Source organism: Leptopilina boulardi, unplaced genomic scaffold, assembly GCF_019393585.1.
Source record: "Leptopilina boulardi isolate dan_hultmark-lab unplaced genomic scaffold, ZJU_Lbou_2.1 LbouV2_390, whole genome shotgun sequence".
NCBI classification, from domain to species: domain Eukaryota; kingdom Metazoa; phylum Arthropoda; class Insecta; order Hymenoptera; family Figitidae; genus Leptopilina; species Leptopilina boulardi.
In genome coordinates, this window is record NW_026137963.1 from 125,784 (window position 1) to 197,872 (window position 72,089).

Sequence of the window (72,089 nt, forward strand, 5' to 3'; positions counted from 1 at the left end):
TAATATAAAAGACACATATGAAGAGTGACACAAATAGGATTACCGATCATGGAAAAGTGGGTGTACCCGGTTTGATCCGCCTACCCTGTTTTCCCAACTCCCTCTTTCACATACATATTTTTACATGTACATTTTAAGGAAAATGTATTTGACCCAATTGGGGCACAATATAATTAATTTAAACGAATGCGAAAAAATAGATATTGGAACGATGACGGTTAAACCTTAACATTAACCTGCTAACAGTAACCTTTATTTCTTCCTTTTTTTAATTTTAGTAACTTAAAATATTTTATTGTAGATTTAAATAGACAAATGCATGACATCGATATCCGAAAACTGTCAGCCGTTCACGGATATACGCTGAAAGATGATCTGTTGGATGGTAAAAAATTAATTATTCTTTATACTTTCCAACGGTGCTCTTAAAGTAGTCTTTTTAAAAAGTTGATCCAATTTACCTAAAACTTAATACTTGGCGGTTTTCGGAGTCACTGATAAAAAATCTGAAGATAAATTTTGAAAATCTAACTTCAAATTTATAATTAGCGACCCCAAAAACCGCAGAATATCAAATTTAAGGTAAATTTTATTTAAAAGTTTTCATTTTGAATTAAAAATTTTAATAAATATGACGGTTATAGTTACATAGCAGTTAATTAATTCAAAAAATTTATTTTCAATTTAGAAGAAATGACACAACAGGAGATTCAAATCTTTGATCATGAAATGCCAGCGGCACCAACTGTAGTTGTATTGCCAGTTGCACCAACTGCAGTTGTACTGCCAGCTGCAACAACTGCAGTTGAAGTGCCAGCTGCAACAACTGCACCTGTAGTGCCAGAAGCAACAACTGCACTTGTAGTGCCAGCTGCAACAACTGCAGTTGCAATGCCAGCTGCACCAACTGCACAAATTTCAAAGAAAAGAGGTCGGGGTAGGCCGCCAGGCAGTAAAAATAAAGTCAAAGCACAATGCGTTGAAAAGAGGGAAGAAGAAAAGAGTACAAGAGGTAGAAGAGGCAGAGGCAGAGGCCGAGGACGAGGAAGAGGGACAGTAGATAAAAGAGCAGGTGTAGAAAGGCCAAGTAAGTACCCTACTGAGAAATCCTATATAGGTTCCTACAAGGTTCCCATGTCAACACAGAAAAAACATAATCTCATTTTTGTTGCAACTCAAAATGAGTCAATGCTAAACAACTTAGAAACTGGCGCCATCAACCTGGCATAAATTTATTTCTTTGATAAAAGAGAAGTGAATCAGCTATTTAATTCATGAATAAATATATTTATCAGTACCTAATTTACTGGTGTATAACCTGAGTCTTATTGAAAAGCAACGTACCGTGACTTTTGTGCCAAGAATTTTTTTTTATATTTAAAAAAATCGTATATTTTCTATCTGTTCTGCTAAATTTACTATACCTGTATGTGTTAAAATGTATTTCCGTCCAAAGTGTATTTTTATGTTGAAATAAACTGTCGGAAATGACAGAAATTCACAATTTTTGCAACGGACCGTCAAAGTGGGCCCTATTCATGCGGACGTCCACATTTATTATAATTGAAATTTAAAAATATATAAAACTATGATAAAAACTATATTATTTGTATTTCAAGGTAGAGATTCTTCTTCATCATCGTCTTCATCCTCAAGATCAGTGACATCAGGAACTTCATCTTCAAACTGAATCGACGTCTTTTAAGGAAAATATGATCACAATTTGTGTTTATAGTGAGACTAAAATTTTTTACTCACACTAAAATCTGTATCTCATTTATGTTGCCACTTACGCACTTATTTATATATATATATATATATATATATTACCATGACCAGTTATGCGGATTCAAAAATCTAAATTATATACAAATTATTTAAAAATAAAAAATTAAATACAAAAAACTTTTTTACATATTTTGCGGAAAATAAAATGAGATATCAAATTAATTATTTAAATATATATAATAATTTTTTTTGGTTTCTATTTCAAATAAAAATTGGAAATAATAAATTTATTAAACAATGCGCATATATATAGAAAAGGAATCTATCGACAACTTAAAAATAAATGTATAAAGATTTATGTCAATACAAATGTATCGCTCTCTAACGAAAGAGAATTAAAAAGTAAAACAGTTTAGTTTATGTCTGTGATTTTTGGAGTGAAAAAACTCAGAGGATCATCTTTCAATATAAACCATTGATGTATAAGTTCTCATATTACATCCAAAATATTTAATAAACACTAATTTTAATTTTACTTACTGAAACTTAAGGAACTTTTAAGAAAGAAAAAACTAACACAATCACTTTCTTCAGAGAACGCCACAAAGGAGGTAAATATTTTAAGATTATAAAGAAATTAATTTTTTCAACTCACTAAATAAAAATAACTTTCTTTATTTACTCATAAAAAACCAGCACTAAAATATATTTGCTACACACTAAAATGTGATTCGATATGGCTTTTCTATTTATTATTAATATTTTTATCCACTGTTTTTATAATAATGAACAACAATAACAACATTGTTGGTGAAATATCTATCAAACATAATTTTTTGAGGTTAGCTTGAAATCACGGTTTGTTGTCCCTCTGGAGATATAGCTAATCAGCCCGACTCAGAGATGGGTACTTATTATACAAGGTTTTATGCTGACTCTACATTGGCTGCGCAAACATATACGTGAACGTACTGACGTCACAATGTTATTTAAAGACCTTTCTTCAATAGGAACCTAAACTTTTGCGTTGCCTGACTGACGCGTTGATTTTAGCATTGGTTGCCAATAGCAACCGACGCAATGCATACGCAACGCAAGAGTTTAGGATCCTATTGGAGAAAGGACTTAAATGGGTGACATCACACGTTCACGTACACGTTCGCGCAGCCAATGTAGAGTCAGCATTAAGTCGGCTTTACAATCCATGGTACGCGACGCGAACGCGACGTGCTGACGTCACAATGTTAATCAAATGGGTGACGTCAGCACGTCGCGTTCACGTTCGCGTCGCGTACCATGGATTGTAGAGCCGACTTTATGCTGATCCCACATATACGAAACGCGCGCGTTTTACGCTGTCGCGAGTCGCTAGCGAGAGAGTGGTATACGTATTAAACTATATGTATATCATTCTATCGCTAGCGTTACGCGTCAACAAATGCGTATCCCACTCTGTGTCTAGCGACACGCGTCATCGTTAAACGCGCGCGTTTCGTATATGTGGAATCAGCATTAAATGGGGATTGGTCGACGCAACGCATCCCCATTTGATTAGCATTGCGATGCGTCGCGTCTGCGTTTTACTTCATTCAGACCTTTCTTCAATAGGAACCTAAACTTTTGCGTTGCGTGACTGACGCGTTGATTTTAGCATTGGTTGCCAATAGCAACCGACGCAATGCATACGCAACGCAAGAGTTTAGGATCCTATTGGAGAAAGGACTTTCTGGAAGTAGCCTAATGCTGGTTCCACAATGGACTCGACGCAAGGCAAACGCAGCGTGGACGCGACGCACCCCATTTGATTAGCATTGGGGTGCGTCGCTGCGTTTGCCTTGCGTCAAACCCATTGTGGAACAAACCTAATACAGAATAATACGCACGAATTATACGTGAATGTTTCTAAAATAAGAGGGAGTGATGGGTTTTCTACGTATAATAAGTATTTTACATGATGTATTTTACACATAGTATTATACGTAGAAAACCTATAGAAAAGCTATTTACCCATGTCTGGGTTGATTTAATTGATTTAGGGTGAAATCACATTGATAAGTAAAGCGTTGCTTCATAATGAGAAAGAAAAAAGTAAAAATATACTTTTATCCTCTTCTTTCTCACTTCACTCTTAGTTTCTTGTGTAACGTTCAGATAGTTTACGTTGGCTTCGTACTGTCCATTAAGGTGCGTACATATAGCATATAGCCATTTTTAAATTTGTAGATTACACTTTTTAAGAAATCAAAAAACATGAGAGCAAATTCTTAATGACGGGTTCGATAAAAATTGTACACTGCTGAATGGCAGACGATATTTGATAGTGATTTAAATCTCATTATGAAGCAACGCTTTACGCATCCATGTGATTTCACCCTTATTGGTCAGGTTACGTTTCCATTATGCTTAGACCTTTATGTGTTTTGTCTATACTGCCGCTCGCCACAAATGACAACTTCAATTTGTTTATGTGCCTGACAGAACTTTTCGTTAAAGGCTAATAATTTTATTAATCGTTTAAAACTTGAAAGATAAAATCACCATGAATAATTAACATAATTCAAAAAATGGACAACGTCAAACGTCGCAAATTTACGAAGCAGTTTAAAAAGATACAAGTATGTTTCGTAGAATTGTAAATAGTTTGTTAAGATATGCCACAATAAAATTTAAATTAATTATTAGATTTATTATTAATGAATCGTTAATTTTAATACATTAACATTTCATCATCACAATGAAATAAATATTTTTGGCATATTTGCTTATTTAAAATAAATAATTCAGGCTCGCAATTTAGCTTTATAATAATTTGTAATGATGAACTGGAATTTTTTTCAATGTGTCAATTTGAGCAATGCGTTTAATTTTTCTGAATCTCGACATTTTGAGGTCTCCTGATAACTTAAACAAATTTGAATGTATCGACTTGAAAATTGGTATACACTTCAATTCGAGTAAATTTGTCATTGAAATGGAAATTGCATGTATATTCGGCCAAGTGATAACTAGTTTAAAGTCATATATAGGCATTAAACAAAGAAATTTTGAAAAGAATTTACTAAAATTTATTAATTCCACCGACTGTTGCGTCTCTTTGGTTCATTCCAGCTTAATGGACAAGATCGTCCCCGAATTCAATAAGACAAAAACTATCATGGTCTATATTCTCGTAATGAATTTTTTACTTATTTTTGAAAAAAACTAGAATGTGTCCAAATTGTTTAGAGTTTAAATTGATACTATGTAATTTTCAATTCAATTCCCTAAAATTTATTCTAGTTATCGTCAACCAAACTTTTCGTCTACATATAGACAGACACTTTTATAAGATTTACTTTTTTATAATCAGGAACCACAAAATGTCGAGATTTACAGGAAAATTGAATACTTTCTCGTTATGATGAGAATGTAAAAATTTCAATCACAATTTTTACAATAAAAAATAAAATTGTAAATAAAAGATCCATAAGAAAAATAAAAAATAAATGGGACGCAGAGTAGGATCCCTATACAATAATGGAGAACAGTCTTATCCGTTATCCAGGAACAAACCAACAGTACGTTCAAAGTGTCCACGTTTCCGCAACGCTGGTAAAACCAATCGTTCCTATTAGGGTTGGCAATAATTTTTCCATAAAAAATGTTTTTTTATCGCTATAAAAATATGATTTATATGTAAAAGTCATCGCCCTATCTAATAAAAAACTTTTCTCAATATTTCTTCATTCTGAAAGATTAAATTAATAAAATTTTGATTATTTTTTATTACAGTAAAACTATAATTAAATTCTCGTAGTCACAAAAACCTATTGTCGAAAAATAGTTTTTTTCAGCGCAATAGGTCCACAATTGACACAATATTACCAGTAAAATGACTAAAGTTTAGCTTCTCATAAATTTTTATTATTATGATAAAAAATATGTTTAAATCAACTGTAATATATTATTATGTATTTTGTCAAAATTTGTTTACAATTGTATTTTTTCAGCTTCCATCGGAATTATTCCATTTTACATCCTGCCGGCTTCTGCGACATAAGTATCCAACAATGAACAACATTCACAGAAAATTAGTAATTAGTTTCATTAATAGACTTGGATTTTTGTATGCCTTGGACAAAGGCCAAGTTTTTGGCCAGTTGCAAGTTGCTACATAAATACTAAGCGAGTCTAGAAACTTTAATTATTAATAACACCAATTTGTAATTGAAAATATGTGATTGTCTTCCATTCTTAAATCCTTTCATATTGGAGAAAAATCGATAGCAATGGGCTTTAAAAATAAAAAATAAATGGCCATAAATTATTTTTCAACAGGTACATAATTTAAACTCATCGTGATAATAAAATAACTCAAGATTTACTTTAATCATTTGAAAATAGTACATTACCAAGTGTAATGTATGTTTTGTCAAAATTTTATTACATGTTTATTCTTCCAGTGCACAAATTCTTCCGGCTCACTTTCTCACAACGCTTATGACCGTTACGCCAGCACACAGAGGAAATTTTTTTCAATTTACTGTTCAAAAATGTTTACATCCTGCAATTTTTAACCGATTTGAGTGTTCTTTATTTTAAATTAAAAAAGAATAAATTCCGAAGAGACCCCTCGAGAATAATTTTTGAATTTTCAATTGTTAATATTTTTGATCGACAGGAACAAGAGTTAACTATTTGTTGACTAATATTGTTTATAACAATTGAAATAAATTCTTCTGTTGTATTACTTATCTGGAGGTAATATTAGATTAATTTAAACTGATTTTGATTAGGTGCAGTAATAGAATAAAAAAAATAATCAATCTTTTTTAAAAAAATGTACTAATTTGATAACTTTGAAACAATTGAAAATTCAAAAATCGGCCTCGAGAGATCTCTTAGAAATTTATTTCCCTTTAATTCAAAACAAAGATCACTCAAATCGGTTAAAAATTGTATTCTGTAGACATTTTTGAACAGTAAATTCTAAAAAATCTCACTGTACAACATTGCGGGAACGTCCCGAAGGGTGCGTGTCGATGGTTTGTTCCAGCTTAGTGGACAAGAAAGTTCCGAGGACAATTGAAAGCAACTCTAGGCTGATGTCTTATGAAAAGAAAAAGTCAATGACAGCTAATTAGTCTTTAACAGGTATGAGATTCAATTTCATTGGTATAGTAAAATAAATAAAATTTCTGGATGAGAGAGAAAAATCGAAATTTTTTAACTAAAAGGCTAAAATTTTGGTGCATTTAACTAATTTACATGTGGTGCACGGAATTCTCGTTTCTTATGTGCATGTAACTCACACTTGTCAAATTTTTTATATAAAAAAAAGAAACGTATTATATCTGTTTCTTAAAATCTATAAATACTTTAGGACAACAAATGGATGAGGAAGATGTAGAGTCAACGTGTTCACATTATGCAAAGAAGAAATTGGATCCATTCAAAACGCAGTTTTTCGAACCTTCACCAAAAACATAGAAACAAGACTTTTTTGAAGGATGAACGCAATCCTTGAATCACGGTTTTAAATATCAGAAAGGAAAAATTTCTCCAATGTAAATGTACGTATATTTTACAAATTTGACACTTTATTTTTATTAATTTCACTTTAAATTTGCGATGTTTCTCAACTTGAAGGTATTCTAAAAGTTTCCATATAATTAAATAATTTTACAGTCTACAAATTAATTAGCATCATTTCCTGCTTTGATGTGTGACACATAATAGTTGTACCTAAACAAGAATCTCAAATGAAACTAATAATTGGTTTCAAGAATAGATTTGCATTCATGTATGACTTGTACAATGGCTAATTTTTTGGCCAGTTACAAGTTGCTACATGAATATATTGCATATCAAGAAACTTTAATTATTAGTTTTACTAATCTGTGATTGAAGAAAAATTAATAGAGAAAGAGGTTCATCAAATTATGAAGAAAATAATTTCAAAAAGAGGAAACGTCTCAAAATAATCAACGGGCATAATCTACTGCAACCTTCAGTCCACAAATTAAGAACCAACAATTTACTTTGAATTTCTTTTTAGGTAAGATAGAATTTCAATGTCAAAATTTCGTCAATTTATAGAAATTGTACTTTTATATCTAAAAATTTTTACAATTCATTCGTACTAGATCCACTTTTCTATCCTATCATGTGCACTCCAATTCTGATCATGTGGAAAGAAATAATTCTTTAAGGTCTACATATTTCAATTCAACAGGTGCAGTATTTTATAACTAAAATTAATTAAATTCTCACATGAAACAAAATTATGTTATTATGATGGAGAAATATTTTCTTATCAACTTTAATCTAACAAATATATTTTTTTAGCATCAGAATTTTTCCTTTTTATATCCTGCCAGCTCATGTGATATCACCATTCAACAATGGACGACAACATTCACAGTAAACTAGTAATTAGTTTTAATAGTATATTTGCATTCTTGTATGCCTTGTACAAATACCAAATTTTTGGCAAGTTGCAAGTTGCTACATGAATACATTGCATATATAGAAACTTTAATTATTAGTGGTACTAATCTGTGATCGAAGAGAAATTAATAAAGAAAGATGTTCATCAAATTATGAAGAAAGGAATTTGAAAAAAAAGAAACGTCTAAAAATAATCAACTCATATAATATACTGCAGATTTCAATCCACAAATTAAGAACCAACAATTTACTTGGAATTTCTTTTTGGGTAAAATAGAATTTGAATGTGAATAATTTGTCAATTTATATAGAAATTTTAATTTTTGATCTAAACATTTTTACAATTCATTTGTACTAGATCCACTTTTCTACCCTATCTTGTGCACTTCAATCCTGATCCTGTGGAAAGAAATCATTCTTCAAGGTCTACATGTTACAATTCAACAGGTATAGTATTTTATATCTAAAATTTATTCATTTCTCACATAAAACAAAATTATGTTATTATGATGGAGAAATATTTTCTTATCAACTTTAATCTAACAAATATATTTTTTCAGCATCACAATTTTTCCTTCTTCTATCCTGCCAGCTCCTGTGACATCACCATTCAACAATGGACGTCAACATTCACAGTAGACTAGTAATTAGTTTTAAAAGTATATTTGCATTCTTGTATGCCTTGTATAAATATCAAAATTTTGGCAAGTTGCTACATGAATATGTAGCAAATCTAAAAACTTTAATTATTAGTCATACTAATATGTGATTGAAAAGAAATGATGAAGCAAAAATCATTAATCAGTTTGTGAGGAAAGGAATACCACTATAAGAAAGTTAGTGGTGAAAATCAAACAAAAAAAATTTGTTTCTGAAAGAAAATAAGGACACTCAAAACCATGAATGGAACTGGAAACCAACAACACATTTTGAATTTTCTTTAGGTAAAAATGAAATTTATTTTAAATCAATTGCAAGTGACTAGGTCTGCTCAACACAACTGTCTTCTATTCTCGGATCCTATCAAATTAGATGTAAATATTTACTATAATAATTAAAAAATATTCATGAAATCTTCCAGGAATATTACACTGAAAAATTCGTAGAAAGTCCTAAGAAATATGTCTCGAGAATTTTACAACAAACAAAAAAGAAGAATAGGCCAAGAATATTAAAAATTATTACTTCTGGAACATTTAATATGAATATTGCAAAGAATATTGCATTTAATCTACAGACAACAAGCTACAGGACAATCTGTAATTCTTTTCAGGTAAAATGAATATTCAATGAATTGGACAAATAATTTTAGACACAAATACTAGTACTCTACTTATTTTGTCGGTTATAGTTAATTGATCAACATTAAATTATTATCAAATTTATCTTACAAGTTCCTTTTCCACAGTCCACAAATCAATCCCCTTTATTTCCTACCTCCATCTGTGACACAGTACAATACGCAAACGGGACATAAAATATGGCAGCATTCAATCAACAGACAATAACTGAAGTGAGAGAATTTTTCGAGAATCTAAATGGGGATATTGTCAGTACAGTCTTAATTCTTTTCAGGTACAATTCATATTTAATTTAAATAAGTCTCCATTTCATTAAAATGCTCAAACACGATTTTATGAATTTAATGACTAAGAAAACTGAGGTTTGAAACTATCAACTTTAAAAATATTTTCGAAATTCATGTTACATGAATTTTGAAAACTAAATTTACAAAGTATACTCGGCCGGACCAACACAATTAATTTTAGATATAAATAATAGTATTTGAATTATTTTTAACTTTATCTAATTTATTTGTTTCAAATAGCATTGATATGAACACCTCTGAGAGTCTATGAAACTTGGACCTTTATTCGGAAGTGATTTCGTCATTCCACTTCATTTCCTGCCTTCAATTTTGACGAAGTAGCTGTACCGACATATAAAGATGAGAGAACATTTTTCAAGACAATATAAAAAAATCGTCAATTTAATGTAAAATTTTACAGGTAAAATTAAAATTTCAATATAAATAAAATATGAATTACGAAATGTATTCTAATAAAAATTTCAAAAATTTGTCAAAATAATATATATTTAAACATATTTTTAATTTTTCAAGAAATGAATTTTTTTTAAATCTAAAAACAAAATTTATACCATCTAAAAAACCTGGAAATATCAGACTTTTTCAGGTTAATTGTAGACAAGTTATGAATATTAAATGCAAATATTTCAGAACAACAAATGGATTAGCAGAGTGCTGAGTGAGCATCTTACATATTGCGTGGAGAAGGAAGCCACAGAAAGCGATGACAGTCATCAAACATCCATCCAGCATCATGACAGTTCAAGGATCGAGAATAACGCAGTGTGTCGTTTGCAAGAAAAAACCAAGATATTATGAAGCATTTACTGTTGTTGATTTTTCATTTAAAAAAGTGGAAAATTCTTTATGGTAAGTTATACATTATAATTTATATCTATTTTGCAAATGTAATACTTTTTTCGTAATTTTTACTTTATAAAAAAAAGTTATTAGACAAATTTTATAATTAAGGTGTGGAAACTCCGACTCAAATCTCAAAAACTGAAGGAGAAAAAATCAATCCAATGAAATCGTACCATTAAGCAGTTGGAACAATCAGAATGACAAGAAAAACAATTACAGCTGTCTAAACTGAAGATTCACTTACCTAGGTATTTAAGAAAAAAATTATTTATATATTTCCACTGTTTTATTCACAAATTAGTGTACAGCGACTCAACAAAACATTAAATTTCCCACACTTGCCATAAGTCAATCCAATAGCACCGACCGTTCCGTCATTGTTGCGAGAACGACTTGTTGGGCCATTCGGTTTGTCCCGTTGGTTGGTTCGTTCAATAGCAAAATAAAAAAATTAGAAAAATAATATTGTATAAACTGAAATAATTACATTTGTAATTATTGTTTTGCCCAAATGCCGTCAGGTGGCAGTTGCATACAGAGGGCCGAATGTTACCGCCAATATTACACGTTATTAAGTTATCAATCACAACAGGAGAGAAAGATAAATTTTCTTGTCAGTTTGTTTCTTTAATTTTTATGGATAATTTTTGATGGACGATCAGAATGATCATCAACAGCCTTTCTTTTTAAAGAGTTGCTCATTTTTTGTCCATTTAACACTTTTTCGCTATCCTGATTATAATTATGAATAACATTTTGTTTAATTACATCATAATTGGAATTTAATTTCATAAAGGCTTTACATACTTTTTTGAACATCTCCATCTTTGCATATCATTTTTAAGGGTCTATGGAAAACACTTATTGTCAACTTACTCCTAAATTGCTATTTCAATTCGATGATTAAATTTCATGAGCGCTGCTCATTATACCTGGGGTTTTGAACGCAACTAAATCACAGTACTCAGTTTTACATAAAATTAGATGATCTACGCAAAATTAAATCTTTAGAATAAGAAATAAGAAGTCTTAAGCTTAATACAATCGTCCCGCCGTATCCTAGCGTATCATTTTATCAACAGTCCTTTATCAACCCCCAAGAACCACTTGACCAAGAAATTTCATAGAACCACGATCACCCTTAAAACAGTTCAGTTTTATTATTTACTAGACTCTTTCCTACAATTACCTTTTAAAATGTCATGAAACTTTTCAAGCGTTTTACAATTATAATTTTTATCATATAAATATTTACTTACCTACGAAAAAATAATTACAAATATCGCCTGAAATTAAACGTCCTCTTGATAAACAAGTAATAAAAAACACTAACATCTCTAGATGCTATAGACACTGTGTTTCTCATAAAAAAATTTCGTTCTTATTTCTTTTGTGATTAAAATTACACAACGTATCTTATAAAGAAAAATTAATATAAATCTATTACATTTTCAGCTTGCTAATAGAAAAAAATCCAATCAAGTGGAGGTACTTACCATTAACTGAAGCGACTGAATGAACGGCCCAAAAATTAAGTGTCAAAACAATATCGGTTTATAGGATATTTGCTCCAATGTCCACAGGAAGAAGAGTTTGAAAATAAATTCTGCATACGTCAACTTTATGTTGTGATGGAAAAAAAAATCTACAATAACACAGAAGCTACAACAACAATATCATCGATCAACAAAGAGATAAGTACTTTTATTACAAACTATTTTGAATTATCTATTCCGAAAATTCTATAAAAGTTGACAAAATAAAACCTATAATGTTGAAATGCTAGACGTCAAAATGTCAATCTGCGTTTTAAAAATCAGAGTGCAAAGTCTTTTCACTTTTAGTTGACAACTTTCTGTAGCAGATGTCAGAATGACACCTAGTGCGAAGATGCTGGGGGTCAGGATGACAATCTAGCTTCAAAAAGTCACAACTTGTACTAATTTACCCGTTTGGTTAAAAACTTCCTGAAGCAGATGTCAAAATGACACCTAGTGCGAAGATGCTGGGGGTCAGAATGACAATCTAGCTTCAAAAAGTCACAACTTGTACTAATTTACGCGTTTGGTTAAAAACTTCCTGAAGCAGATGTCAAAATGACACCTAGTGCGAAGATGCTGGGGGTCAGGATGACAATCTAGCTTCAAAAAGTCACAACTTGTACTAATTTACACGTTTGGTTAAAAACTTCCTGAAGCAGATGTCAAAATGACACCTAGTGCGAAGATGCTGGGGGTCAGGATGACAATCTACCTTCAAAAAGTCACAACTTGTACTAATTTACCCGTTTGGTTAAAAACTTCCTGAAGCAGATGTCAAAATGACACCTAGTGCGAAGATGCTGGGGGTCAGGATGACAATCTACCTTCAAAAAGTCACAACTTGTACTAATTTACCCGTTTGGTTAAAAACTTCCTGAAGCAGATGTCAAAATGACACCTAGTGCGAAGATGCTGGGGTTCAGGATGACAATCTAGCTTCAAAAAGTCACAACTTGTACTAATTTACCCGTTTGGTTAAAAACTTCCTGAAGCAGATGTCAAAATGACACCTAGTGCGAAGATGCTGGGGGTCAGAATGACAATCTAGCTCCAAAAAGTCACAACTTGTACTAATTTACGCGTTTGGTTAAAAACTTCCTGAAGCAGATGTCAAAATGACACCTAGTGCGAAGATGCTGGGGGTCAGGATGACAATCTAGCTTCAAAAAGTCACAACTTGTACTAATTTACACGTTTGGTTAAAAACTTCCTGAAGCAGATGTCAAAATGACACCTAGTGCGAAGATGCTGGGGGTCAGGATGACAATCTACCTTCAAAAAGTCACAACTTGTACTAATTTACCCGTTTGGTTAAAAACTTCCTGAAGCAGATGTCAAAATGACACCTAGTGCGAAGATGCTGGGGGTCAGGATGACAATCTAGCTTCAAAAAGTCACAACTTGTACTAATTTACCCGTTTGGTTAAAAACTTCCTGAAGCAGATGTCAAAATGACACCTAGTGCGAAGATGCTGGGGGTCAGGATGACAATCTAGCTTCAAAAAGTCACAACTTGTACTAATTTACCCGTTTGGTTAAAAACTTCCTGAAGCAGATGTCAATATGACACCTAGTGCGAAGATGCTGGGGGTCAGGATGACAATCTACCTTCAAAAAGTCACAACTTGTACTAATTTACCCGTTTGGTTAAAAACTTCCTGAAGCAGATGTCAAAATGACACCTAGTGCGAAGATGCTGGGGGTCAGGATGACAATCTACCTTCAAAAAGTCACAACTTGTACTAATTTACCCGTTTGGTTAAAAACTTCCTGAAGCAGATGTCAAAATGACACCTAGTGCGAAGATGCTGGGGTTCAGGATGACAATCTACCTTCAAAAAGTCACAACTTGTACTAATTTACCCGTTTGGTTAAAAACTTCCTGAAGCAGATGTCAAAATGACACCTAGTGCGAAGATGCTGGGGGTCAGGATGACAATCTACCTTCAAAAAGTCACAACTTGTACTAATTTACCCGTTTGGTTAAAAACTTCCTGAAGCAGATGTCAAAATGACACCTAGTGTGAAGATGCTGGGGGTCAGGATGCCAATCTAGCTTCAAAAAGTCACAACTTGTACTAATTTACTCGTTTGGTTAAAAACTTCCTGAAGTAGATGTCAAAATGACACCTAGTGCGAAGATGCTGGGGGTCACGATGATTATCTGCTTATAAAAAGATTGTTTAAATGTGTTTCACCATGTCAGGATTACGATTTCATCTCTACTGTCGATTCGCACTAATGGTTGACGAGAAAATCGAGAAAAATTGAAAAAATTTCTAAGTCCAAAATAATAAATTTAAACTATTGTTTTTAAATAATATTAAAAAATAATAAAAATCAAGTCACTGCTTAAGAGAATTTAATTAAAATATATTATATTTAATAATATTGCCTTTGTGTTCAATATATTAATTATATTCGAAAGGTTCAAAAAAAAATTGGGAGAATGTCCTATCCTCGAATTTTTTTTAAAGAAAAATATTTTCAAAAAAATTATTTCCTCAACGAAACATTTTTTTTGGACTGGAAATAATTATTTCACAATTTTTTTCTTTAGAAAAATTTAATTAATTAAATTAATCAATAATTAGTCGATGAATTTTTTTTAAAGAAAAAAATTGTCAAAAAAATTATTTCCCCAACAATAATAGTATATTACGATACTAGGCCAGAAAGTTGGATTTCCTGGCGGGCGTGAAATATAAGGCCGAGGCGAAGCCGAGGCCTTATATCACGCTCAGCAGGGCATCAAACTTTTTGGCCGTGTGTCGTATACAATTTTTCTTTATCCCCACTCGAAAGTACGTTTAATAATTATTATTTTTTAATAAAATGGCATTAACCATGTGTCTACTGCTGTGGCTCGCGTCAGCGCGCCCTCCCGGCCACGTAGCGAAGCTTGTAGCAGAAGGCTTAGTTACAGATGACAGGTAGCCCGCCCGACTTTTGCAAAACCGAGGCGAAGCCGAGGTTTTGCTGGTCGGGGCGGGCGTCAAAATTATATGAAAAATATAAATAAAACGCACAAAAATCCAATGCACGAATAATAATTTGGCATATGGAATTTAGTTTATTAACCATAAGGCATCTAATCACCTGTGTTGTGTCTTTGTGTATATATAGTTAACCTTTGAAAATTTTTGTTTACTTTATAATAGTGGATGAAAGTGAAAGATTTTCAGTTTAGACATTTAAAAAGAAGGAGAAAGTACAATAACACTTACACAAGTACATCTTATTTATACATGATTTGTCACTTTTTTTTAACTTAGGTTGCTTATTTTTGTGGTTATTTACCGCACTTGACACAAAACAGGCCATGAAATAAGCGTTGCTATGTGGTTGCTATGCCATCAAGCCTTTAAAGTCTCGTAGCCAATCAGAGCGCACGTTGTTTCTGGCCGGCCACAAAAGCCGTTCTTCCCTGAACGATTACCGACAGGGAAGTCCGTACTTTCGGGTAGGGGATACAGAAAAATTTTTTCGGGCTAAAAATAATTTTTTTCACCATTTTTCTCTTTAAAAAAATTTAATTAACTAAATTATACAATAATTAGTCGATGAATTTTTTTTAAAGAAAAAAATTTTCAAAAAAATTATTTCCCCAACGAAACATTTTTTTTGGACTGGAAATAATTATTTCACAATTTTTTTCTTTAGAAAAATTTAATTAATTAAATTATACAGTAATTTGTCAATTAATTTTTTTTACAGAAAAAAATTTTCAAAAAAATTATTTCCCAAACGAAACATTTTTTTTGGACTGGAAATAATTATTTCACAATTTTTTTCTTTAGAAAAATTTAATTAACTAAATTAATCAATAATTAGTCCATAAATTTTTTTTAAAGAAAAAAATTGTAAAAAAAAATTATTTCCCCAACAAAAAAATTTTTCGGGCTAAAAATAATTTTTTTCACAATTTTTTTCTTTACAAAAATTTAAATAACTAAATTATACAGTAATTTGTCAATTAATTTTTTATACAGAAAAAAATTGTCAAAAAAATTATTTTCCCAACGAAACATTTTTATTGGACAGGTAATAATTTTTTCACAATTTTTTTCTTTACAAAAATTTAAATAACTAAATTATACAATAATTAGTTAATTAATTTATTTAAAATAAAAAATTTTCAAAAAAATTATTTCCCCAACGAAACATTTTTTTTGGACTGGTAATAATTTTTTTTACAATTTTTATCTGTAAAAAAATTAATGAATTAATTAATTCAATAATTAGTCATTTAATTTTTTGCCAGAAAAAAATTGTGAAAAAAATTTTTTTGTCCAACGAAAAAATTTTTTTTGGACAGGAAATGATTTTTTATACAATTTGTAATAATTTGAGGTCTTATCAAAATTTTTATTTTTTATAAACAAAAAGTTTGTACTTTTTAAATTAGCGCGCGCTATTATTAAATGTAAACTGGAAAGCTGTAATTTGCGGAGTCAGAGGTGCCAATTCTATAAATTTTAAACAAAAGACTGTTAAATGCATATATTTTCATTTACTTTTTATTTTCTGAATATAACCCTTGATTTCTTGACGTTTCAATTTTTTGAGTGTTTTGTAGTGCTTTTCTTTAGTTTGTGTAAAAAAATTTATTAATTACGGCCTGATTTTCCATATCTTTTATATTCAATATTTTCAAATTTTCTGTAAGTAGAAATTTTCAATTTTTCGAAATTTAACATACTATCAACTTAATTTTTTTTAACTTCGACAATTTTCTTTTTTTCGATTTCCAAATTAATGTGTAATTTAGTTAATTAAATTTTATATAGATAAAACTTGTGAAAATAACTATTTCCAGACCAAAAAAAAATATTGTGATGAGGAAATAATTTTTTTGAAAATTAAAAAAAAAATTAATTAATGAATTAATTGATTAAATAATTGTTTTACATAGAAACATTGTGAAAAAAATTATTTCCAGCCCAAAAAGATTTTTTTCGTTTGTGAAATAATTTTTTTAACAATTTTTTTCTGTAAAAAAAATTAATTTACTAATTATTAAATAAATAAGTTAATTAAATTTTTTTAAAGAAAATAAATGTCAAAACATTATTTTCAGACCCAAAAAAATTTTTTCGTTGAGGAAATAATTTTTTTGATAATTTTTTTCTTTAAAAAAATTTAAATAACTAAACTATACAATAATTAGTTAATTTTTTTTTTTACATAAGAAAATTGTCAAAAAAAAGTAATACCCCACACGGTGAGCTTCGTTTAGGTTCAACCTAAACTGCATGACCCTTCTCAGGTTTTTTTTATATCAGTTCGGTGATGCCTCACGATCATTTTAAGACGAAAATTAAAATAATCGTTGGAGGGAAACTCAAATTATATTGATTTTTTAATTTTTTTTTTTAACTGAAATTTTTCTAATTTTTTAAACTTTACTTCTTTATTTAACGTTATTTCAATAAAGTCATGTAGAAGTAAATTAAAGTACATAAAATTTCCTGTACATTAAAAAAAACTCTTCTATCTATTACCGTTACAAAAATATGGTCATTTGAATTTTAAATTTAATTGATAAATAGTTAAAATTTAACATTAGGTCTAGATTATTTGGTAAAATTGTTTTCGCAGAACTTCATCTCAATTCCATAATATAATACGTATAAGAAGGTTTAATCTTGAACAGTTTCAAATTGAAAAAACTGATTTATCTCACTTACATCGAAAGTTACATTGGTTTAAAGAATGTCTATTTCTATAAGAGAGATTTGAGTAGTTTTTAAAAATCCGTTTATTTTGAAAAATGCAACATAATCATATTTAAAATATTTACTTTTTTAAAAAGTAAATATTTTCAAAAAAAAGTAATTTTTCAAAATAAAGGAATTTTTAAAAACTACTCAAATCTCTCTTATAGAAATAGACATTCTTTAAACCAATGTAACTTTCGATGTAAGTGAGATAAATCAGTTTTTTCAATTTGAAACTGTTCAAGATTAAACCTTCTTATACGTATTATAATATGGAATTGAGATGAAGTTCTGCGAAAACAATTTTACCAAATAATCTAGACCTAATGTTAAATTTTAACTATTTATCCATTAAATTTAAAATTCAAATGACCATATTTTTGTAACGGTAATAGATAGAAGAGTTTTTTTTTAATTTACAGGAAATTTTATGTACTTTAATTCACTTCTACATGACTTTATTGAAATAACGTTAAATAAAGGAGTAAAGTTTAAAAAATTAGAAAAATTTCAGTTTTTTCGACTATTTTTAAACATTTTCTTAATTCTATGTATCAAAATGGTTTAATTATTATATATAATCTATTTTTATGTTAAATTGTAGCTTTTGAAGCAATAAGTATTTTACCAAACGGTATTTTAATGAAAATATCTTCAATAACCTAGGAAAAAAATTTAAAAATCAATATAATTTGAGTTTCCCTCCAACGATTATTTTAATTTTCGTCTTAAAATGATCGTGAGGCAACACCGAACTGATATAAAAAAAAACCTGAGAAGGGTCATGCAGTTTAGGTTGAACCTAAACGAAGCTCACCGTGCCCAACAAAAAAATTTTTTTTCGACTGAAAATAATTTTTTTGACAATTTTTCTCCCTAAAAAAAGTTAAGTAATCAATTAATTCAATAATTTATTAATTAATTTTTTTACAGAAAAAAAATTGTCAAAAAAATTATTTCCCCAACGAAAAAAATCTTTTTGGGCAGGAAATAACTTTTTTGACAATGTTTCTATGTAAAACAATTAATTAATTAATTCATTCATTAATTAATTTTTTTTACAGAAAAAAATTTTTTTCTCAACGAAAAAATTTATTTGGGTCTAAAAATAGTTATTTTAACAATTTTTCTTTTTTAAAAAAATTAATGAAATACATTATACATTAATTAATCAATTAATTTTTTTTACAGAAAAAAATTGTCAAAAAAATTATTTCTACAACGAAAAAATTTTTTTTGGCCTGGAAATAATTTTTTTGACAATTTTTCTCTGTAAAAAAATTAATGAATCAATTAATTCAATAATTAGTGAATTAATTTTTTTACAGAATAAAATTGTCAAAAAAATTATTTCTCGAACGAAAAAATTTTTTTTGGCCTGGAAATAATTTTTTTTACAATTTGTAATAATTTGATGTCGTATCAAAATTTTTACTTTTTATAAACAAAAAGTTTGTACGTTTCAAATTAGCGCGCGCTATTATTAAATGTTAAAAGAAAAGCTGTACATTTACGGAATCAGAAGTGCCAATTCTATAAATTTTAAACAAAAGACTGTTAAATGCATATATTTTCATTCACTTTTTTTTTGTGAATATAACCTTTGATTTCTTGACGTTTCCATTTTTTTAGTCTTTTGTAGTGCTTTTCTTTAGTTGATGTAAAAAAATTTATTAATTACGGCCTGATTTTCCATATCTTTTATGTTCAATATTTTCAAATTTTCTGTAAGTAGAAATTTTCAATTTTTCGAAATTTAACATACTATCAACTTAATTTTTTTTAACTTCGACAAATTTTCTTTTTTTCGATTTCCAAATTAATGTATGATTTAGTTAATTAAATTTTATTTAGATAAAACTTTTGAAAATAACTATTTCCAGACCAAAAAAAAATATTGTGATGAGGAAATAATTTTTTTGAAAATAAAAAAAAAAAAAAATTAATTAATGAATTAATTAATATTCAATAATTTCATTTCATTTCATTTATTTATTAACGGGACATGCCCTTTCGTACAAAAGTACTCCTAAATTCTAATAGTTACGTAAGTAACAATACAAAATATAAAATATTAACTAAATCTAGGTAGGCGCTATAATGGTTAAAGTTCAGTATAAGTTTATACAGTAAAGAATAACATAAATCAAATCACAGGAGAAGATTAATTTTGTAAATTGAATCTGCTTTACCATTATATCAATTAATTTCAAAAATAATTGTTTTTGTTCAATAATACTGATTTTCTCTAAATCGCAATGTCTACATTCCTTAAATCACTTTCATAGATAGAAATAAAATAAGTTTATCTCAAGGAAGGGACACAACCTTGGGCACCAAGTGGGGAAATCACTATAGATTCTCCTTACACGCATCTATTTGGACTGTAAGAGTCGAATTAATTTATTAATTAATTTTTTTTACAGAAAAAATTTTTCAAAAAAATTTGTTTCCCAAACGAGAAAAATCTTTTTGGGCAGGAAATAACTTTTTTGGCAATGTTTCTATGTAAAACAATTAATTAATCAATTAATTCATTAATTAATTTTTTTTACAGAAAAAAATTTTTTCCTCAACGAAAAAATTTATTTGGGTCTAGAAATAGTTATTTTAACAATTTTTCTTCTTTAAAAAAATTAATGAAATACATTATACAATAATTAATCAATTAATTTTTTTTACAGAAAAAAATTGTCAAAAAAATTATTTCTACAACGAAAAAAATTTTTTTGGCCTGGAAATAATTTTTTTTACAATTTTTTTCAATAAAAAAAATTAATTGACAAGTTATTGTATAATTTGGTTAATTAAATTTTTTTTAAATAAAAATTGTGAAAAAACTATTTCCAGACCTAAAATACCTATTGTGATGAGGAAATAATTTTTTTTTAAAATGAATTAATGAATTACTTGATTAATTAATTTTTTTACTTAGAAACATTGTCAAAAAAATTATTTCCAGACCAAAAAGATTTTTTTCGTTGGTGAAATAATTTTTTTTGACAATTTTTTTCTGTAAAAAAAATTAATTTACTAATTATTGTATAAATAAGTTAATTAATTTTTTTTTACAGAAAAAAATTTTCAAAAAAATATTTTCAGAAAACAAAAAATTTTTGCGTTGGGAAAATAATTTTTTTGACAATTTTTTTTTCTCCCTAAAAAAAGTTAAGTAATCAATTAATTCAATAATTTATTAATTAATTTTTTTACAGAAAAAAATTTTCAAAAAAATTTGTTTCCCAACCGAAAAAAATCTTTTTGGGCAGGAAATAACTTTTTTGATGTTTCTATGTAAAACAATTAATTAATCAATTAATTAATTAATTAATTTTTTTTACAAAAAAAAAATTTTTCCTCCACGAAAAAATTTATTTGGGTCTAGAAATAGTTATTTTAACAATTTTTCTTTTTAAAAAAAATTAATGAAATAAATTATACAATAATTAATCAATTAATTTTTTTTACAGAAAAAAATTGTCAAAAAAATTATTTCTACAACGAAAAATTTTTTTTGGCCTGGAAATAATTTTTTTTTACAATTTTTTTCAATAAAAAAAATTAATTGACAAATTATTGTATAATTTGGTTAATTAAATTTTTTTTAAATAAAAATTGTGATAAAACTATTTCCAGACCTAAAATACCTATTGTGATGAGGAAATAATTTTATTGAAATTTTTTTTTTAAAATGAATTAATGAATTAACTAGCAACTTTGTCGTCCGCAAGCGGCCGACTACGTTGCTAGTGTGCATTAACCATATTTTTTATTCATTTTTTTTTCAAAAAAATTTAATATTAGAAATGTAAAGAAAATTTATTTATATTGGATCTACCACCCAAGTAGCAAGGAATATTGCTCGAATGTCAAGCTGATATCAAGCGGCAATATTTTTGTGACATTCAGGCGATATCATAATGTCCTCTTCACGGGGACATTCCTCGGTGATGTATCTATATGATCTATGTGACGGTCTTTCACGCAAAAAATGTAACGCATTACAAAACTTACATTCTACATTTATTAAACCTAAATAATTCTGTGGAACTTTACTTTCATTGAAATCTTTAAAAGACATTATTGCAACTCCTGCAGTTTTTTTATTCAAATTATTGTTTTTACATGCCAAATTCTTTTCTTGACGCACTTTCTTTTCATCTTCCGTTTCCGTAGAAAATTTTTTCTTCTTACATGACAAATTATTTTCTTGACGCACTTTCTTTTCATCTTGAGTTTCCCTTGATATTTTGCTTTTCCTACATGCCAAATTTTTATCCTTGCGTATTTTCTTTTCATCTTCAGTTTTTATAGATAATTTCTTTTTTTTTGCATGTCAAATTTTTTTTTGCGCTCTTTCTTTTTTATTTCTGTTTTATTACGATTACGTTTTCTCAATCTCTCATTTTCCTGTCTTATTATTTTCTGCTCATATGTAACTTCGCGCCTTGCCTTCCTTTTTCTTCCCTTCTCTTTAATTGCTCGAATTATCTTTTTATCATTTTCTTTACTCAGAAAATTCTTCATTTTTAAATATTCATGTGGTGAAATTTTGTTCACATTATTATCAGTTGTACGAATTATTTTCTTTTCACTAGTGTCATTTAGAGAATGTTTAATTTTTTAATGTTGTGTTAATAGAACTCTGTTAATATTATTACTGTGCAAAGTATTAAAAACAGAACAAGAGTTTAAAATATAATTTTTATGTTCCTAAGTTCAATTTATGAAAAGACGGTTCTAATTATTCTCTATTATCGAATTCCTATTGTGAGACGTTCTTACTGCCAGAAGATGATTTAAGCGATTATTTTCAAACATTGACTTAAAATGGTTTCTCATTTTGTTATTATCAGTTTCATAATTTACACGGTTTGGCATTACGTTAAATAATACAGATGTTGCAAATGCTATTGCATATACTCCACACTAAACACTACCAAAAAGTTGTTGATTAACAGCTTCAAAAACTACTGTTGGTTTAAAAGGGAACAATCTAATTAAACATTTTATTTGATGCACATTTAAACACCCCTCATTAAGGCTATCAAAAATATAAAGCCTTACTCTATCGTAATAAACATAAATTCAGTGACCATAATTGTTATTACCGCTAAAAAGTATTTGAATATGTTTATCACCTTCTCTAATTGGGACAATAAAATCAAGCATTTGTACATACAAAGTACTTTGCACATTGAAAAATGAATTGGAATCTTTTCTTAATAATTCTTCAAATTTGTGCATATGCATGTAATTTAATAATAATTTATTTCTATTTTCAATAATTTTTAAATCTTTATCACTTAAAATAACATACTCTTTTATGTTGGCCATAGTATACTTCGTTTAATTTTATTTTTGATTGATGAAAATCTAAATATCTTTAACCCTTTTGCTCACTCTCTCTAATATAACCAATTTATCCTTTTATTAAATATAACCAATTTTGTCTTTAATTCAATACAACCGATTTTACCTTTTATTAAAAATAAGCAATTTTTCCTTTAATTCAATACAATTAATTTTACCTTTTACTAAATATAACCAATTTTTCCTTTAATCCAATATAACCAATTTTTACTTTAATCCAATAAAACTACCAAATATCCAAAAGAATGAGAGAACTATGTGTAACTATGAATCAGTAACTACTGATCAGCCAATAAGTGCAAAAAGGACACTCTTATATGAGTAGTCAGTAGTTCATTACAAATAACATATATATGTACGTATTTATACCTGTATTAAAACCCAGGAACAAATACCACAAAAAAACCAACCATTGGACAATAGAACCTTTGTTAATGGGGATTAACTCTGAGGACCCAGGTAATAATTTCTTTTTTCACATTTATTATATAGAAAAATAAAGATGTACCAACCCTTGGCCAATAGAACCTTTGTTAAGGAAGATTAACTCTGAGTACATAATGAAATGTACAGTAGGTTTACATTGACATCGGCACGTCCGACGTCTCGAAATTTTTTCCGTGTATTATCACAAGGAAATATAAAGATAAAAGTCAAAAACTGAAGAGGTAATGTATATCTTTCTTTCTCACATCAAGGAATATAACATATAATTTTCATTTAATATTGCATTTCTCTATCTAGAGGATTCAAAATAACATAAGAATATCTTCGCCTAAAAATCTTACTCTTCTTTCTTTCTGTTTTAAAAATAAAAAAAATATGTATATACCAGTATTAGACTCTCAGAACAATTACCACAAACAATACCAATCCTTGGACAATAGAGCCTTTGTTAATGAAGATTAATTCTGAGGGGCCAGGTAATAATTTTTAAATTTTTTTATTAAAATTTTCTGGGGCTCTAATACAGGTAGGGGAGAGTGATAAACAGTGGGACAGTTTAAACAGTAGGTCACTTTAATTTTCTGAAAAACTACTTAAAGAAACTCGACCAAAATTTAAATGTAAACCATGTTTATGACAACACACTATCTATACGCATGCGCATTTATACTTACACAGCGACTAAAAATGTGATTTTTTTATGCTAAAAAACATTAAAAAATTCAAAATTTATAATTATTACAATTATTGTTCGGCAACATTTGAAAAATAACACTTGATCAGAGAACGACTATTCAAATTTTCCTCCAAATTGTTTTTATGTTATGACCAAATTATGACGTATGATCAGCAGTACTGTAAACGTAAAAAAAATAATAACAATTTTTTATATGAAACTTGACATCGTATTATAAAAATGTAAAATATTATTAAAATATAAGTGTTTTGCAACATTTGTTAACGTTATTTAATGCCAAACATATATGTATATTTATAAAGTATGAAGCAGAATATTATTATTGAAACAAATATTCATTATTATTATTACCTGGGTCCTCAGAGTTATTAATTAATCCTCTTTAAAAGATTGCAGGTCAAGCGAACCCTCATTTGCAAAATAAAGATATATCTTTCTCTCTCCATAACTTGTTCCTTTCTCTGTCACCGAAAACCCAGCAGGGGTCCGGACGGAATGAATGAATGAATGAATGAATGAATACCAAGATTATTATAGTTAATTGATTAATTAATTTTTTTACATAGAAACATTGTCAAAAAAATTATTTCCAGACCAAAAAGATTTTTTTCGTTGGCGAAATAATTTTTTTTGACAATTTTTTTCTGTAAAAAAAATTAATTTACTAATTATTGTATAAATAAGTTAATTAAATTTTTTTTACAGAAAAAAATTTTCAAAAAAATATTTTCAGAACACAAAAAATTTTTGCGTTGGGGAAATAATTTGTTTGACAATTTTTTTTTCTCCCTAAAAAAAGTTAAGTAATCAATTAATTCAATAATTTATTAATTAATTTTTTTAACAGAAAAAAATTTTCAAAAAAATTTGTTTCCCAAACGAAAAAATCTTTTTGGGCAGGAAATAACTTTTTTGACAATGTTTCTATGTAAAACAATTAATTGTTAAAATAACTATATTTATACCCAAATAAATTTTTTCGTTGAGAAAAAAATTTTTTTCTGTAAAAAAAATTAATTAATTAATTAATTAATTGTTTTACATAGAAACATTGTCAAAAAAGTTATTTCCTGCCCAAAAAGATTTTTTTCGTTGGGGACATAATTTTTTTGACATTTTTTTTTCTGTAAATAAATTAATTCATTAACTAATTTAATAATTAATTATTTAATTCATTAACTAATTTAATAATTAATTATTTCTTTTTTTTAACTTCGACAAATTTTCTTTTTTTAGATTTCTAAATAGTTTAAATTTTTTTTCAGATGCACAAACGTTAGTTTCTTGTTTTTCGTTATAATTCGTGTGGTGTTCCGGTTTTGTTGTTTTGCTGTTCGAATTTTTTTCCTACGCTTTGAAGGTATGAATACATTATTTAATTATTTGAAAGAAGATGTAGATTGCCCTTTAGTATTGATACATGATATTTAAAATTCAATGATAGTATTTAAATATTAAATTTCTTTTTTATTCCTAACCTTTTACAATTCTTATATAAAGCGCAATTTATAATTTTGGTGTCTGCTTTATTCATCTTTTATTGATAGGAGAAAGCGGGACAAAGCCGCTAATGTAACGTTTATTTGTAATTCATTATTAGACCATCAATTTACGAGATTTTTTTCTAATTAATTTTAAATTAATTAATTACAAATTTCGATAATAATTACTTTATTTATTATTAGCATGATTATTTAATTTTTTTTATTTTCAAGAAGACTCAAAAAACGGCACTATTTAAAAATTTTAAATGCAGGGCTCCGTGGATTTTAGGGTCGCTAGTTACGAATTTGAAGTCAGAATTTCTAAATTTAATATGGCGGATCCTATATGGCTGACAAATTTTTAAAAAGTGGTTGGATTTGCTTGAAACTTGTTACTAGGGGGTTTTTGTGGTCGCTGATTACGAATATGAAGTCGGAATTTCAAAATTCAAAATGGCGGATCCTATATGGCTAATGAATTTTTAAAAAGTGATTGGATTTGCATGTAAATTGTTACTCGGATGTTTTTGTGGCCGCTGATTACGAATCTGAAGTCAGAATTTCTAAATTCAATATGGCGGATCCAATATGGCGGACGAATTTTTAAAAAGCAGTTGGATTTGAATGAAACTTGTTACTCGGGGGTTTTTGTGGTCGCTGATTACGAATATGAAGTCAGAATTTCAAAATTCAAAATGGCGGATCCTATATGGCTGATGAATTTTTAAAAGTGATTGGATTTGATTGTAATTTGTTACTCGGATGTTTTTGTGGCCCCTGATTACGAATCTGAAGTCAGAATTTCTAAATTTAATATGGCGGATCCAATATGGCGGACGAATTTTTAAAAAGTTGTTGGATTTGCTTGAAACTTGTTACTCGGGTCTTTTTGTGGTCGCTGATTACAAAATTCATTTCAAAATTTTGAAAATTGAAAATGGTGGATCTAATATGGCTAATGAAAAAATTAAAATTTAATCGGACTCGTTAAAAAATTATTTCTTGGGAGTTTTTGAGCTCGTTGATTACGAATATTTACAATTTCGTTGTTATATTTTCAAAATTTTTGCAAAATTTACGAATTTTGCGAAATTCAAAACGGCGGATCCAATATGGCGGACGACTTTTTAAAAATTCCATCTAATCGGCATGAAACTTGTTACTTGGTGGTTTTCGGGGTCGCTGATTACGAATCTGAAGTCGGTTTTTAAAGATTCAAAATGGCAGATCCAATATGGCGGACGACGAAATTAAAATTTCATCTAATCGGCATGAAACTTGTTACTCGGGGGTTTTCGGGGTCGCTGATTACTAATCTGAAGTTTGTTTTTAAAACTTCAAAATGGCGGATCCAATATGGCGGACGACAACATTAGATACAGTAATTTACACTGATGTTGCTTTGAATTGAATGTATACTATCTCATCATTATGTAGACTACAATAAATTTACATATTAAAGTTTCAAAATTACTTCAACTACTGTATTCTTAGCTAAGTTTCTTGCCCCTAAATTACATTACTTTGCTACAATAATATTGTTTAAATTTCATGACTCCTACATAATTTTAATTATGCCACTAAATAGATTTCTTTGAGGCGAATTCGATGAATTTTTAATTTTTCATCCGTCATATTGAATTTTCAAAAACTGACATCAGATTTGTAATCAGCGACCCCGAAAACCCCCGAGTAACAAGTTTCATGCCGATGAAATGAATTTTTAATTTTGTCGTCCGCCATATTGGATCCGCCATTTTAATTTTTGAAAACTGACTTTAGATTCGTAATCAGCGACCCCGAAAACCCCCGAGTAACAAATTTCATGCAAATTAGAATGAATTTAAAAAAATTGTCCGCCATTTTGAATTTTTAAAACTTTGCAAATCTGAGTTCATATTTGTAATCAGCGACCCCAAAAACCATAGATACAATAGCATTTTGAATGTTTTAGTTATTATCTGAATTGCGTGACTGTAAGGGTTAAGTAAAGAAATCAAATTAAAAATATTTCAATTTAATAATTTGGCATAATTCAACTTTTTCAAGGAAAAAATGGTGTTGTATACTGCAGCGGAGTATCAAGATATGATAAATTGTTACAATTCATCGAATCATAATGCCAGAGTTGCAGCCAGATTATATCAGGAAAGGTTTCCTAGGCGGCCCCGTTTTCCAAACCACGAAACTATTTATAATGCCGTGCGAAGGAGTCGGGAAGCTGAAGGGCGCATGATTCCAGATCAGGCGAATAATCCTGGACGGCCACATGCAGCTAGATATGAAGAACGGGGAGACAGAATTTTAAGAGCTTTAGAGGAAAATCCTCGAACCGGATTGCGTCCAGTAGCAAGCGATTTTACTTTCCATATGTCACATTCCGATATCACTTTCCACATTCCGATTCCTGTTTCAATATATTTCACACCTCAAAATCACTTTTCACATTTTTGATTCAATATTCCAATTCCACTTTACCCATTCCGATTTTACTTTCCATGTCACATTCCGATATCACTTTTCAAATTTCGATTCCTGTTTCCATATATTTCACATCTCAAAATCACTTTTTACATTTTTGATTCAATATTCCACTTTACACATTCCGATTTTACTTTCTATATGTCACATTCCGATATCACTTTCCACATTCCGATTCCTGTTTCTATATATTTCACTTCTCAAAATCACTTTTCACATTTTTGATTCAATATTCCAATTCCACTTTACACATTCCGATTTTACTTTCCATGTCACATTCCGATATCATTTTCCACATTTCGATTCCTGTTTCCATATATTTCACATCTCAAAATCACTTTTTACATTTTTGATTCAATATTCCACTTTACACATTCCGATTTTACTTTCCATATGTCACATTCCGATATCACTTTCCTCATTACGATTCCTGTTTCTATATATTTCACATTTCAATATCACTTTTAACATTTATGATTCAATATTCCAATTCCACTTTACACATTCCGATTTTACTTTCCATATGTCACATTCCGATATCACTTTCCACATTCCGATTCCTGTTTCAATATATTTCACACCTCAAAATCACTTTTCACATTTTTGATTCAATATTCCAATTCCACTTTACCCATTCCGATTTTACTTTCCATGTCACATTCCGATATCACTTTTCAAATTTCGATTCCTGTTTCCATATATTTCACATCTCAAAATCACTTTTCACATTTTTGATTCAATATTCCAATTCCACTTTGCACATTCCGATTCCATTTTTCATATTTCACTTTCTGATATCACTTTCCACTTTCCATATGTCTCATTTCGATTCATGTTTTCATATTTCACATTTCAATATCACTTTCCACATTTTGGATTCAATATTCCAATTTTACTTCCCACATTCCGATATCACTTTCTACCTTCCGATTCCTGTTTCCATATGTCACATTCCGATATCACTTTCCACATTCCGATTCCTGTTTCTATATATTTCACATTTCAATATCACTTTCCACATTTTTGATTCAATATTCCAATTCCACTTTACACATTCGGATATCACTTTCCATATTTCACAATCCGATATCACTTTATACATTCCGGTATCTAAATTCCGATTTCACTTTCCACATTCCGATTTCACTTTCCAATATCACTTTCCATATTCCGATTCTATTTTCCATATTTTAAATACAAGATCAATTTCCAAATGCCAAATCTGTTTTCGATATTTCAATATCACTTTCCACATTTTGGATTCAATATTCCAATTCCGTTTTACACATTCGGATATCACTTTCCATATTTCACAATTCGATATCAATTTATACATTCCGGTATCTAAATTCCGATTTCACTTTCCACATTTCGATTCCACTTTCCACATTCCGATTTCACTTTCCATATGTCACATTCCAATATCACTTTCCACATTTTTTATTCAATATTCCAATTCCACTTTACACATTCCGATTTTACTTTCCATGTCACATTCCGATATCACTTTCCACATTCCGATTCCTGTTTCTATATATTTCACATTTCAATATCACTTTCCACATTTTTGATTCAATATTCCAATTCCACTTTACATATTCCGATTTCACTTTTCACATTTTAGTATCAATATTCTCATTCCTCTTTCCACATTTCACATTCCGATATCATTTTCCACATTCCGATTCGTGTTTCCATATTTCACATCTCAAAAACACTTTTCACATTCTGTATTTAACATTCTGATTCTTCTTCCCATATTCCGATTCCATTTTCCATATTTCACTTTCTAATATCACTTTCCACATTCTGATTCCACTTTCCATATGTCACATTCCGATTCATGTTTCCGTATTTCACATTTCAATATCACTTTCCACATTTTGGATTCAATATTCCAATTTTACTTCCCACATTCCGATATCATTTTCCACCTTCCGATTCCTGTTTCCATATTTCACATTTCAATATAACTTTCCGCATTCTGTATTCAACATTCCAATTCCAATTTCCATATTTCACATTCCGATGTCACTTTGCACATTCCAATTCCACGTTTCATGCCAAATTCCGATTTCCCTTTCATATTCCGGTATCAACATTCCGATTCCTCTTTCCATATTTCACATTCCGATTCTAATTTTTATTTTCCGGATTCAAGAATTCCTTTCTACTTTCCCTATTTCACTTTCCTCTCCTTTTTCCTCCTGACCAAGTTTTTTTCTTTATTTTCAGATTGCATGATTATAAATTTACATCGGTTCAAGAGCTGCATGATGGAGATGCTGAGAGAAGGCTAAGATTTTGCAGGTGGTTGTTGGCGCAAAATAGGAATGATCAAAATTTTTTGAACAACATATTGTTTACTGACGAATGCTCTTTTGGACGGGATGGCTCATTCAATAAGAAAAACGAGTATTATTAGAGCGATATTAACCTTTTTCTTGCTCGCGAACGTACGTTCCAAGTACGATTCCCAAAAGTAAATCTTTGGGCGGGAATCTTGGACGGACGTTTAATTGGACCCTACCAAATAAATGGTTATTTAAATGGTAACCGCTATAATAATTTCATTGCGAATGATTTGCCGAGGTTGTTGGAAGCCAGCAATGTTAATGCTCAAAGGCAAAGAGAGATCTGGTTGATGCAGGACGGTGCAAGACCACATCGTACTGATGCAGTAATGCGGACAATTCGCGGCAGATTCGGCGAACGAGTCATTTCGTTGGGCGCAAGGATTGAATGGCCGCCGAGGTCACCCGACCTCAACCCATTAGATTTTTTTTTGTGGGGTCACTTAAAATCAATCATTTATAAAAATCCAATTCGTGATTTGGAACACCTCCACGAAAAAATAAGAGAGGCTCTTTTGTCAGTATCCCCAGAGATGCTCAATAAATGTAAACAAAATCTTCTGCGAAGAGCAAGGTGTTGCCTCCGGGTTGAGGGAGGACATTTTGAAAATGTCTTGCCTCATCACGTAAGGCACAATATGTGAATATAAAAATCAGGAATCAGGGTTTCGATAATGGTTGCTATGGAAACGGTTGCTATAGTGAAGATTTTGTTTTCAACAATATTTTTAATGAAATAATTTTTTTTTCACCAATATTTCTTTTTACAATTAATTTTTTTCAATTTTTTTTTATAAAAAAATTTAATAATTTAATTAAATTAATTATTTCATTAAAATTAAATAATTTAATTTAATAACAATATTTTTAATGAAATAATTTTTTTTTCACCAATATTTCTTTTTAAAATTAATTTTTTTCAATTTTTTTTTATAAAAAAATTTAATAATTTAATTAAATTAATTATTTCATTAAAATTAAATAATTTAATTTAATAACAAAATTTTTAATGAAATAATTTTTTTTTCACCAATATTTCTTTTTAAAATTAATTTTTTTCAATTTTTTTTTATAAAAAAATTTAATAATTTAATTAAATAATTTAATTTAATAACAATTTAACAAATTTAATAATTATATAATAATAAAATGCATTGTCTGTCCTAATGTACTAACATGAAGTTGGTCGATAATGATTTCACGTGTTTTTTCAATTGTAATGTTATGACGTGTCAAATTTATGTCCAAGTTTGAAAACACTTTTTCAAATTTTTGCCAAAGTTGTATAATTGAGTTTCAAATTTCGGAATTGCTCTCTTTAAAATTTCTTTATAATAAACCATTACATACCCAATTTCGCTGTTTAAATTTTATTTAATTGTTAAAGGGCTTTTTCCATTTTCCAGGAAAACATTCTATCAAAAAAAATCGAATAAAATTGATTATTCTTATTCTATTTCAATTTAGGTTTAATTTGTATGTTTTTTTTAAAGGTAATAAGAGTTGTTTTACAGTAAAAAAATAATACAAACATGCTGTTTAATTTTATTTAATTGTTTAAGGGGGGAACACCAGTTGTAACTCAAAAAATAATGCTTTTTTCAAGAATATTTTCCAAAAGAACAATGAATCTTTTTAAAGAATACTATTTATTAGTTAAAAGTACATGTAAAAAGCTGTAATTTAAAAGAAAAAAAAAATTTTTTTAACAAAAACTTTTGGAGATATGAGCCATTGAAGTGGCGTCTTAAGAAAAAAGGCGAATTGCGGTGACCAGCATTCTGCAAGTATACTTCGTCTGAAATACAAAAATGAAATTGATTTACATTTATTATAAGATTATCTAGTTCGTGATCGAAGGATTTAAAAAAAAAAAAAAATTTGACAAAATGGCGACCTGTCAAAGTCAAAAGTATGATTTTCGTTAAAAAAATACGGTCGATTTTCAGCTATATAAAAAAAAGTTTTGATTAAAAAAAAAAATCCTTCGATCACGAACTAGACTTATATGTGTAAATGAAGCACACTAAATTTTAAATAAATCGGTTTAATGGTATTCGAGTAATCGTGGTCACCGACTTGGAAAATGTCATTTTGAGAAAAACGCATTAAAAGTTTCAACTTACTTCTTTTTGTTCAGAAGAAATTTTGTTTCTAAGTTACAAAGAGTCATCGATTCCTGGACCATATAATAACTCTTCCGCAGTGGTTGCCGTTTCTAAATCATAGGAAAAGGCCATCTGTCGTTAGGGTCAGGTATGGCTGGCCACCTTGTATGAAGCCACGGGACGCGCCGCTGCAGTGTTCTGTATATCTCATTTATTTTTCACCGGATCAACTTTGAAATTTACAGACACATTTCTAAATATGTATACTTTAAGAAAATGCACCAAAAAAAAAATCGATTTTTCGAAAGTTACAACTGGTGTTCCCCCCTTAATAGATTTTTTCATTTTCCAGGAATACAGACATGCTGATTAAATTTATTTGACATTGTAAGGATTTTTTCATTTTCCAGGAAAACTTTCTATCAAAAAAAATCGAATAAAATTGATTATTCTTAATCTGTTTCAATTTAGGTTTTATTAGTAGGTTTTTTTGAAAGTAATAAGTGTTTTTTTTACAGTAAATAAATAATACAGACATGCTATTTAATTTTATTTGATATTGTAAGGATTTTTTCATTTTCCAGGAAAACATTCTATCAAAAAAAATCGAATAAAATTGATTATTCTTATTCTATTTCAATTTAGGTTTAATTTGTATGTTTTTTTTAAAGGTAATAAGAGTTGTTTTACAGTAAAAAAATAATACAAACATGCTGTTTAATTTTATTTAATTGTTTAATAGATTCTTCATTTTCCAGGAAAACATTCTATCAAAAAAAGTTGAAAAAAATTGATTATTTTTAATCTGTTTTAATTTACGTTTTATTAGTAAGTTTTTTGGAAAGTAATAAGCGTTTTTTTACAGTAAAAAAATAATACAGACATGCTGATTAAATTTATTTGACATTGTAAGTATTTTTTCATTTCCCAGGAAAACATTCTATCAAAAAAAATTGAAAAAAATTGATTATTCTTAATCTATTTCAATTTAGGTTTAATTAGTCATTTTTTTGAAAGTAATAAGTGTTGTTTTACAGTAAAAAATAATACAGACATGCTGATTAAATTTATTTGACATTGTAAGTATTTTTTCATTTCCCAGGAAAACATTCTATCAAAAAAAATTGAAAAAAATTGATTATTCTTAATCTATTTCAATTTAGGTTTAATTAGTCATTTTTTTGAAAGTAATAAGTGTTGTTTTACAGTAAAAAATAATACAGACATGCTGTTTAATTTTTTTTAATTGTTTAAGGGATTTTTTCATTTTCCAGGAAAACATTCTATCAAAAAAAATTGAAAAAAATTGATTATTCTTAATCTGTTTCAATTAAGGTTTTCTTAGTAGGATCTTTTGAAAGTAATAATTGTTTTTTTACAGTAAAAAAATAATACAGACATGCTGTTTAATTTTATTTAATTGTTTAAGGGATTTTTTCATTTTTCAGGAAATCATTCTATCAAAAAAAGTTGAAAAAAATTGATTATTCTTATTCTATTGCAATTGAAGTTAATTAGTAGGATTTTTTGAAAGTAATAATTGTTTTTTTACAGTAAAAAAATAATACAGACATGCTGTTTAATTTTATTTAATTGTTTAAGGGATTTTTTCATTTTTCAGTAGAACATTTTATCTAAAATTATTATTATTATATTGTTATACAATATAATGCTTTGTCTGTCCTTCTGTCCTAACTTGGAATTTGGTCTATGTTGATTTCACGTGTATTTTGAATTGTAATGTTATGACGTGTCAAATTTTTAATATTACTTTTCTCATTTTTGCCAAGTTCACGGAGAGAAAAAAAAAGTTCTAACTACTTTCCTTCAAGTCGTCATTCTGATCATATGAAGTCAAGTAGTTACAACCGGGGAGCCAGGCCGTTTTGACTTGGCTCTTTCATTGCTACTACTGTGTTCTCAGGCAATACCGACCAAGCGATTGGCCTATTGCTTTGACTTGCCGCTTGGCGTTTGCTTCTACTTTGCTTTACACATGTGTGAAGACCGGTAGAAGCAAACGCCAAGCGGCAAGTCAAAGCAATAGGCCAATCGCTTGGTCGGTATTGCCTGAGAACACAGTAGTAGCAATGAAAGAGCCAAGTCAAAACGGCCTGGCTCCCCGGTTGTAACTACTTGACTTCATATGATCAGAATGACGACTTGAAGGAAAGTAGTTAGAACTTTTTTTTCTCTCCGTGTACATTTAATTAGTTAATAATCATTTTTCATGAAATGACTAATGTTATTAGATATTAAATTTATTTTATCAATTTCTCACACTAAAAAAAAATTTATTAGATTCAACAAAAAATTTATGTTTACAATGATTTAGAACAACGAAAAACGCGTTTTTAATAACAATATATTTATACTTTTTTTGAAAATAACACACTCACATATGATGGAATAGTAAAATTTTTTTAGTCCAAAAGTTAAATATTTTTTCATCAACAAAAAATGAATGTTTACAATGATTCAGAACAACGAAAAACGCGTTTTTAATAAAAATATATTCTCACTTTTTTTGACAATTCGCCTGGGATGATTCATGATAATAATCATAAAGCATATAATTAATTATATTTTATAAATTGCATTTGATTGGAAAATATAATTTATTATCTTAACTTTAACTAAATGATGTTAAGCACTTTTCTGAGGTAGGTATTTTCAAGTTTAAATGGCATCAAGAAGTTAACATTCGTTTTCACGTAGCGTGCGTAGCGTAGTTGGTAATAAAGCAAATAAATTATGTAATTGGATCATATAAAATAATAATTGACGCAATTAAAGAGGTTTTAGTTGCAATTAAAACAATTATTTATGTTAAATAATTAAATATTTTATTCAAGATAATTTTTTATTTTTTTCAAGAAAAATATTTTATTGATGCAAATAAATATTTATTTCAATCAAAAAACATGCAATATTGAATTAAATAATTTTCATAATTGATTCAAATAATTATTTATTAGCTTTGAATATGCCATTTATTTGATTTGAATACTTTATATTTGATTCAAATTACTATTTATTTGATTCTTAAAAATAAAATACTTATGTCTAGTAAATATTTATTTGAATGGAATAATTTACATAATTGATTGAAATAAGTATTTATTAGCTTGATATATTCCATGTATTTGGATTTGAATACTTTGTATTTGATACAAATTATTATTTATTTGGCACAATAAAATATAATACTTAGGCTTAGTAAATGTGTATTTGGTTCAAATACATATTTATTGTATTTTGATCAAATACTTTTTATTTGATGAAAATAGATTTTTTTTCAGTGTAATAAGAATAAATCTATAAGAATATTATCAAGAAAATATATTTTGAATATTTCAAAATCGAACTAAAACAAATTTTCTAAATCTTAATTAAGTAGAACACATTTTCAAAAAAAGAGTCTTAATGTTCCATTTTTAAAAGTTTTTGAAATTTGGTACATGTAAACAATTTGTTAGAAATTACAATTTTAAAATAGTTCTTAATTTTAATGATCAAAAAAATTTCGGTCAATAATTAAGAGTACTTAGCCCATTAACATAACCTCAAACTAAAATCAATATGAACTACATGAGAAAACTAATTTTCATTCATTAATTTTGTAAAAATAATTAAAAGATCTTCGTTATGTATAAATTATTACATTCACAGGTTCTCGTACCCAGGCACTTAACTTAATGTTAAAAAAAAAAGTATCATATCCTCCGCCTTATCAGATCAAAAGCGATAGCTCAGATTCAAATGAGGAGAGTGATGGTGAAAATGTGAGTATGTAATATGAGATACAATATGTTTCCAACCAATACCAGACTTAGGAAAAAAGCTGCCTGGAGCTTAATCAGAACCCTTATAAAATACTCTATTTTAACATACAATTTTTATTTTGAATAACTTCCAAGTCAATTACTTCAAATTTATAAATGATGGAGAATGTATAATTATTTGCAACAAAATATTTTCTATTCCACATTATTTTGATAATTTCAAAACTTGAACAGGGCTCAAGATTTGATTTAGACTCTGAATCAAGTCTCAAGGGATGATCATGATTCAAGAATTTATCATGGATCAAGGCTTAATTTCAGACTCTGAATCATAGCTCAAGGCTTAATAATGGTTCAAGGCTTGAAAAAGGCTCAGCGATTGATTTAAACCCTTAATGATGAGTTAAGAATTAATCATGGGTTGAGCCTTGACTCAGATTATTATGGCTCAAGGATTGATGATGGCTCAAAACTTGATTCCGACTCTGAATCGTGGATCAAGGATTCATCATGGCTCGAGGCTTAATTTAGACTCTGAATCAAGTCTGAAAGCATGATCATAGCTCAAGGATTAATCATGGAAGAATGCTTAATTTCAGACTCTGAATCATGGTTCAATGCTTGATAATGGTTCAAGACTTGCACAAGGCTCAGGGATTGATTTAGATCCTTAATGATGAGTCAAGAATTGATCATGGGTTGAGACTTAATTCAGACTCTATCATGGCTCAAGGATTGATGATGGCTCAAGGCTTAATTTAGACTCTAGATCATGGCTCAAGCATTGATTATGGCCCAAGGCTTGATTCATACTCTGAATCATGTCTCAATGCTTGAGCAAGGTTCAAGGATTCATTTAGACACTTGATGATGGGTTAAAATTGATCATGAGTTGAGTTTTGATTCAGACTCTATCATGGCTCAAGGATTGATGATGGCTTAAGTTTTGATCATGGCTCAAGGATTGATCATGGTTCAAGGTTTGAGCATGGCTCAAAACTTGATTCTGCATTTGAATCATTGTTCAAAAATTTATCATGGCTCAAGGTTAAATTCAGACTCTGAATCAAGTCTCAAGGCATGATCATAATTCCAGGATTAATCATTGATCAAGGCTTAATGTCAGACTCTGAATCATGACATTTTTAAACTATGTGTTATAAGTTTGTTTTCTATATTTTTTACATCTTCAGAGAGAAAAGCAGAAGAAAGAGGAAAGTTTGAAAAAACTAAGTAGGCAATTCCATCAGCCTGAGAGCAAAGTTAAGAGACGGAAGAAAGAGGAAGATCCTGATTACGAAGAAATTAAAAGTAATACCAGCGCCTCTCATCGGAATTACTATCAGGATTTAGACGATGACAATGACGATCTTGGGAATGAAAGTGAAAATATTAGTAATATTAATAATAATGATAATGAATATGAAGATGAAAATTACGTTGAAGAAGATGGGTTTGTTGATGACAAAGACGACAATTTTCACTTTGCGTTTGTTGCTGATGATGTGAAAGCAAATTTATTAAATAAAAAAAATGATTAAGAACGATTAAATTGAAAATGCCACCCTCATTATTTTCCACTTTAATGATTAATTTTTAAAAGGGTTGCAAGTATAAAAATTATTTAAATTTTATTTGAATTTTGAGGATATATTCGTTTTTTGGTTAGGCAAATTTGAAGTTATGTTTGTCGGACATAGCAAATGCTAGAATTTTGAGGTTATGTTTAATCTCTAACCATTAATCCTAGGACCCAATGCCTTTGAATTTCGAGGTTCTATTTGTTTTAATACTAATATAGGTAGATATAAGGGTCTTTTTATGTCAATTCGCCTGTAAGTTTGTTGTTAAATTCAGAACTTAAGGAGGAGTGAAAGCTTTAACCCAAAAAAAAATATTTAGAACTCATTTAAGTCTACTTTTGTGAGTTTCGAGAAAAATATAAATAATAATAAGATATTAATTAAACTCTTGATTACATCAGTTCCATTTTTGATAAAATATTTCTATATTTGATAACGTTACAATGTTGTATTTCGTTAGTTGAAAAATCATGTAAAATCTCATAGTTAAGTAATAAACGTAACCTCAAACATAAGTAGTTTTGATCAGGAGTATTCGAGATACGTACATTCTGCATTGGTCATAAAAGTTATACGTACGTTCGACTTGGGGTGAACGATATCTATTATCTTGACATATAGATTATCTATATACATCGATTATCTCGATATATAGATTATCTATTAACATCAATTATCTCGATATATAGATTATCTATTAACATCGATTATCTCGATATATAGATTATCTATATACATCGATTATCTCGATATAGATTATCTATATACATCGATTATCTCGATATACAGATTATCTATATACATCGATTATCTCGATATAGATTATTTATATACATCGATTATCTCGATATATCGATTATCTCAATATATCGATTATCTCGATATATTGATTATTTCCAAATATTGATTATCTTGATATATCGATTTTCTCGGTATATCGATTATCCCGATAGATCGATAATAATCTTGATACATTGATTATTTTAACATATCGATTATCTCGATAAAACGATTTTGTCGATATGTTGATTATTTCGATACATTGATTATTTCGACATATCGATTATCTCGATATATAAATAATATTGGTATATAGAATGTATCGATAAATCGATTATCTCGATATGTCGATTATTTCGACATATCAATTATCTCGATATATCGAATATTTCGATATATCGATTATTTTGATATATCGATTCCACAAAAATTATTGCGATCAGGAAATAATTTTTCTGATAATTTTTCTCTTAAAAAAAAATTAATTAACTCATTATTTAATTGATTAGATAATTAACATTTTTTTAAGGAGAAAAATTGTCAAAAAAATTATCTCCTGTTCCACGAAAATTATTGCGATCAAGAAATAATTTTTCTAGCAATTCTTCTTTTTTAAAAAAAAAATTTAAAAAAAATTAAATTTTTTCTTTTTTTTTAAAGGAGTTTTCCAAGAAGGTTGAAGTTTTATAAAATTCGACAAAAAATGTTAATTTTTGAAAAAACACATAATTTTCGCCTCCCATACTCTCCCCATACTTTTCCCATACTTTTTCAAAACTTTGAATTTTGAGAAATTTGACGACAAAAACTAAGTTTCAAAAAAAATTCTTTCTTTTGTTTAAAAGGATTTTGCCAGAAAGTTTGAAATTTTTGAAAATTCGACAACAAATGTTAAGTTTTGGAAAATAGATAATTTTCGCCTCCCATACTCTCCCCATACTTTTCCCATACTTTTTCAAAACTTTGAATTTTGAGAAATTTGACGAAAAAAACTAAGTTTCAAAAAAAAATTCTTTCTTTTTTTAAAAAAATATTTTTCAAAAAGTTTGAAGTTTTTTAAAAACTCGACCAAAAATGTTAATTTTTAAAAAATAGATAAAAAATGGACTTTTTCGATTTTTCACCAAGAGTGGGGTGGCTTTTGGGGGAGGGTCCGAAGGGTCTAAATACATGGTGGTTGTTTAGGGTAACAAAAGAAATTTTTTTATCTACTTTTGAACCCTAAAAGTTATTACGTAAGGGTCGAAAATGGACTTTTTCGATTTTTCACCAAGAGTGGGGTGGCTTTTGGGGGAGGGTCCGAAGGGTCTAAATACATGGTGGTTGTTTAGGGTAAAAAAACAACTTTTTTTAGCTAGTTTGGAGCCCGAAAAGCTATTACGTAAGGGTCGAAAATGGACTTTTTTGATTTTTCACCTAGAGGGGGGTGGCTTTTGGGGGAGGGTCCGAAGGGTCTAAATACATGGTGGTTGTTTAGGGTAAAAAAACAACTTTTTTTAGCTAGTATGGAGCCCAAAAAGTTATTACGTAAGGGTCGAAAATGGACTTGTTTGATTTTTCACCAAGAGTGGGGTGGCTTTTGGGGGAGGGTCCGAAGGGTCTTAATACATGGTGGTTGTTTAGGGTAAAAAAAGAAATTTTTTTATATACTTTTGAACCCAAAAAGTTATTACGTAAGGGTCGAAAATAAACACTTTTTTTTTAATTTTTGAACTATGGGCGAACTATGGGCCAAGTATGGCGAAGTATGGGAGGCGAAAAAAACACTTTTTTTTAAATTTTCAAACTATGGGCGAACTATGGGCCAAGTATGGCGAAGAATGGGAGGCGAAAAAAACACTTTTTTTTAAATTTTCGAACTATGGGCGAACTATGGGCCAAGTATGGCGAAGAATAAGAGGCGAAAAAAATCATTTTTTTCAAATTCTTCAAATATAGGCGAACTATGGGCAAAGTATGGCGAAGTACGGGAGGCGAAAAAAACACTTTTTTTAAATTTTTGGACTATGGGCGAACTATGGGCAAAGTATGGCGAAGTATGGGAGGCGAAAAAAACACTTTTTTTTAAATTTTCTAACTATGGGCGAACTATGGGGCAAGTATGGCGAAGTATGGGAGGCGAAAAAAACACTTTTTTTTAAATTTTCGAACTATGGGCGAACTATGGGCCATGTATGGCGAAGTGTGGGAGGCGAAAAAAACACTTTTTTTTAAATTTTCGAACTATGGGCCAAGTATGGCGAAGCATGGGAGGCGAAAAAAACACTTTTTTTAAAATTTTCGAACTATGGGCCAAGTATGGCGAAGTATGGGAGGCGAAAAAAACATTTTTTTTTAAATTTTCGAACTATGGGCGGACTATGGGCCAAGTATGGCGAAGTATGGGAGGCGAAAAAAACACTTTTTTTAAAATTTTTGAACTATGGGCGAACTATGGGCCAACTATGGAAGATTGGAGGAAGTTGGAAGTTGGAAGATTGAAAAAAAAAAGATTTTCTCGCATCCCATACTTCGCCATACTTTGCCCATAGTTCACCCATAGTTCGACGATTCGAAAAAAATGATTTTTTCGCCTCCCATTCTTCGCCATACTTGGCCCATAGTTCGCCCATAGTTCAAAAATTAAAAAAAAAGTGTTTTTTTCGCCTCCCATACTTCGCCATACTTTGCCCATAGTTCGCCCATATTTGAAGAATTTGAAAAAAATGATTTTTTTTGCCTTCCATAGTTCGCCATACTTGGCCCACAGATCGCCCATAGTTCAAAATTTTTTAAAAAAAGGGTTTTTTTGAAGCCATACTTTAAGTAAGGGATTCGCTCATTAGCAATACTTTTGCCATATTTTGTCAGCTTTTGGCCATCTTTAACCCATAGTTGGCCATACTTTGCCATCTTTGGCCCAAAAAAGTGTTTATTATTAATCTTATTTTTCGAAAAAAAATTGAAAATTTTTTTTTTTTAAATGCGAATTTTTTAAACTTTTAAAAACTCAAAATTTGAATAATTTTGTTGATTTTTGACGAAATCATCTGGATAACGAACTCAAGCGAGATTTTGGTACACTTAATGTGTATACCAAATTTGAAGTCGATTCATTAAAATTTGTTCGAGTTATCGTCGTACAAAATTTGTCTACAGACATACATACATACTGACATACATACAGAAAAAATTTTTTTAAGACCCATTTTTTCGGGATCAGAAAGTCTCAAAACGTCGAGATTCACTGGAATTAGAGAATGCTCAAAATCGCCCAAATGTAATACCTTCTCATTATGATGAGAATGTAATAAATTAGTACATGTAGTACAATAATTTTAACCAATAAGAGAGCCGCCATTTCGCGGCAGGAAGTTTATTATTTTAACAATTAACGATCCAACTTCGCATTAGAAACGCAACAGGTTTCAAAACATTCAAGTACAGAATAATTAAAAAGTTTTAAAATATAGTACGAAAATTATTAACATTAATAAATTGAAAAGAAAAAGTGCGTTAATGTTAAGTGATAAACTAATAAGGGAAAAAGAAATTCTATACGTTGTGTTATTCCAAGAAAAAGGTAAGTTGGAAAATTAATAAAATTCTTGTAATAATTTAGGTTAAAAAAATGTACACAAAACATTTGTACATGAATAATTAAAGTGTTTAAAATGAATATTCACTATAATTAAAATTATTAATATAATTTTCTTAAAATTAAGTTACTCTTTAATTTAGTTAGAATTTATTTTATGGAAAAATTTTCGAAATTATATATTTAAAATTTGTCCATCAGCTTATCGAATCATAGAACGCTTTATACGTTTTCAAAGGTTATATTTCTTTATTATAATACGAAAATAATTAAATTTCATAAAAGAAAAGTAAAAAAGTTCAATTAAATAAAATTAGTAAATTCAGTTATTTAATCAACAAATTGTGTTGAAAAATTAATTTACTTATGACTAAATATTTTTTTACTGGTCCATCTTTGGCTGCCATCTCAGAGCACTGTTTAACATTACTAACTAATTTTCTAATTTTGCTTAATAAACATCTTTTCTTTAAATAATTACTTTACATGGATAAAAAAAATTTCATCTGCTTTGAATTCCAGTCTACTAATAAATAAAAAAATTGATCCTGAAGTCAATCCTCCGATTGATTTTAGGATCAAATTTTTTTTTAATTGTCAAAATTAATTTAACTTAAATAACTTCAACTCCCGGTTGATGAATTTTTTTTTCTCATATGAATTGAATCAATTAAATTAAAAATGTTTAAATATTTTTACATTCTCATCATAATGAGAAGGTATTACATTTGGGCGATTTTGAGCCTTCTCTAATTCCAGTGAATCTCGACGTTTTGAGACTTTCTGATGCCGAAAAAATGGGTCTTAAAAAAATGTATGTCTGTATGTATGTATGTATGTATGTATGTCTGTAGACAAATTTTGTCCGACGATAACTTGAACAAATTTTAATGAATCGACTTCAAATTTGGTATACACTTTAAGTGTACCAAAATCTCGCCTGAGTTCGTTGGCCAGATGATTTCGTCAAAAATCAACAAAATTATTCAAATTTTGAGTTTTTAAAAATTTCAAAAATTCGCATTTTTCAAAAAAAAATTTTTTTCAATTTTTTTTCGAAAATTACGACTAAAAATAAACACTTTTTTCCTTTGACAATTTTTAATAGCGATTAAAACAAAAAAGTTATAGCACTTTTTTAAAAAAAGACAAAAAATGACAAAAACGGATGAAAAATGGGTAAAATGCAGAGCAAAATCACTTTATTTTGAAAAAATGTGTTCAAATATGTATTATTTCTCTTTAAACCACCTTCAATTAACATAAATTAAAGTAACTTACACATAATATTTCGATTTTTTTTTTTTTTTTAAGTCCTTTCAACAAAGTTCTAAAGGTAGCAACTGTTTACGTTGGCGTTAGTAGTCCTTTATGTGATATCTGTATGTTTGAGCTGCGATTATGTTACTTATGGAACAGTTACACCTTGGGTAAAATATTTTTTATTTTGCATTTTCCGAATTACACAATCCTGATTGGTTGTTCGCAAATTAATGTTATTGATATTGGACAGCTTATGAGGGTTTGGCATTTCTTAAAATCAAAGTAAAAAACAATTTTTTACCAAAAGTGTTAATCCTCAATAAAGGTACATTCGCACCTCGATAGACAGCGTTGTTACCTACTTCTAATATTAATATAACGTTAACGTGATGACGTCACAATGCTAGTTTCAAGTTGAGTCTACAATAAGCGCATTGAACGTGGACGCGAAAGTGGACGTGCTGACATCACAATGTTATTCAAATGAGTCACGTCAGCACGTCCACGTCTGACGCTCTCAAACGCGCTTATTGTAGACGCTGCTTAAAGCGCGTTCCACACTTAAACTTTTCGGACGCCCGACACGTGAAACGTGCCCCCTCTTCAATACTAACTTCTCCTACGTCAGGAGGGGAATGCATTTGGTAGATGGAGAAGAGGGGGCACGTGTGTCGTGTCGGACGCCCGAAAAGTTTAAGTGTGGAACGCGCTTAAAATGTATAACATCACACGTTAACGTTATAACGTCACGGGGAACGTGCCCATCCTGGACTCAGCTTAAGGCTGGTTCACGTTCACGTTTGCGCAGCCAATGTAGAGTTAGCATAAGAGCATTCGTAAACGTAGACGTATTACGTCATTAATGCAAAACTAATTGGGAACCAACGCGACTTGTACGCAACGCTTGTTCCTAGGGTCCCATCGGATTCGCACAATTATGGCTTTTTGCTTTTGCAATTGGCCAGATCTAATAACGTATAGTATATCAGAGTTGTTTTAGGTTAAGTTCAATTGGTTGCAATTCCAAGTTAGTATGCAATTGTGCTGAGGCCTTAACATTAAACAAATGTGTAAATAAAACAATTTGCTAAAAAAGAATAGAACAAGCAAACCTGTTTTCGTCAAAAACGCAATTGCGGATGGTTGCTGTAACTTACATATTCCGCATCCGACTTACGTAACTGACTCAGTTGTACTCAGCGATTCTTGTTAACACAGCGAAAATCTGTGAAACGCCTTAAGGCCAAAACACAATTCTGTTGGGTATGCAAGTCAAATACGGAATATGTATGCATTTCTGTTTTTCAATAACCCATACTTTTCTTTGTAATCCCAAATTACGCCTTAAATTATGTTAACATATTATGTGATATTCATATAGTGCGAATCAAAGGATTTATAAAGACACACAAATTTAAGGAAAAAAGGTAAGCATTTATTTTAATTTTTCAAAGATATTACACGGTGCGCCTGAAATGGATTTAAATGAAAATTATTTGTACTCTAAAATTTTTTGTGGATTTTGAATCTTTTAGGTTCCTAGAGTATTTTTAAACAAAAGAGAAAAATAATTGCCAGAGCCCTTTTCGAAAAAAATATCTTTTAAAATTTTTTCATCATATGCGACTGATCCGAATACACTATCCCATGTATTTTGGTGCGCTGAACACGATTCTGAGGGCATATATGACCTGATGATTATTTTTCTTTTATTTAAAAATATAAAACTTAAGAAAATATATTTAAAACACGTTGCGTTGGTTCCCATTTAGTTTAGCATTAGTGACGTCATACGTCTACGTTTACGAATGTTCTTAGGTTCTTATTGGAGACGCTCCATTAAGGCCTTTCTCCAATAGGAACCTAAACTTTTGCGTTGCGTGACTGACGCGTTGATTTTAGCATTGGTTGCCAATAGCAACCGACGCAATGCATACGCAACGCAAGAGTTTAAGATCCTATTGGAGAAAGGCCTTTATGGCCTATTCAGAATAGACCTAAAATATGAACCTAAACGTAACTAAACAAGGAAACAGATTGAAAATGTGAATCACTGGAATGAGATAGATTTGTAATGATAGTTTGAAATTTCACTTTGAAATATTAATTCCTAGAACTTCTAATTTTTATTGGCTCATAATTTTAAAATTGCACAAAAATCAAAGAATTTCTCAGGCGTTATTGTTATGAATTCAAAATAAGTTTTCTTGACGCCGCAACTGTTTGAGTTAAAGAATAATTCTTGAACAAAGTTTTTTCGTGTAGAAGACTGAATACGTAATCTTTTTCATTGTCTGAGTAACAACTTTCAAACAAACCGATGAGTTTTTAATTTTTTCATTCGCCATATTGAATCCGTCATTTTTAATTTTTGAAATCGGACTTCAGATGCGAACCCGATAACCCCTAAAAAACAATTTTCAAGTGAACTTTTATAAAGCACTGTCTGTCATATTGCATCCGAATTTTAAAATTTTGCAATTCTAATGTCAAATTAGGATTAAATACAGTAATACCCCAGAATTACGCGATATGTGGGGCCGAGCGACGACCGTGTAAGTAAGTCGGGATTTTACTGTAATCAAAAAAGGTTCACAATACTCTCTTATATACCAAAATAGATCATTTTTGCATTTTTTAAACCATCTAGTTATTAACAAAATTTTATATATAAATGTCTATTTTAAGGTTAGTTTGTAATAAATCAAATTTATCGCAGTTGTACATTATAGGAAAAATCTCTCCAAGTATTTAAAAAAAAAATTAATAAAATTAGTTAAAATTTGTATTGTCAGCAGATTTTTGTTCATAGAGAGTCATTTTTTTTACTGTGAATCGGCTGGATTGTATTTTCCCGAAGAATCACAGACTTTGATTGGCTCTAAAAACATTCAATTTTTACGGTGAAAATTGAACATTTGTCAGAGCTAATCAGATTCAGTGATATAACCTTGAAGATTCAATCCAGTCAATTGTTTGATCAAAATACTGAAGGTATAAAAGCACCTTAAAATTAATTTTTGGCGACTGTTGGCAATAGATGCACTCACATCGTATTTTCCAGATTCTCGCTTTAGAGTTAAACAGGATAGACACGTAACCGTAATCGCAAACGCAACCAAAAGAATAAGTTAGAGAAGAATAGATAGATTGTTTGTCCTTCTCTAAGTTATTCTTCCAGTTCTTAAATGTTTGACTTGCGTGACTGACGCATTGGTTTGCAAGCGTAGTGACGTCATCAAAGCTTTGATACCAATCGCGAGCAAAAAGTTTGGTCTATGATTTTAAGACACTGAATTTTTTAATTATAAATATTAACTAATTAAAACTATTAAATGCCGTCCAGAAACATTTACATTAAAAATTGTAAAGTTGGAAACAGGGATAAGAGCAACCAAATTTTTTGTTCGTGATTGGTATCAATGTTTTGATGACATCACTGCGCTTGCAAATCAACGCGTCAGTCACGCAACGCAAACATTTAGCAGAAAGGCCTTGATGGTGCGTTTCCAATAGGAACCAAAAAGCATTCGTAATCGTTCCTAAATAGAAACCAACGCGACGTGTACGCAACGTTTAATCTTAGGGTCCCATTGGAAACGCACCATAATGCACCATTTGATTAGGCCATTTTCGAATTGGGCCAACGAAGAATGAAATATCTAATCGTAAATCTTAAGCTTTTACATAAGAAAGAAAAGGACAAGAGATTTCATTCTGCTTAGGCTTATTGGGATTTTTAGCACGGACAAACAAGGACACTGAATACTTCCCGAGTATACACTTTAACAAAAGTGCGCTAAAAATCTCAATGCGGAAGCGACCTTAGTATTGAATCGTGCGTGCGTTTGCTTTAAATCGATCCTATTGTGGAACGGGCCTTACATGCTAGAATTCAAAAGCTGCTTTTTGCGATCAATAATGAGACAAAAAGAAAGAAAGACATATACTTTCATCCTTGTTACACTCTTTGTTCAACGCTAAATGCAACGTTCAAACGCCACCTTAGAAGCACTATGAAAAAGATAGTGATATCTTTTTATTTCTTCCATTTTGAGGCGTTTTGCGTTGCGTTTTGTCACTAGATCCTGAGTGTAAACATAACAAACATATATCTGCATCTCTTTTACACTCATGGTCTAGTAACAAAACGCAAAACGCTGCCATGGGACTGCAGCATCATCGTTTATCCTTAAGGCTGCAGTCCCATGGCAGCGTTTTGCGTTGTGTTTTGTCACTAGACCCTGAGTGTAAACATAGCAAACATATATCTGCATCTCTTTTACACTCATGGTCTAGTGACAAAACGCAACGCAAAACGCTGCCATGGGACTGCAGCCTAAAAGCCTAAGCACGATGGAAACGTAACCGGAATCGCAAACGGAAAAATTAGTAAGAGAAGAACAACAATATATGACTATCCTTCTCTAAAGGTGCAGTCCCATTATGACGTCATGGGACTGAAGCATAACTCAATCGTTTTTCTATTACTACTTCTTCCGGTTACGTTGATATTCTGCTTTGCTACAATTACTACACTACGTCCAATAACCAATTCCAACTCCAATTAGGTAATTTAAGTTGGGCGGTAGAAGAATCAAAGTTAGAATACACTAGAGCACGAACAAACATTGGAAGTGCACGGAATAAAGTTCAGATTTTTTAATATCTCGCATTAATGAAATTTTAGAACTTATGTATATTAGTTATAATATAGTTAGGTATTAAATTATTTTTATGTTGATACTATATTCGACTAATTGATCTTATTGTTAATTTTACTTTAAAGCTTAACGCATAACCCTTTGGTATGACCTTTAATAGGAAAAAAATCTTTAAAAACCGGTGTTAGGTGAAAAAAGTGTTTTCAGCAACAGTTTCTAGTTGAAAAAAAAATTCGTACAAACCGTTTCTAAGTAAAAAATCTTCGTAGTAACTGTTGAGATATAATTTTTAGAACGTATAATTATTAAAGAAAATAAAAAAAAGGAAAACAAATTAATGCACCTTTATATCTACTGTCTTTGTCTTTAACTTTCTTGTGTGTCCCGTAAGGCGGCGGTATAGTGCCATTCGCTTCTGATCGCTTGCAGCGATGACTGTATCTTATATCTGATATTTTTCTTATTAAATTAATTGTACTAAACTGTGTGTTTTCTTATTCAAAATAACCTCTAAAATTATCAGGTTATGGGCCCAGACGAGTTTTATGTCTGTTTAATGAAATTTTGAGTAGAGAAAAGTGTAAAAACATTAAAAACTGTGTGCGTGTATCGGGTGTCCTGTGTGACGGCATCTAAAAGTAAAACGAGGAAACATGGCGTCTGGTGAAAGTGAACTTGCGTTGATTGAAAAACTGAAAGATAGCGAATCGTTCGAAATTTGGAAATTTCAAATTCAAATAGTGTTTAAAGCACACGGGCAATATCAGATAGTAACCGGTGAATCAAAACTCGAAGATCAAACCAGAGATGAGGATATTAGGTCGTGGACGAGTAAAGATGCAAAAGCACAGAAGTCAATAATAACCAGTATTGACAAGAAACTCATGATGCACATCTTAAACTGTAAGTCGTCGCATGAAATGTTCGAAAAATTGTGTAAAATTTTTGAGAAAGATGATCAACAACAAAAGTGTAATCTTTTACAAGATTTTTTTAACTTTAAATACGAAAAAGTTTGTGATATGTCTTTGCACATTAGTCGATTAGAAAACTTGAGATATCGATTAAAAGGAATAAAATACGAGATTGATGACGAAATGTTAATGTCCAAAATTTTGACTACTTTACCGGAAAGTTATAAACATTTTTCTACTGCATGGGAATCTACATCGGCTGAGGAAAAAACACTGACAAATTTAACTAGCAGATTATTAGCAGAGGATCAACGAAATAAGAAAAAAGAAGATGCAGAGGAAAATGTTGCGTTTAAAGTCGAAGAAAAGAGCAGGAAATATTCAAAATATCCTGTGAGAAAATGTTACAACTGCGGAAAGCCAGGGCATATTGCTAAAGAGTGTCGGTCGAAGGAGAAAAGTGCGTGTAGAATATGTCAGAAAACGAATCATAAAGAAGAAGACTGTTTTTTTAAAAAAGCAAGCAATCAGTATAACAAAAGAGATAAGCGAAGTGAAGAAAAAAAAAAGGTTGCATTTCTGACACACATGGAACAAAAGGATAAAAACAGTGATTTTGTGGTTGACTCGGGATCAACTTCACATATGTCGAATGACAAAAAATTGTTTAGTTTTCTCAACAGTGCTAAAAGTGAAATTCAAGTGGCTAAAAAAAGCGAAAAAATGATTTCGGAAGGAAAAGGTCAAATTCAAGGTGACAAAATAATTCTAAATAACGTAAGTTATGTGCCAGATTTAAGTAAAAATCTATTATCGGTGAATGCAATCACAGAAAAAGGAGGTGAGGTAAAATTTACAAAAGACAGTGTTTATGTGACGAAAGACGATTGTCAAGTTTTAAGTGGTAAAAAACAAGAAAACGGACTTTACGTGATAAACATTGAAAAATCTGAACAAGAGTGTATGTTGGTAGACACAAATGAACTTGCAGAAAAGTGGCATCGAAAATTAGGTCATCTTAGTGTTGCAAATATGAAAAAACTTATTGGAATGTCAAACGGGTTGAACATAACAAAACAGGATTGTGATCACATCGAAAAAATTTGTGAAATTTGTCTTCAGGCAAAACAGGTAAGATTTCCGTTTCTTACAATCAGAAATCGTGCAACACGACCACTGGAAATTTTACATGCCGATCTTTGTGGACCTATTGATCCAGTGACGTGGGACGAAAAAAAATATTTTTTGACAATTCTGGATGATTTCACACATTATACTGCAGTTTTTCTATTGGAAAGAAAAAGTGAGGTTAAAGAACACTTACAACGTTACGTCGAGGAAGCAGAATCTTATCATAATAAGAGGGTTTCAAAATTACGGTGTGATAACGGAGGTGAGTTTGTGAACAATGAAATTAAAAATTGGTGCAAAAAGAAAGGCATTATAATAGATCAAACGATTCCTCACACTCCGCAACTCAATGGAAAAGCAGAACGGTTAAATCGAACGATAATGGAAAAGGCAAGGGCTTTAATTTTTGATTCAAAATTAGAAAAAGTTTTTTGGGGCGAAGCAGTTCGGGTTGCAACATACTTGCTGAACAGAAGTCCATCCGATTCATGTTTAGAAAATAAAACACCGTTCGAAAATTGGTCAGGAAAGAAACCTGACCTGTCAAGATTACAAATGTTCGGAAGTGAAGCTTATGCAAAATCATTAGGATATTTAAAGAAACTCGATTCCAGATCCAACAAATACATTTTCGTTGGATATGCTCCAAATGGTTTCAGACTATATGACGAGGAAAAACAAAAAATCATTATATCGCGAGATGTGATTTTTAAAGAATTAAGAGATCATCAAACTCAATCGACAAAAAGCACTGTTATTGAAGTGCCTATTGAAAGTGACGATGAAAACGATAAGAATTTGGATTTTGATGAAAACGAGCCGAATCAAGATGTGGACGAAGATGACCAGATTTCGGATTTAAATGAAAATTCGCAAAGTGACAACGACGATTTCGAGGAATGTGAAGAAGTAAAACAAAAATCTCCAGATTTGGGAAAGGGTAAAAGAGAAACGAAACTACCAAAACGATTCGATGATTATGTCATGTTGACCTATGAAGAAGCCGTTACCAGTCCAGAAAAAGGCGAGTGGATTAAAGCCATAAATGAAGAAAAAGAATCTTTAGAGAAGAATCAAACTTGGAAAATAGTTGACAGATCAGAAGCAGAATCAAGAAAAGTTCTATCAAGTAGGTGGGTGTTTCGTGTGAAAAGTGACTTAAAATACAAAGCTCGATTAGTGATTCGCGGTTGTGAACAAAAATACGGTATTGACTATAAGGAAACCTTTAGTCCCGTTGTGAATGTGAATTCTTTAAGAGTGCTATTTGCTATTGCGGCCAGTAAAGGTTTTCTAATTCGAAAGTTTGATGTCAAAACCGCATTTTTACATGGTGAACTCAACGAAACTATTTTCATGGAAATACCTGAGGGTTACGAACAAAATAAGGATAAAGTGTGTCTATTACAACGATCGCTCTACGGTTTAAAGCAAGCTCCGGTTCAGTGGAATATAAAATTTACGAATTTTCTCAAAAACTGTGGAATGACAGCTTTAAAGGCAGATCAGTGCATTTTTCGAAATGAAGACGGAAGTTTGTGCTTGGCAATCTACGTGGATGACGGGATTTTCATCTGCGACAAGAGGAACGAGGATAAAATGGATGAATTGTTGTCTATTCTAAAGAAAGAATTCGAACTAACTGAAAACAATAATCCGGCTGATTATTTGGGACTCGAAATTGTGAAGGAAGGTGAAGATCTCCTTTTGAAGCAAAATAGGTACGTGGAATCGCTTTTAGAAAAATACAGAGTGGAAGAGTGTAAACCGACGCAAACTCCAATGCTAAGCAACAACACCAAAGATGAGACATCACGAAATGTAAGTTATCCTTATAGGGAAACTATTGGAAGCCTGTTATATTTGACAAACAGAACCAGACCTGACATATCATTTGCGGTGAACTATTGTAGCAGGAAGATGGAAGAACCTACTACAAGGGATGTAGTTAACGTGAAGAGAATTTTGAAATATCTGAGTACGCATCCAGATGATGGACTGAAATTTTACAAGGATTCCGATGTCACGAATTTAGTTGCTTATTGTGATTCCGACTTTGCGGGAGATTTAAATTCGCGAAAAAGTACAAGTGGATACGTCGTGTTCTATTGTGGAGGTCCAGTAGCATGGTGTTCCAGGAAGCAGTCAATAGTGGCACTCAGCAGCACCGAAGCTGAATACATCTCTGCGGCAGAATGCACAAAGGAACTCATTTACTTGAAATATCTCATTGAAGAATTGAATCAGTGTCAGGTAAAGTTAACATTAAAAGTGGACAATCAAAGTGCATTGCAAATGATCAAAAATGGTCAAATGAATCGGCGAAGCAAGCACATTGATGTCAGATACTATTTCATCAATGAAAAAGTAAGAGACGGTTTGTTAAAATTAGTCTATTGTAGCTCAGAAAATCAAATTGCGGATGTGTTAACAAAACCTCTTGATGTTAACAAGTTTACAAAATTTAAATCTTTTTTATTAAACAACAACAAAAATTAATAAACGTGTTTTTTAGTTGTTTAGATTTAAATAAAAAAAAATTTGAGTTTAGTTGATTTTTTGAATGAACATTAAAAAGATAATAATAATCATTATATTTTGTTTTTTTTTAAATAATTAGGAAAGGGTGTTGAGATATAATTTTTAGAACGTATAATTATTAAAGAAAATAAAAAAAAGGAAAACAAATTAATGCACCTTTATATCTACTGTCTTTGTCTTTAACTTTCTTGTGTGTCCCGTAAGGCTGCAGTCCCATGGCAGCGTTTTGCGTTGCGTTTTGTCACTAGACCATGAGTGTAAAAGAGATGCAGATATATGTTTGCTATGTTTACACTCAGGGTCTAGTGACAAAACGCAACGCAAAACGCTGCCATGGGACTGCAGCCTAAGGCGGCGGTATAGTGCCATTCGCTTCTGATCGCTTGCAGCGATGACTGTATCTTATATCTGATATTTTTCTTATTAAATTAATTGTACTAAACTGTGTGTTTTCTTATTCAAAATAACCTCTAAAATTATCAGTAACCATTTCCAGGTGAAAAAAATGTTAGTAGCAACCGTTGTTATGTGAAAAAATATTTTCTGCAAACGTTCCTTAACAAAAAATGTCCTTAGCAACGGTTCTTTAGCATAAAAATGTCCTCAGAAACCGTTGCAAGGTGAGAAAATTTTTAGTATCAACCGTTTGACGGTGAAAGAAGTCCTCAGAAATCATAGCTAGGTGTAAAAATGTTCTTAGCAACCGTTCCTTAGCAAAAAAATGTCCTTAGTAACCGTTGCCAGGTGAGAAAAATATGTGTATCAACCGTTTAACGGCGAAAGAAGTCCTCAGAAACCGATGCTAAGTGTAAAATAGTTCTTAGCAACCGTTCCTTAGCAGCAAAATGTCCTTAGTAACGTTGCCAGGTAAGAAAAATTTTTGTATCAAATGTTCAAAGGCGAAACAAGTTATCAGAAACCATTGCTAGATGTAAAAATGTTCTTTGCAACCTTTCCTTAGCAAAAAAATGTCCTTAGCAAACGTTGCTAGGTGAAAAAAATATGTGTATCATCCGTTTGACGGCGAAAGAAGTCATCAGAAATCGTTGCTATGTGTAAAAATGTTCTTAGCAACCGTTGCTAGGTGAGAAAAAATTTTGTTTCAACCGTTTGACGGCGAAAGTAGTCCTCAGAAATCGTTGCTAGGTGTAAAAAAGTTCTTAGCAACCGTTGCTAGGTGTAAATTGTTCATAGCAACCGTTCCTTAGCAAAAAAATGTCCTTAGCAACCGTTGCTAGGTGAGAAAATTTGTTGTACCAACCGTTTGACGGCGAAAGAAGTCCTCAGAAACCGTTGATAGGTGTAAAAAAGTTCTTAGCAACCGTTCCTTAGCAAAAAATGTCCTTAGCAACCGTTGCTAAGTGCGAAACATTTTGTATCAACCGTTTGACGACGAAAGAAGTCCTCAGAAACCGTTGCTAGGTGTAAAAATGTTCTTAGCAACTGTTCCTTAGCAGAAAAATCTCCTTAGCAACCGTTGCTAGGTGAGAAAAAATTTTGTTTCAACCGTTTGACGGCGAAAGAAGTCCTCAGAAACCATTGCTAGGTGTAAAAATGTTCTTAGCAACCGTTTCTTAGCAAAAAAATGTCCTCAGCAACCATTGCTAGGTGAGAAAATTTGTTGTATCAACCGTTTGATGGCAAAAGAAGTCCTCAAAAACCGTTGCTAGGTGTAAAAAAGTTCTTAGCAACCGTTCCTTAGCAGAAAAATGTCCTTAGCAACCGTTGCTAGGTGAGAAAAATTTTTGTATCAATTGTTTAAAGGCGAAAGAAGTCCTCAGAAACCGTCGCTAAATGTAAAAAAGTTCATAGCAACCGTTCCTTAGCAAAATAATATCCTTAGCAACCGTTGCTAGGTGAACAAATTTTTTGTATCAACCATTTGACGGCGAAAGAAGTCCTCAAAAAATGTTGCTAGGTGTAAAAAAGTTCTTAGCAACCGATGCTAGGTGTAAATTGTTCTTAGCAACCGTTCCTTAGCAAAAAAATGTCCTTAGCAACCGTTGCTAGGTGAGAAAATTTGTTGTATCAACCGTTTGATGGCAAAAGAAGTCCTCAAAAACCGTTGCTAGGTGTAAAAAAGTTCTTAGCAACCATTCCCTAGCAGAAAAATGTCCGTAGCAACCGTTGCTAGGTGAGAAAAATTTTTGTATCAATTGTTTAAAGGCGAAAGAAATCCTCAGAAACCGTCGCTAGGTGTAAAAAAGTTCTTAGCAACCGTTCCTTAGCAAAATAATATCCTTAGCAACCGATGCTAGGTGAACAAATTTTTTGTATCAACCATTTGACGGCGAAAGAAGTCCTCAAAAAATGTTGCTAGGTGTAAAAAAGTTCTTAGCAACCGATGCTAGGTGTAAATTGTTCATAGCAACCGTTCCTTAGCAAAAAAATGTCCTTAGCAACCGTTGCTAGGTGAGAAAATTTGTTGTACCAACCGTTTGACGGCGAAAGAAGTCCTCAGAAACCGTTGATAGGTGTAAAAAAGTTCTTAGCAACCGTTCCTTAGCAAAAAATGTCCTTAGCAACCGTTGCTAAGTGCGAAACATTTTGTATCAACCGTTTGACGACGAAAGAAGTCCTCAGAAACCGTTGCTAGGTGTAAAAATGTTCTTAGCAACTGTTCCTTAGCAGAAAAATCTCCTTAGCAACCGTTGCTAGGTGAGAAAAAATATGTGTATCATCCGTTTGACGGCGAAAGAAGTCATCAGAAATCGTTGCTATGTGTAAAAATGTTCTTAGCAACCGTTGCTAGGTGAGAAAAAATTTTGTTTCAACCGTTTGACGGCGAAAGTAGTCCTCAGAAATCGTTGCTAGGTGTAAAAAAGTTCTTAGCAACCGTTGCTAGGTGTAAATTGTTCATAGCAACCGTTCCTTAGCAAAAAAATGTCCTTAGCAACCGTTGCTAGGTGAGAAAATTTGTTGTACCAACCGTTTGACGGCGAAAGAAGTCCTCAGAAACCGTTGATAGGTGTAAAAAAGTTCTTAGCAACCGTTCCTTAGCAAAAAATGTCCTTAGCAACCGTTGCTAAGTGCGAAACATTTTGTATCAACCGTTTGACGACGAAAGAAGTCCTCAGAAACCGTTGCTAGGTGTAAAAATGTTCTTAGCAACTGTTCCTTAGCAGAAAAATCTCCTTAGCAACCGTTGCTAGGTGAGAAAAAATTTTGTTTCAACCGTTTGACGGCGAAAGAAGTCCTCAGAAACCATTGCTAGGTGTAAAAATGTTCTTAGCAACCGTTTCTTAGCAAAAAAATGTCCTCAGCAACCATTGCTAGGTGAGAAAATTTGTTGTATCAACCGTTTGATGGCAAAAGAAGTCCTCAAAAACCGTTGCTAGGTGTAAAAAAGTTCTTAGCAACCGTTCCTTAGCAGAAAAATGTCCTTAGCAACCGTTGCTAGGTGAGAAAAATTTTTGTATCAATTGTTTAAAGGCGAAAGAAGTCCTCAGAAACCGTCGCTAAATGTAAAAAAGTTCATAGCAACCGTTCCTTAGCAAAAAAATGTCCTTAGCAACCGTTGCTAGGTGAGAAAATTTGTTGTATCAACCGTTTGACGGCGAAAGAAGTCCTCAGAAACCGTTGCTAGGTGTAAAAAAGTTCTTAGCAACCGTTGCTAGGTGTAAATTGTTCATAGCAACCGTTCCTTAGCAAAAAAATGTCCTTAGCAACCGTTGCTAGGTGAGAAAATTTGTTGTACCAACCGTTTGACGGCGAAAGAAGTCCTCAGAAACCGTTGATAGGTGTAAAAAAGTTCTTAGCAACCGTTCCTTAGCAAAAAATGTCCTTAGCAACCGTTGCTAAGTGCGAAACATTTTGTATCAACCGTTTGACGACGAAAGAAGTCCTCAGAAACCGTTGCTAGGTGTAAAAATGTTCTTAGCAACTGTTCCTTAGCAGAAAAATCTCCTTAGCAACCGTTGCTAGGTGAGAAAAAATTTTGTTTCAACCGTTTGACGGCGAAAGAAGTCCTCAGAAACCATTGCTAGGTGTAAAAATGTTCTTAGCAACCGTTTCTTAGCAAAAAAATGTCCTCAGCAACCATTGCTAGGTGAGAAAATTTGTTGTATCAACCGTTTGATGGCAAAAGAAGTCCTCAAAAAATGTTGCTAGGTGTAAAAAAGTTCTTAGCAACCGATGCTAGGTGTAAATTGTTCTTAGCAACCGTTCCTTAGCAAAAAAATGTCCTTAGCAACCGTTGCTAGGTGAGAAAATTTGTTGTATCAACCGTTTGACGGCGAAAGAAGTCCTCAGAAACCGTTGCTAGGTGTAAAAATGTTCTTAGCAACCGTTTCTTAGCAAAAAAATGTCCTTAGCAACCATTGCTAGGTGAGAAAATTTGTTGTATCAACCGTTTGATGGCAAAAAAAGTCCTCAAAAACCGTTGCTAGGTGTAAAAAAGTTCTTAGCAACCATTCCCTAGCAGAAAAATGTCCGTAGCAACCGTTGCTAGGTGAGAAAAATTTTTGTATCAATTGTTTAAAGGCGAAAGAAATCCTCAGAAACCGTCGCTAGGTGTAAAAAAGTTCTTAGCAACCGTTCCTTAGCAAAATAATATCCTTAGCAACCGTTGCTAGGTGAACAAATTTTTTGTATCAACCATTTGACGGCGAAAGAAGTCCTCAAAAAATGTTGCTAGGTGTAAAAAAGTTCTTAGCAACCGATGCTAGGTGTAAATTGTTCTTAGCAACCGTTCCTTAGCAAAAAAATGTCCTTAGCAACCGTTGCTAGGTGAGAAAATTTGTTGTATCAACCGTTTGACGGCGAAAGAAGTCCTCAGAAACCGTTGCTAGGTGTAAAAATGTTCTTAGCAACCGTTTCTTAGCAAAAAAATGTCCTTAGTAACCGTTGCCAGGTGAGAAAAATATGTGTTTCAACCGTTTAACGGCGAAAGAAGTCCTCAGAAACCGATGCTAAGTGTAAAATAGTTCTTAGCAACCGTTCCTTAGCAGCAAAATGTCCTTAGTAACGTTGCCAGGTAAGAAAAATTTTTGTATCAAATGTTCAAAGGCGAAACAATTTATCAGAAACCATTGCTAGATGTAAAAATGTTCTTTGCAACCTTTCCTTAGCAAAAAAATGTCCTTAGCAAACGTTGCTAGGTGAAAAAAATATGTGTATCATCCGTTTGACGGCGAAAGAAGTCATCAGAAATCGTTGCTATGTGTAAAAATGTTCTTAGCAACCGTTGCTAGGTGAGAAAAAATTTTGTTTCAACCGTTTGACGGCGAAAGTAGTCCTCAGAAATCGTTGCTAGGTGTAAAAAAGTTCTTAGCAACCGTTGCTAGGTGTAAATTGTTCATAGCAACCGTTCCTTAGCAAAAAAATGTCCTTAGCAACCGTTGCTAGGTGAGAAAATTTGTTGTTCCAACCGTTTGACGGCGAAAGAAGTCCTCAGAAACCGTTGATAGGTGTAAAAAAGTTCTTAGCAACCGTTCCTTAGCAAAAAATATCCTTAGCAACCGTTGCTAAGTGCGAAACATTTTGTATCAACCGTTTGACGACGAAAGAAGTCCTCAGAAACCGTTGCTAGGTGTAAAAATGTTCTTAGCAACTGTTCCTTAGCAGAAAAATCTCCTTAGCAACCGTTGCTAGGTGAGAAAAAATTTTGTTTCAACCGTTTGACGGCGAAAGAAGTCCTCAGAAACCATTGCTAGGTGTAAAAATGTTCTTAGCAACCGTTTCTTAGCAAAAAAATGTCCTCAGCAACCATTGCTAGGTGAGAAAATTTGTTGTATCAACCGTTTGATGGCAAAAGAAGTCCTCAAAAACCGTTGCTAGGTGTAAAAAAGTTCTTAGCAACCGTTCCTTAGCAGAAAAATGTCCTTAGCAACCGTTGCTAGGTGAGAAAAATTTTTGTATCAATTGTTTAAAGGCGAAAGAAGTCCTCAGAAACCGTCGCTAAATGTAAAAAAGTTCATAGCAACCGTTCCTTAGCAAAATAATATCCTTAGCAACCGTTGCTAGGTGAACAAATTTTTTGTATCAACCATTTGACGGCGAAAGAAGTCCTCAAAAAATGTTGCTAGGTGTAAAAAAGTTCTTAGCAACCGATGCTAGGTGTAAATTGTTCTTAGCAACCGTTCCTTAGCAAAAAAATGTCCTTAGCAACCGTTGCTAGGTGAGAAAATTTGTTGTATCAACCGTTTGACGGCGAAAGAAGTCCTCAGAAACCGTTGCTAGGTGTAAAAATGTTCTTAGCAACCGTTTCTTAGCAAAAAAATGTCCTTAGCAACCATTGCTAGGTGAGAAAATTTGTTGTATCAACCGTTTGATGGCAAAAAAAGTCCTCAAAAACCGTTGCTAGGTGTAAAAAAGTTCTTAGCAACCATTCCCTAGCAGAAAAATGTCCGTAGCAACCGTTGCTAGGTGAGAAAAATTTTTGTATCAATTGTTTAAAGGCGAAAGAAATCCTCAGAAACCGTCGCTAGGTGTAAAAAAGTTCTTAGCAACCGTTCCTTAGCAAAATAATATCCTTAGCAACCGTTGCTAGGTGAACAAATTTTTTGTATCAACCATTTGACGGCGAAAGAAGTCCTCAAAAAATGTTGCTAGGTGTAAAAAAGTTCTTAGCAACCGATGCTAGGTGTAAATTGTTCTTAGCAACCGTTCCTTAGCAAAAAAATGTCCTTAGCAACCGTTGCTAGGTGAGAAAATTTGTTGTATCAACCGTTTGACGGCGAAAGAAGTCCTCAGAAACCGTTGCTAGGTGTAAAAATGTTCTTAGCAACCGTTTCTTAGCAAAAAAATGTCCTTAGCAACCATTGCTAGGTGAGAAAATTTGTTGTATCAACCGTTTGATGGCAAAAGAAGTCCTCAAAAACCGTTGCTAGGTGTAAAAAAGTTCTTAGCAGAAAAATGTCCGTAGCAACCGTTGCTAGGTGAGAAAAATTTTTGTATCAATTGTTTAAAGGCGAAAGAAATCCTCAGAAACCGTCGCTAGGTGTAAAAAAGTTCTTAGCAACCGTTCCTTAGCAAAAAAATGTCCTTAGCAACCGTTGCTAGGTGAGAGAATTTTTTGTATCAACCGTTTGACGGCGAAAGAAGTCCTTAAAAACCGTTGCTAGGTGTAAAAATGTTCTTAGCGACCGTTTCTTAGCAAAACAATGTCCTTAGCAACCATTGCTAGGTGAGAAAATTTGTTGTATCAACCGTTTGACGGCGAAAGAAGTCCTCAGAAACCGTTGCTAGGTGTAAAAAAGTTCTTAGCAACCGTTCCTTAGCAAAAAAATGTCCTTAGCAACCGTTGCTAGGTGAGAAAATTTGTTGTATCAACAGTTTGATGGCAAAAGAAGTCCTCAAAAACCGTTGCTAGGTGTAAAAATGTTCTTAGCAACCGTTTCTTATCAAAAAAATGTCCTTAGCAACCGTTGCTAAGTGAGAAAAATTTTTGTATCAACCGTTTGACGGCGAAAGAAGTCCTCAGAAACCGTCGCTAAATGTAAAAAAGTTCTAAGCAACCTTTCCTTAGCAAAAAAATGTCCTTAGCAACCGTTGCTAAGTGAGAAAAATTTTTGTATCAACCGTTTGACGGCGAAGGAAGTCCTCAGAAACCGTTGCTAGGTGTAAAAATGTTCTTAGCAACCGTTTCTTATCAAAAAAATGTCCTTAGCAACCGTTGCTAAGTGAGAAAAATTTTTGTATCAACCGTTTGACGGCGAAAGAAGTCCTCAGAAACCGTCGCTAAATGTAAAAAAGTTCTTAGCAACCTTTCCATAGCAAAAAAATGTCCTTAGCAACCATTGCTAAGTGAGAAAAATTTTTGTATCAACCGTTTGACGGCGAAAGAAGTCCTCAGAAAGCGTTGCTAGGTGTAAAAATGTTCTTAGCAACCGTTTCTTAGCAACAAAATGTCCTTAGCAACCGTTGCTAAGTGAGAAAAATTTTTGTATCAACCGTTTGACGGCGAAAGAAGTCCTCAGAAACCGTCGCTAAATGTAAAAAAGTTCTTAGCAACCGTTTCTTATCAAAAAAATGTCCTTAGCAACCGTTGCTAAGTGAGAAAATTTTTTGTATCAACCGTTTGACGGCGAAAGAAGTCCTCAGAAACCGTCGCTAAATGTAAAAATGTTCTTAGCAACCTTTCCTTAGCAAAAAAATGTCCTTAGCAACCGTTGATAAGTGAGAAAAATTTTGTATCAACCGTTTGACGGCGAAAGAAGTCCTCAGAAAGCGTTGCTAGGTGTAAAAATGTTCTTAGCAACCGTTGCTAGGTGTAAATTGTTCTTAGCAACCGTTCCTTAGCAAAAAAATGTCCTTAGCAACCGTTGCTAAGTGAGAAAAATTTTTGTATCAACCGTTTGACGGCGAAAGAAGTCCTCAGAAACCGTTGCTAGATGTAAAAATGTTCTTAGCAACCGTTGCTAGGTGTAAATTGTTCTTAGCAACCGTTCCTTAGCAAAAAATGTCCTTAGCAACCGTTGCTAAGTGAGAAAAATTTTTGTATCAACCGTTTGACGGCGAAGGAAGTCCTCAAAAACCGTTGCTAGGTGTAAAAATGTTCTTAGCAACCGTTTCTTATCAAAAAAATGTCCTTAGCAACCGTTGCTAAGTGAGAAAAATTTTTGTATCAACCGTTTGACGTCGAAAGAAGTCCTCAGAAACCGTTGCTAGGTGTAAAAATGTTCTTAGCAACCGTTTCTTATCAAAAAATGTCCTTAGCAACCGTTGCTAAGTGAGAAAAATTTTTGTATCAACCGTTTGACGGCGAAAGAAGTCCTCAGAAAGCGTTGCTAGGTGTAAAAATGTTCTTAGCAACCGTTTCTTATCAAAAAAATGTCCTTAGCAACCGTTGCTAAGTGAGAAAATTTTTTGTATCAACCGTTTGACGGCGAAAGAAGTCCTCAGAAACCGTCGCTAAATGTAAAAATGTTCTTAGCAACCTTTCCTTAGCAAAAAAATGTCCTTAGCAACCGTTGATAAGTGAGAAAAATTTTGTATCAACCGTTTGACGGCGAAAGAAGTCCTCAGAAAGCGTTGCTAGGTGTAAAAATGTTCTTAGCAACCGTTGCTAGTTGTAAATTGTTCTTAGCAACCGTTCCTTTGCAAAAAAATGTCCTTAGCAACCGTTGCTAAGTGAGAAAAATTTTTGTATCAACCGTTTGACGGCGAAAGAAGTCCTCAGAAACCGTTGCTAGATGTAAAAATGTTCTTAGCAACCGTTGCTAGGTGTAAATTGTTCTTAGCAACCGTTCCTTAGCAAAAAAATGTCCTTAGCAACCGTTGCTAAGTGAGAAAAATTTTTGTATCAACCGTTTGACGGCGAAGGAAGTCCTCAAAAACCGTTGCTAGGTGTAAAAATGTTCTTAGCAACCGTTTCTTATCAAAAAAATGTCCTTAGCAACCGTTGCTAAGTGAGAAAAATTTTTGTATCAACCGTTTGACGGCGAAAGAAGTCCTCAGAAACCATCGCTAAATGTAAAAAAGTTCTCAGCAACCTTTCCTTAGCAAAAAAATGTCCTTAGCAACCGTTGCTAAGTGAGAAAAATTTTTGTATCAACCGTTTGTCGGAGAAAGAATTCCTCAGAAACCGTCGCTAAATGTAAAAAAGTTCTTAGCAACGTTTCCTTAGCAAAAAAATGTCCTTAGCAACCGTTGCTAAGTGAGAAAAATTTTTGTATCAACCGTTTGACGTCGAAAGAAGTCCTCAGAAACAGTTGCTAGGTGTAAAAATGTTCTTAGCAACCGTTTCTTATCAAAAAATGTCCTTAGCAACCGTTGCTAAGTGAGAAAAATTTTTGTATCAACCGTTTGACGGCGAAAGAAGTCCTCAGAAAGCGTTGCTAGGTGTAAAAATGTTCTTAGCAACCGTTTCTTAGCAAAAAAATGTCCTTAGCAACCGTTGCTAGGTGAGAAAATTTGTTGTATCAACCGTTTGACGGCGAAAGTATTCCTCAGAAACCGTTGGTAGGTGTAAAAATGTTCTTAGCAACCGTTTCTTATCAAAAAAATGTCCTTAGCAACCGTTGCTAAGTGAGAAAAAATTTTGTATCAACCGTTTGACGGCGAAAGAAGTCCTCAGAAACCGTCGCTAAATGTAAAAAAGTTCTTAGCAACCTTTCCTTAGCAAAAAAATGTCCTTAGCAACCGTTGCTAAGTGAGAAAAATTTTTGTATCAACCGTTTGACGGCGAAGGAAGTCCTCAGAAACCGTTGGTAGGTGTAAAAATGTTCTTAGCAACCGTTTCTTATCAAAAAAATGTCCTTAGCAACCGTTGCTAAGTGAGAAAAATTTTTGTATCAACCGTTTGACGGCGAAAGAAGTCCTCAGAAACCGTCGCTAAATGTAAAAAAGTTATTAGCAACCTTTCCTTAGCAAAAAAATGTCCTTAGCAACCGTTGCTAAGTGAGAAAAATTTTTGTATCAACCGTTTGACGTAGAAAGAAATCCTCAGAAACCGTTGCTAGGTGTAAAAAAGTTCTTAGCAACATTTCCTTAGCAAAAAAATGTCCTTAGCAACCGTTGCTAAGTGAGAAAAATTTTTGTATCAACCGTTTGACGTCGAAAGAAGTCCTCAGAAGCCATTGCAAGGTGTAAAAATGTTCTTAGCAACCGTTTCTTATCAAAAAATGTCCTTAGCAACCGTTGCTAAGTGAGAAAAATTTTTGTATCAACCGTTTGACGGCGAAAGAAGTCCTCAGAAAGCGTTGCTAGGTGTAAAAATGTTCTTAGCAACCGTTTCTTAGCAAAAAAATGTCCTTAGCAACCGTTGCTAGGTGAGAAAATTTGTTGTATCAACCGTTTGACGGCGAAAGAAGTCCTCAGAAACCGTTGGTAGGTGTAAAAATGTTCTTAGCAACCGTTTCTTATCAAAAAAATGTCCTTAGCCACCGTTGCTAAGTGAGAAAATTTTTTGTATCAACCGTTTGACGGCGAAAGAAGTCCTCAGAAACCGTCGCTAAATGTAAAAAAGATCTTAGCAACCTTTCCTTAGCAAAAAAATGTCCTTAGCAACCGTTGCTAAGTTAGAAAAATTTTTGTATCAACCGTTTGACGGCGAAAGAAGTCCTCAGAAAGCGTTGCTAGGTGTAAAAATGTTCTTAGCAACCGTTTCTTAGCAAAAAAATGTCCTTAGCAACCGTTGCTAGGTGAGAAAATTTGTTGTATCAACCGTTTGACGGCGAAAGAAGTCCTCAGAAACCGTTGGTAGGTGTAAAAATGTTCTTAGCAACCGTTTCTTATCAAAAAAATGTCCTTAGCCACCGTTGCTAAGTGAGAAAATTTTTTGTATCAACCGTTTGACGGCGAAAGAAGTCCTCAGAAACCGTCGCTAAATGTAAAAAAGATCTTAGCAACCTTTCCTTAGCAAAAAAATGTCCTTAGCAACCGTTGCTAAGTTAGAAAAATTTTTGTATCAACCGTTTGACGGCGAAAGAAGTCCTCAGAAACCGTTGCTAGGTGTAAAAATGTTCTTAGCAACCGTTTCTTATCAAAAAAATGTCCTTAGCAACCGTTGCTAAGTGAGAAAAGTTTTTGTATTAACCGTTTGACGGCGATAGAAGTCCTCAGAAAGCGTTGCTAGGTGTAAAAATGTTCTTAGCAACCGTTTCTTATCAAAAAAATGTCCTTAGCAACCGTTGCTAAGTGAGAAAAATTTTTGTATCAACCGTTTGACGGCGAAAGAAGTCCTCAGAAACCGTCGCTAAATGTAAAAAAGTTCTTAGCAACCTTTCCTTAGCAAAAAAATGTCCTTAGCAACCGTTGCTAAGTGAGAAAAATTTTTGTATCAACCGTTTGACGTCGAAAGAAGTCATCAGAAACCGTTGCTAGGTGTAAAAATGTTCTTAGCAACCGTTTCTTATCAAAAAAATGTCCTTAGCAACCGTTGCTAAGTGAGAAAAATTTTGTATCAACCGTTTGACGGCAAAAGAAGTCCTCAGAATGCGTTGCTAGGTGTAAAAATGTTCTTAGCAACCGTTTCTTAGCAAAAAAATGTCCTTAGCAACCGTTGCTAAGTGAGAAAATTTGTTGTATCAACCGTTTGACGGCGAAAGAAGTCCTCAGAAACCGTCGCTAAATGTAAAAAAGTTCTTAGCAACCTTTCCATAGCAAAAAAATGTCCTTAGCAACCGTTGCTAAGTGAGAAAAATTTTTGTATCAACCGTTTGACGGCGAAAGAAGTCCTCAGAAACCGTCGCTAAATGTAAAAAAGTTCTTAGCAACCTTTCCATAGCAAAAAAATGTCCTTAGCAACCATTGCTAAGTGAGAAAAATTTTTGTATCAACCGTTTGACGGCGAAAGAAGTCCTGAGAAAGCGTTGCCAGGTGTAAAAATGTTCTTAGCAACCGTTTCTTAGCAAAAAAATGTCCTTAGCAACCGTTGCTAAGTGAGAAAAATTTTTGTATCAACCGTTTGACGGCGAAAGAAGTCCTCAGAAACCGTCGCTAAATGTAAAAAAGTTCTTAGCAACCTTTCCTTAGCAAAAAAATGTCCTTAGCAACCGTTGCTAAGTGAGAAAAATTTTTGTATCAACCGTTTGACGGCGAAAGAAGTCCTCAGAAACCGTCGCTAAATGTAAAAAAGTTCTTAGCAACCTTTCCATAGCAAAAAAATGTGCTTAGCAACCGTTACTAAGTGAGAAAAATTTTTGTATCAACCGTTTGACGGCGAAAGAAGTCCTCAGAAAGCGTTGCTAGGTGTAAAAATGTTCTTAGCAACCGTTTCTTAGCAAAAAAATGTCCTTAGCAACCGTTGCTAGGTGAGAAAATTTGTTGAATCAACCGTTTGACGGCGAAAGAAGTCCTCAGAAACCGTTGGTAGGTGTAAAAATGTTCTTAGGAACCGTTGCTAGGTGAACAAATTTTTTGTATCAACCATTTGACGGCGAAAGAAGTCCTCAAAAAATGTTGCTAGGTGTAAAAAAGTTCTTAGCAACCGATGCTAGGTGTAAATTGTTCTTAGCAACCGTTCCATAGCAAAAAAATGTGCTTAGCAACCGTTACTAAGTGAGAAAAATTTTTGTATCAACCGTTTGACGGCGAAAGAAGTCCTCAGAAAGCGTTGCTAGGTGTAAAAATGTTCTTAGCAACCGTTTCTTAGCAAAAAAATGTCCTTAGCAACCGTTGCTAGGTGAGAAAATTTGTTGAATCAACCGTTTGACGGCGAAAGAAGTCCTCAGAAACCGTTGGTAGGTGTAAAAATGTTCTTAGGAACCGTTTCTTATCAAAAAAATGTCCTTAGCAACCGTTGCTAAGTGAGAAAAATTTTTGTATCAACCGTTTGACGGCGATAGAAGTCCTCAGAAAGCGTTGCTAGGTGTAAAAATGTTCTTAGCAACCGTTGATAAGTGAGAAAAATTTTTGTATCAACCGTTTGACGGCGTAAGAAGTCCTCAAAAAGCGTTGCTAGGTGTAAAAATGTTTTTAGCAACCGTTTCTTAGCAAAAAAATGTCCGTAGCAACCGTTGCTAGGTGAGAAAATTTGTTGTATCAACCGTTTGACGGCGAAAGAAGTCCTCAGGATATGTTGCTAGGTGTAAAAAAGTTCTTAGCAACCGTTGCTAGGTGAGAAAAATTTTTGTATCAACCGTTTAAAGGGGAAACAATTCCTCAGAAACCGTTCCTAGATGTAAAAAAGTTTTTAGCAACCGTTTGAAGGCGAATGAAGTCCCCGGCAACCGTTGCTATGTGTAAAAATTGTCGTAGCAACAGTCGCTATGCATATTATTTTCTTATAATGATATTATATGTTGATATATTATAGTATTATGTTATATTTAACTATTTTAAATTCAACGATTATCACAAAGAAACATTATACCTACGGTTATTTCCTTTTACAATTGGGAACTGCTAAACTACAATACGCCATCTGGTGAGAGACCAATCTCTTACTCCATTTTCCTTTTTTGTCTCTCTTCAATTAACATGTTAGAAAGATGAGAAAAATCAAAATGGAGGGAGAGTTCGGTCTAAAGTTACTAGATTATTACTAGACCACTGATTCCAATAGGACGCGTATGATCTAAATTGAAGTACCTAATTGCAAGTCGCTTGCATGTACAAAGATGAGCACGCATTAGGGTACGGTCACACTATCTCATGCATGCACTGTGCATGCAAGTAGAAACATTTGGCCGTTCACTCTTCAACGAAATCTAGTGAAAGTTTAGTAACTTTCTAGTAATTTTCCAAAAATTTCGGTTGTAACCAGAAAGTTACTAAACATTTACTAGATATTGTTGAACTGTGACCGGCCAAATGTTTCTCCATGCATGAGATAGTGTGACCGTACCCTTATATTGACAACTGTATTATGTTGCTGTTGGAAATTCATAATTTAATTCACTAATTACTACAATACATTTGTCAACACTATGCGCGCGCATCCAAGTTCAAATCGCTTGTGATTTGGATTTACCATCTATTGTAGATTTTGCTTAACGCTAACATGGGACGGCAGCTTAACTTCCCTAACAAGTAGTCACATTACAGAGTTTCTACTTCATTTGTTCGCTCCTGCTATTAAACGATCGTAAACAAATATAGTCGTCACTGTATGTGAGAGTCGTGAAAACGAAATATATTTATTTATATTTAAATAGTACTGGCTATTTGTTAAATAGTACTGACTGTTTTTTAATACAAGAGGCCATTTAAACAAAAAACAAACAAACAAACAAAAAATTTTCTCAAATTATTTGATGAAATAATCAAAGTTGAAAATTTTAAAGAGGTAAATATTATTATAATTCTGTTTATATTTCTAATGACATTTTTTTACAGATTATATTTAAAACATTTATGTTTGCATGTGTCACTTTTATAAATTTTAATAATTTAGAATAGCCTATATGGACATAGTTCTGATACTTATAACTTTTAAGTAAAAGAATATAAAATTTTGTTTTCGAAGAACAATATTAAGGTAAACGTACACAATTACGGCCTAGTACGTTATTACGTGCTATTTCTTTATACTAATTGAAATAAGAAATTGATAAAATGTTTCAACAAGTGAAAAATTGCAACACAAACTTTGCTATTTATTAGATCAATATTCTGTGTTTTAATTGCATCTATTTTGTTTATGTATTGAAAATAAAAGTTTTTGTCAGTCAGACGACGACTGAGCTTTGTGCAATACAATATACTTTAAGTGACAGCTAGGACTGAAGGTGATCTTCGTAAGGATATTAAAAGTGAAGTGTGTTTATTTTTTAATTTATTTTTTAATTTGTTGATTAATTATGATCTATTTAAATTATATTTTCTATTGCTGAATTATTTTTAAAAGTTTTCTTTATATAAAAATACTTTTTTAAATAGACGGAATTATGTTCGCTCTTCTCACACGAAGTACATTATTCCGTTTGAAACACGTAAATAGGGAATTACATTGTTTTATATTATACTTATTTTAATGAATCTAATAAGAATATTAAATGTGTTTACATTTTTTAACAAAAAATGAAATTATAAATAAACAAATGAGGTAATTGCGTACTAGTATTTTATTAACCATATTTGAAATATTTTATTAGAAATTATATGAACGGAATTAGGTTCAAAACATTTTATACATACATTCATTATTCCGTGCTATACGCCGTATTTAAGTTTAAGTAAAATGGAAAAAGAGTTTGTTCACAATTCTTTAATTTTAAACTTATTAATTATCATTTCAAGAGGCAAATTTTTAAAAGTATCGTTTTTTATAAGAATTATTAGGTATTGTCACGAAAATAATTCAAGCAAAATGTGAAAAAATATCAATTAAAAATTAATCAAATGAGTGGGACAAACTGGCGCTGGCTTGATAGAGACGATATCCTCATCTACGATGCTCAAGATGTTTTAAAAAAACTGAATCCTCTAGTATTATTTGATGACCGTAAAGTATATATGTTTAATGATTTATAATATTATTTCAAAACAAGTTAATGACCAAAGCGAGTAACCAAAGAAGAAAAATAATGACTGAATATTACAAAAATTATCATTTGAATAAACATTATTTTATTTGACATCTGTGGAAAAAATTCCCTTTTAAACACAATCTTAAACTAATTTTAAGATTATGTTATTAATATTCTTATAAGAATAATTATTATCAAACAAATTGATATTTTATATATAAGTATGTGTGAAAACCTGGAATATGCCGCAATTATGGACAAGTTGGAACGGAATTAGTTACATGACAATATTTTTAAAACGGAATTACATACAATTGAAAGGATTTAAAATATGTTAAAAAATAATATAAATTTAGTTTTTGAACAGATATATAAAATGAAAAATTGAAAATGATTGATTAATTTTTACAATACAATTGTTTTCTTAAACTTTAAGTTACTTGATAAAATAAGAAAAATAAAATTCTCAGGAAGGGCCTTAACATGCCGTAATTGTGTACATTTACCTTAATATTCTAATCTGTAACAAAAAAAATCTAACCGGTGGTTATTTGTTACACTAAAAAAATAATTAAAATATGTTGTCATTGTAGTTTCTGTATTTCAATAAACGCTGTACAACATAACCATAAATTTGCAGTTAATGACAGATGTTGACAGTTTTAAAAATTTAATTTCCAATATTTTTGTATCGAGAAACTATCAAAATCATAATTAAAAAAATTAGTTTTGAATAATTTAAAAAAATTTATTTTTGCGTTAGATTCCTATTTAAAATTTTTATTTAGTTAAAATCTAGAAAATTCTTCTAAATTATAAATTATTTTCATCATTTGACTCAACAATTTCCTAGGATTTGACCTTGAATATACAAGAAATGAATTTACAGAATATTATATTGTTAATTTAATTGAAACATTTTGTATTTTTTAACGTAGTTGGCTAAAAATTTATCAAAATAGATTTATATTTAGGTATGAAATTTTTTTCAAAATCGTCTGGAAAACCTGCAGAAGTCAAGGAATTTTAAAATCAGTCTTTCATAGCAACCATGAATTAGCAATTTATCAGCAAATTCATACTTAAAAATGTCTTTTTAGTCGATTACGGTTAACCATAATAATAAAAAGCTTTTTTAATTCTCATATACCTATATTTAAAAAAATTTTTAATTTACAAAAATGAAAAATGAGGAAAATTTTAATTAACTTTTGTTGATAAATATTAAACTAGTCATACAACATTATAACTATTATTTAAATATTTAAAAAAATGACTTACTTTTCACAAATATTTTCAAATAAACCTAAGGCAATCTTTTTCGTTAACAGTGTTTTAAAATTACAATTAAAATTTTTGTCAATTTCTTACACGTGTAATTGTTCCTTACGTTTAGACAAAAGTATTAAACCAGCAATATTTTCACAAATAATTTTTTATTCGTTAAAAAAATTTGCAAATAACAAGTAAAAAAGAAAGTTATCGGCCACCCAAAATAGATAGTCAAAAATTTTGTCTACCCAATGACATTGTGTTAATTTTTCTATTAAACATTTAAAAAGTAGAGATCAAAAATAATAATAATTTGCATAGAAAAATATTTTTTCTTCTCAATCGTTGATCAGAAATGTTGTGAACTTCACCGACATAATTTTGGAATTTCTTAATAGTGTTATAATGCATCAAGCTAAATAAATATTTCGTGAATTATTCGTTTTCCATACAAAATAAAATCTTAATAAATCTGATTAGAAATTTTACTGCAAATAAGTTTACAATAGTAAATCCCAATTAAAACCAAATAATTAATTGTAGACAGCAGTCACAAAAATAGAAATCAATTACAGTCCTTTTTAAACATTATAGAAACTTCATCTGAAATTTATTATAATATGTATTGTAGTTTTCTATAAATAAATCAAAGCACTAAAACATCCAAAAGTGAATACTGGCATATTTTTTAAAATCCAGTTTATACTAATAGGATTTCAAAATTTTGCAAAATGATCATTCCAGATAGCACACAGTTAACTTGTTAAAAGTTAGAAAAGAAACTTAAAAATCTATTTTCAAGCGCAGATGCTTTCTATGACAGCTAGGGCTGCACAATACATTTAATTACATTTCCTTATGAATGTAATAAATACACACCTACATCTTAAAAAAAATTTTTTTAAGTTAACAGTCTTATCATAAACTTTGAGAACATTTAAAAATTCAAGAAAGTTAACGGGAAGTTAACAATGTTAACTTCCGAAATTATAACCATTAATTTTATGTCCCCTTCGGTGCTATCTGGAATGACAATACAAATATTTTTCTTAAGTCTTTTCTAAACTTGGGTATTTTGTAATTCTATTGGATGGTAATACTATGTTAAACTAAATTTCCATTTAGACTTATATCATTTTTATTGATCACAGTTTTAGGTACTATTTAACTTAACAATTTTTTGATATAATAAATAATTAAATACATTTTTTTTCAATATCAGTTGTTTTGCATGGTAATTTGCATTATTTAAAAGGAAGGGAAATGACATTAATGTTCGATAATGACATTAAATACACTTTAAACATATTAATTTATTCAAATCAATCTAAGAAAAGGTGGAAATATAAAATTGGTGCATTATTTTCTCTACGGTGAGAGAACCTTCAAGGGTGGTTCACGACTGTCGCTCTTCTTGCAAGCAAGTCCCTTTCCAGCCTTGACACGAAGAATCCGCTGTTGCCAAAATACATATTTCAGTTTGGAAAACTGGAATTTACAATTTCGAAAATACCTGGCAACGTCGCATTTTTGTTTTGTACTTGAGAAGTATCTTGAATATAAGTTTGGCCCATGTTAAGTACATCTGGGGTTTTATTGCGGGTGGGATTAAGTCCCGGAGTTTAGCAATGTCTCACTACTATCTTACTGAAATAGGCTGGAGAGGTATTTATGACAAACATTCAATCTGTTTTTGAGAAAATTAAGGTCCCTAACCAAGTACGAAAAAATACTACCTGAAAGATGAGAAACTGAAAAAGTTCCAAATCGTGACAAATATACGTTATACAAATTATACAAATATACGTTATACAAAATACATTTTTAGAAAACTAAGCTAAATAATAAATGAAATTTAATATTAAGTATAAAAGATAAAAATATTTTACTCGAATATTAACATTCTTCCAA